This window comes from Montipora foliosa, chromosome 1, assembly GCF_036669935.1.
Source record: "Montipora foliosa isolate CH-2021 chromosome 1, ASM3666993v2, whole genome shotgun sequence".
Taxonomy (NCBI): domain Eukaryota; kingdom Metazoa; phylum Cnidaria; class Anthozoa; order Scleractinia; family Acroporidae; genus Montipora; species Montipora foliosa.
This window is the reverse complement of record NC_090869.1, coordinates 46,118,755-46,190,843: the sequence shown is the minus strand read 5'-3', so window position 1 is coordinate 46,190,843 and position 72,089 is coordinate 46,118,755. Positions and strand designations below refer to the sequence as shown.

The 72,089-nt window shown below is 40.5% G+C and overlaps 4 protein-coding genes, 1 long non-coding RNA gene, 1 other non-coding gene and 2 pseudogenes across 6 annotated transcripts; 6 read left to right on the top strand and 2 right to left on the bottom strand.

Moving 5' to 3' along the window:
* The first annotated feature begins 19 nt into the window (after positions 1 to 19).
* On the top strand, positions 20 to 1,908 carry LOC137969934 (uncharacterized; annotated as a pseudogene).
* A 29,325-nt stretch (positions 1,909 to 31,233) lies between these two features.
* On the top strand, positions 31,234 to 34,236 carry LOC137969924 (uncharacterized). The gene has a single exon (XM_068816337.1). The coding sequence runs from the start codon at positions 31,234 to 31,236 to the stop codon at positions 33,658 to 33,660; it is 2,427 nt and encodes an 808-aa protein (XP_068672438.1). The 3' UTR covers positions 33,661 to 34,236.
* Positions 34,237 to 41,994: 7,758 nt separating this feature from the next.
* LOC137999713 (uncharacterized) lies at positions 41,995 to 43,288 on the top strand. Its single transcript, XM_068845577.1, has 3 exons — positions 41,995 to 42,113; positions 42,359 to 42,579; positions 43,153 to 43,288. Exons 1-3 carry the CDS (start codon positions 42,059 to 42,061, stop codon positions 43,240 to 43,242), a joined length of 366 nt encoding a protein of 121 aa, XP_068701678.1. The 5' UTR covers positions 41,995 to 42,058; the 3' UTR covers positions 43,243 to 43,288.
* A 1,442-nt stretch (positions 43,289 to 44,730) lies between these two features.
* On the top strand, positions 44,731 to 46,342 carry LOC137999704 (uncharacterized). Its single transcript, XM_068845565.1, has 4 exons — positions 44,731 to 44,908; positions 45,149 to 45,297; positions 45,673 to 45,867; positions 46,155 to 46,342. Exons 1-4 carry the CDS (start codon positions 44,874 to 44,876, stop codon positions 46,340 to 46,342), a joined length of 567 nt encoding a protein of 188 aa, XP_068701666.1. The 5' UTR covers positions 44,731 to 44,873.
* Positions 45,843 to 50,087, bottom strand: LOC137999721 (uncharacterized). The gene is made up of 3 exons (XR_011122992.1): positions 49,445 to 50,087; positions 48,935 to 49,180; positions 45,843 to 48,142 (listed from the first exon to the last, which is right to left on the bottom strand). It is a non-coding gene; the product is annotated as an uncharacterized lncRNA (long non-coding RNA).
* Trnar-ucu (transfer RNA arginine (anticodon UCU)) lies at positions 48,571 to 48,643 on the top strand. Its single transcript has one exon. It is a non-coding gene; the product is annotated as a tRNA-Arg (tRNA).
* Positions 50,088 to 55,242: 5,155 nt separating the features above from the next.
* LOC137969907 (uncharacterized) lies at positions 55,243 to 56,040 on the bottom strand. Its single transcript, XM_068816317.1, has one exon. It carries the CDS (start codon positions 56,038 to 56,040, stop codon positions 55,243 to 55,245), a length of 798 nt encoding a protein of 265 aa, XP_068672418.1.
* Positions 56,041 to 58,873: 2,833 nt separating this feature from the next.
* On the top strand, positions 58,874 to 60,654 carry LOC137969896 (uncharacterized; annotated as a pseudogene).
* The last annotated feature ends 11,435 nt before the right edge of the window (positions 60,655 to 72,089 follow it).

Here is a 72,089-nt window from a genome sequence, read left to right as displayed (position 1 = left end):
AGATGAACACAAATAATACATGGGAAAACATACAGAACATGTAAAACGTTGTTACCAAAGTAGTATCGTTCATTTGCTCTGTTGATGATTGTTTGCTACAGTTGAATGAAATAATGGATTTCATGATCATTTACTTTGTTGTGTTATATATTGAATGTGTACATGATCATTCTAAATTCAGTTTACTTATTATATTATTTTCTTTTTCAGAGTGGATCCAAACAGCCCTGACTATGCCTACAATCAGCCCAAATTCATTGTATTTTATGAGATGCTGCTGAAGATTTTCCTGCTATTTTGTTTCAACTGTAAAGCTGAGAATCCACAAGTTTCCATGCGGCAGAATGGCACAATGGTGACAGTAAGGCAGCAGTGTACTGAGTGCAGTGGATATGTTTGGACCTCACAAACTTACATGCCACAGGGAAAGTACCGTATTGGCAATATGCTGCTGAGTTTTGCTTCTCTGATGGCTCAGGTGCCTCGATCAGTAAAATGTTGCTGGTGTTTCGGCACATGGGACTGGCGTGCTACACTCCACGGACCTTCTTTGCACATCAGCGGTCATTCATCTTCCCAATTGTGATCCATCATTGGGAGACTTATAGAACTGGGCTTGTCAGTAAACTCAAGAACATGAAAGATGTAGTATGGTCTGGGGATGGCCGATTTGATTCTATGGGGCATGCAGCCAAGTATGGAGTGTACACAATGTTGTGCACAACCATAATGAAAGTTGTCCACTTTGAACTTGTTCAGGTAACGTCATTTTGTTTCTAAAAGTTATGCATATACTTAACATGTATTTTGATGATCTCGTACATGTGGGGCAGGTCAAAAATTATACAAACAACTAAAAGTACCCAGTAATATTCTACACAGAGACGTGTGATAAGAAGTTTAGTACCAACTAAACCAGTTTGTTACTGTGGAGATACACAGTGTAAATAACTGTATTAGATATTTACCATTCTTATCCACAAGTAGTGTTATTTCCACTGCATGGATCTATTCCCTTGATTGCATGGCTTCAGTGACCGAAAATTGCCAGTCGCCATTTTCCCTATAGTTTTGCCTGCACAATTTGCCCCATATATCAAATCCCCTCACTCATGAAACACGAAAATGGAGACTGGGTACATAAACCAGGATTAAGCATGATAATTTTTATTATTATTCAACAAAATTGTTACAGTCTGCTGGTTTTTATAAATGCTCTTTTTTTAAAATTTCTATAGTTCTAGTTGGTTTCACATGCATTTATAATTAGTATACATAAATTTATATTTAGGATCCACTCCTAAGTGATAAATTATAAGAACTGAAGGGCATTTTCAGTTGAACATTCACAGTTGGCCAAACAGCTGCTTTATTTATTTATATAAATCAATAAAGTAGGTCCTCCAGGTCTGCCAAAAATATTCAAACAATCTAGAAAGTAACTTTCTTATATCTTTATAGGCAAACGAGACTGGGGGGAGTCAACAAACAGAACTTGAAGGAGCAAAACGGTGTTTTGCCTTTTTGGAGCAGCTTGGTTTGACCGTCAGAGTCTTTGTCTCTGACCGTCACAGAGGAATTGCGAAGTGGATCAGGAAAACTTGCACACAAACAACACAGTATTATGACATTTGGCATGTAGCACGTTCTATCACAAAGAAGCTCCTGTCAGCAAGCAAAGAGAAAGGCTGTGAGATCATCAAGGAGTGGGTGAAGGGGATTCGTCGACATCTATACTGGAGTGCCACATCAACCAAACCTGGTTTTGGCAGCCTTATACTTGCAAAATGGAACTGCTTCATGCGCCATGTCTCAAATAAGCACACTGACCACCCCGATCCTCTCTACAAGAATTGCAAGCACGAAGAACTTCAACCAAGAAAGTGGATCAAAATTGGTGAGCTTTAATGTGTGATTTGTTGACCTTACATGTTTATAACCAGGGCTATGGCGCGCCGTTTGTTTCAAAATTAATTATATCTACCGATTGGCCCACTCATCATTTAGTCACATACTCCCTTACCATAAGTGACCTTTATAGTTGGATAATTAGCATTTATTGGATCAGTTGCGAGTCACTTATTCCATATTTTATCAGTTTTACTGATTTATCGATTTGTTGTCTCTTACATTCAATCCGTTGTGTTCCTGATATTCCATCACTTGCACGGTTTTATTGATTAGTTGTGTGCTTAATATTCGATCAGTTGTACTGGTTTATCGATCAGTTGTGTCCCGAATATTCGATCAGTTGTACTGGTTTATCGATCAGTTGAGTCCCGAATATTCGATCAGTTGTACTAGTTTATCAATCAGTTGTGTACCTAATATTCGATCAGTTGTACTAGTTTATCAATCAGTTGTGTACCTAATATTCGATCAGTTGTACTGGTTTATTGATCCGTTGTGTACCTAATATTTGATCAGTTGTACTGATGTATCGATCAGTTATGTCCCGAATATTCGATCAGTTGTACTAGTTTATCAATCGGTTGTGTACCTAATATTCGATCAGTTGTACTGATTTATCGATCAGTTGTGTACCTAATATTCGATTAGTTGTACTGGTTTATCGATCAGTTATGTCCCGAATATTCGATCAGTTGAACTGGGTTATCGATCGATCGTGTCTCCGATATTCGATCAGTTGCACTGATTTATCGATCAGTTGTGTACCTAATATTCGATCAGTTGTACTGGTTTATCGCGGCGATCAGTCGTGTCCCTGATATTCCATCAGTTGCACTGATTTATCGATCAGTTGTGTCGCTAATATTCGATCAGTTGTACTGATTTATCGATCAGTTGTTTACCTAATATTCGATTAGTTGTACTGGTTTATCGATCAGTTGTACTGGGTTATCGATCCATCGTGTCTCCGATATTCGATCAGTTGCACTGATTTATCGATCAGTTGTGTACCTAATATTCGATCAGTTGTACTGGTTTATCGCGGCGATCAGTCGTGTCCCTGATATTCCATCAGTTGCACTGATTTATCGACTAGTTGTGTCGCTAATATTCGATCAGTTGTGTACCTAATATTCGATCAGTTGTACTGATTTATCGATCAGTTATGTTCCGAATATTCGATCAGTTTAACAATCAGTTGTGTCGCTAATATTTGATCGGTTGTACTGATTTATCGATCAGTTGTGTCCCTAATATTCGATCAGTTGTACTGATTTATCGATCAGTTGTGTACATAATATTGGATCAGTTGTACTGGTTTATCGATCAGTCGTGTCCCTGATATTCGATCAGTTGCACTGATTTATCGATCAGTTGTGTCGCTAATATTCGATCAGTTGTACTGATTTATCGATCAGTTGTGTACCTAATATTCGATCAGTTGCATGTATCTCTAATATTCGATCAGTTGTATTGATTTATCGATCGGTTGTGTACCCAAGATTCGATCAGTTAAGTCTCTAATATTCGATCGGTTGTACTGATTTATCGATCAGTTGAGTCTGTCATATTCGATCGGTTGTACTGATTTATCGATCAGTTGAGTCCCTCATATTCGATCAGTTGTATTGATTTATCGATCAGTTGTGTCCCTCATTTTCGAACAGTTGTACTGATTTATCGATCAGTTGTGTCGCTAATATTCGATCAGTTGTACTGATTTATCGATCAGTTGTGTACCTAATATTCGATCAGTTGCATGAGTCGCTAATATTCGATCAGTTGTATTGATTTTTCGATCGGTTGTGTACCTAATATTCGATCAGTTGAGTCCCTAATATTCGATCGGTTGTACTGATTTATCATCGATCAGTTGGCTCTCACATTCGATCAGTTGTAGTGATTTATCGACCAGGTGTGTCCCAAGTATTCGATTGTCCTGATTTATCAACCAGTTTGTACCTAAGATTCCATCTGTTGTACCGAATTATCGACCAGTTGTGTCCCTAATACTCGATTTAGTGATCAGTTAGATTGCGCACGTAATATTTATCGATCAGTTGAATTCGGTCAATTGCGCACAATGAGTGGATCAGGTTTTCTTGTTATTTATGGATATCCTATTAGTAGCACTTGGACCGTGTTAAACGCTCTTGACATTTCACCCGACATCCACTTGACATTTTTCGGATCAAATGTTGCGCGCGTTTGACATTGTCACCCGACAATGTCGGGACCGGATTTTCGTGTCGGGGCATTATCGGCTGCACTTGAATTCGGACCTTTCCAAACATTTGTCGGATCAAATGCTTGGCTAGGTACTGTAAGCTACAAAGAATTTTTCCTATTATTATGCATTTTATAATTAATTTTCGTTTGGTGCCTCAGTAATATTCGATATGTTGTACTGGTTTATCGATCAGTTGCGTCGCTAATATTTGATGAGTTGTACTGATTTATCGATCAGTTGTGTACCTAATATTTGATCAGTTGTACTGATTTATCGATCAGTTGTGTCCCAAGTATTCGATCAGTTGTAATGATTTATCGACCAGTTTGTACCTAAGATTCCATCTGTTGTACCGAATTATCGACCAGTTGTGTCCCTAATATTCGATTTAGTGATTGAGTTATATTGCGCACGTAATATTTATCGATCAGTTGAATTCGGTCAATTGCGCACAATGAGTGGATCAGGTTTTCTTGTTACTTATGGATATCCTATTAGTAGCACTTGGGCCGTGTTAAACGGTCCTGACATTTGACCCGACATCCACTCCACATTTTTCGGATCAAATGTTGCGCGCGTTTGACATGGTCACCCGACAATGTCGGGACCGGATTTTCGTGTCGGGTCATTATCGGCTGCACTTGAATTCGGACCTTTCCAAACATTTGTCGGGTCAAATGCTTGGCTAGGTTCTGTAGGCTACTAAGAATTTTTCCTATTATTATGCATTTTATAATTAATTTTCGTTGGGTGCCTCAGTAATATTCGATATGTTGTACTGGTTTATCGATCAGGTGTGTGCGTGTTCTTCCATCATTTGTAAGTTGTGTCTCTAACATTCGATCCGTTATTCTGATTCGATCAATTGCGTGCAATGAGTGGATCCGGTTTTCTTGTTATTAGATCAGTTGTAATATATGGATATATATCATATTAGTAGCACTTGCGCCATGTTAAACGGTCCCTACATTTCAACCGACATCCACTCGACATTTTTCGGATCAGATGTTACATGCGTTTGACATGGTCACCCGACAATGTCGGAACCGAATTTTTGTGTTGGGGCAATGTCGGCTGAAGTTGAATTGGGACCCTTCCACACATTCGTCGGATCAAACGTTTGGCTAGGTTCTGTAAGCTACAAAATAAAAACTCTTTAAAACTGTTTTACATGGTGTCGTAGTGAGACTCCGATATAATTTCGCTAAAAATGGTCAATAGCGCCGTCATATTTTAGACCGTGTGATATTCGATCTGTTGTGCTGGTTTATAGATCAGTTGTGTGCGTGTGTAAGTTGCCGGTATCCCTAACATTCGATCATTGGTTCCAAAGCCGATTGACTCTAATCCCAGATGAAAAACTAAGCAAGGAGTTTATTTCTCTACTCCCAAATGCGGTTCAACGCTGATATTCTGCAAAACTTTACATTCAGGAGGAAGCTAAAGTCAATCTTGAACAACAAAAATAAACAAGAGAAATTGTCACCAAAAAGTTGAAAAAATGAACAAAAAATGAAACAAAAGTTTACACTATTCATGGATTAAGGGCGGTGCCTACTAATTAACGATATTTTTGCCCCGGTGTGTGATTATGCAGGAGATGTAGATCTTAACAAGTGTTATTGAAATCCAAAAAGAAAATTGGGGGTAACCACGCATTTTTCAAAGATAATTCATGAATAATATTTGTAAAAAGCTTTAAAATACAAAGCAATGTATGGCGTTCTTTCTCAAATTGAAGCTTGATTATCTCTCAAAAATGCATGGTTACCCCCAATTTTCTTTTTGGATACCAAGAGTACTTACTAAGATCTACTTTCTCCGGATATTTTTAAACCGCGCAAAAATATCTCTGTATTTGTAAGCATCACTGATAGGATATCCGAGTATCTGGAGATGCGCAGAACGTATGCGCAATAACAATAGTAGGCACCGTCCTTAAGTTAATCGGCTTTAGAACAACCGGGCCCAGTACTAGTCATGTCCCTGATAGTCGATTTAGTGATCATTTAAATTAGGCGCGACATATTTATCGATCAGTTGAATTTTTCATTCGATAAATTGCGTGCAATGAGTGTGTCTAATTTTAACAGTTGGATCAGTTTTTCTTGTTATTCGATCAGTCGTTATTTATGGATATCCTATTAGTAGCACTTGGGCCGTGTTAAACGGTTCCCACATTTCACCCGAGATCCACTCGACATTTTTCGGATCCGATGATGCGTGCGTTTGACATGGTCACCCGACAATGTCGGGAACGGATTTTCGTGTTGGAGCAATGTCGGCTGAATTTGAATTCCAAACATTTGTCGGATCAATTGCTTGGCTACGTTCTATAAGCTGCCAAAATAAAAACTCTTTTAAACTGTTTTACATGGTGTTCTAGTGAGACTCCGTTATAATTTCGCTAAAATTGGTCAAAAGCGCCGACAAATTTTAAACCGTGGGTCAAAGTAGTCCACAACGTTGCCACCTCAGTGGTCTCCAAGGTGTAAGGGCGTGGTTTGTTAACGTGATAACTGATGAGACTCATATCCTTACCTTTTCTTGGAGGGGATGGGGATGGGTAGGGGGTCTGTAAAAGCCAATTTGCGAAGCACTTGCTCACAAAATGTCGATATGGGAACGGAAAATTACTTTTATTAAATTTCCATTTCACTCAGTCTACTTCCTGCAGAGAAACCCTAACCTTTACCCTACTAGACCTCAAGATTACACATGAGCATGAAAATCTGCCTATAACGTGATATCGTCACATTCATGGTGTTATAAATGGACATTATAGTATTACGTATTTTCCTGGGGCGTTTTTCCTATTCTTTGCACCTCGCGAATTCCTGCGAGTTCTCTCGTGGGGTGCATGGACTATAAAATGAATTGCGGAATGGTTTGAAGACATTCAAGCGCACAGGAGAGCTGACGAGCTATCAACTGATGTCGGGGATGAATTCAAATCAGGACGATATCAACTCTTTGTTGGGAAACTTCTCTAGGTCAGTTTCCCAACTTCTCAATCGTCTTCAGCCCACTTCTGAGGCAACTGGAGTCGATGCCGGTGCATTGGAAAATGCTCGTGGTGCTTTGAGGTCCCTTCAGACTGATTCCAGAATGGCCAGTGAAGTTTCTCAGCGGTTTAACCGATCACTGCTGGCCAGTAATTCTTCTTCTTCTTCTTCTTCCTCATCGACCCATCGTCCAACCTTACCATCTATAGCTAGCCGACGACCAGGATTCTCCAATCGCTTCTCTCCTTATGATGGAAGAGGAAGAAGAAAACCAAGTCGCGAACCTAGAAGATACGATATGAAACTTATAGTAGTCGACTACATACCCGAATTGTTTTCGTCACCTTCAAAATCGATTTCAACATACCGCGGTGAAGCAGTTATCGAAACAGCCTTCTTCCTCATGGAAGATGACACGGCCAATTTAGTCCATGACAAGCTCATGGATATTATAAAGGCCCAGTATCCTGAGTACGACGGCGATTTTTGCTTTGTCACAAGGCGGAATCGTAATCAGCTGACTATTGCAGCCAACCAGGATTTGGACGCAAGAGGACTTAGAACTCTAAAAGGCACTGGCAGCGTCTACATCGTTTTGGATATGTCGGTCACACCTGATGACGAGGTAAGCGTTTCCCCTGAGTTTCATTCATGCATTTATTAGAATGGGATCCGCCGTTTTAATTTGTTGGATGTCATCGTCAAATATACATCCCAAAAATTAATCATTGGCTTATTGATTACGATCTAACCTGTGGAAAGCAAGTCATCCCTTAAGACAGAAAATCGCATGTCCCTGAAGAAAAGTATTTCGTTTGTAGGCCTCATGAATGATGACTGCCGGCTTCCGGGATATTTTTGGGGGGTTATTATAACTGACAACTGTGTTCTTAGATTTTAACCGAGTCCAAAGTATTTTGCTGCTAATTTTTTTTAAATTATTGTGTATCCGCGGGTCCGTAGAACAATGGCGTGATTTTCATTTTACATGGTACTTTGGAAGAACTCATTGTAACAACTGCTTATCGTTATATTCATGCACAAAATTAGATGGCAGAAGTCAAATCCTTAAGTGAATGTTTCGTAGAATGCAAAGAGTTTCAAGCGAAAGAATGGAATAAACAAGAATTGCAAGGCTTATCAAACAGTGAAGGAATACATGTGGTATTTTACCAATATTTCGAAAGGCGCTGCCTTTGATCGTCTGGTTGTTACAAATAATGCCCTCTAGTTAAGGACGTTCGTGCGAAAATTTTCTAACATTGATTTTTTTCAGCAAATTTTACCATTGAAAGATGATGAGTTAGTGATGTCAAAAATGTAAAAAAAATGGGGGGTGACCGACTTCGTTTTGGAGAGAACTTACCCGGGAGTGCCTGTAAGCCCAAAAATATTGCAATTCCATCTTTGAAGTGAAATGATCTCTACCAAACTTTTTTTAAGTGGACCCATCAAGGGAATTTAGTTAAGTGTTGAGGTTCCTGGAAGAACAAGTTCGCATTTAGCGGCCATAGTTTCATGCACCTTGCAGCCGCAAGATGGCAGGATTCCATGTCCCGAGGACAGTAATCTTGAAAATTTTTTAACTTCCCACATTTAGTTTTTGGTCAGTTTTGGACAATGTGGAGATAACTGTAAATAAAATCTATTTCTGAAAAGAAAAGTAGGGGTCGCCGAACATCCAAGATTGTTAAATCCAAACAAAGCTAAAGCGATGCCCATCTGCCCTATCCTTGTTCATTTTAGTATTTAGCGCGCGCGCTCGATGCATGACGTGGTAAGTGAATTTGCGTGCGCTGTAAAGATGCGCAGTAGCAATGGGCGCGAACGTCCTTAATTAATATGTAATATTGTTAAAATTAATTTGAAAATTTGGTAAGGTCATTCAAAATGTGCTTTTCATGAAAATGTAAAATATTGTGCACATTTCTGTGCTATTGCGCTATTTTTGTGGTGCTACGATTCAGATGGAAAAAATAGGAAAATTGTCTCAAGGTTGACTCGTAAAAGAAAGAAGAGATGTCTACACGGAAAATGAACGTTAAAATTTTACCTTTTTACAGGAGACACTTGACGATGTCTGTGAGACTCCCGTTGTACGTTATCCATCGACATCCAGTCCAGTCCGTGAGCAGAGGGGTAGACATGTACGGTACTTTTGTTTATTAAAAACGACTTACGAATACTAAAAATGAATATGCTGCGCCAACTAAAGTTGACTGGAACTCCAAATAGCAAAGACCTCAAAGCACTCAAAAAAAAAAACGCGAACAAAATTCGTTATAATTTTTGCTTTCTTAGAGAGAATTTAAAATACGACTGTCGTTACATATTTGTTATGTTTGGTGGGGGATGGGGTTGGAGTTGGAGGGGTGGGGGGGGGGGGGTCATTTACATGGTAAAAATCAAACACTGCAAGTATACCGAGTACACACTATACCGTTTCCGTATGAACCGTTAGAGCTTAGCCAACGCTCATAAAATGTTAGGAATAGAAAACCAACAGCGGTGGTGTGCATGGTCAGGCGCATCCGAAAGTTTCAAAAAAATTGTAATCTCTATCTATCTGGCACAAACTTATCATTGTGAATACCCTTTCAAGGGTATTCACGACTTGATAAGCCCACCGTTATTCAACTTCAAGTTTCCTCAATAAATGCTTTAGTCAAAAATCTCGTTTGTTCTTATCTAACAAAAATTGAATACCTGGGTTGATGTTTGGGTGGTGTTATTCATTCTTGGTTCATCAAAACAAGTTAATTCTAAAAAAAACCTTATCATGATCTCACCGTTGTGATGTGTCATTTGTGAAACTATAGATATTTTTTCTACCAGTTCCGCCAGGTGATAATGCCCAATTTATTGGAACAAAATTCGGGTAAGAGGTCGAGCCTTACCAAGAGCAACGTACCTGTGACGGTAACCTCCGAGGTAAGTTAAATTCATTCTACACTCTCTGTCACTTAACGTACTCCCCATTCTGTACTTAAAACAAATTTTTAACAAATTCAAATTGTTGTCATGTACAGTATGTTTAATTAAACCCAGAGTAAAAAGGCAAGGTTTTTAATTCAGTGATTCGATTTGTATTGGCCTTTAGTTGTTAATTTAGGTCATACAAATATTCAACCGGCTTTTCTTTTTATAATGAAGTCCTTTCGCTGCGTCATTTGTCTAAAAGCTAACATTGAATCGTAGGTTACGACATATGTATGAACATTTCTCAACATGCCCTTTCCACGAACCAAAGGACCCCAGAAATATCGCGTACATCATGAGAAAGTCACTCTCTTTTTTTCAATATCCCTTTATAGGAAAGCAACGGAGTTCCATTTTTTGTACAAAATGTAATACTTAGATCTTCTATGCAAAATTAGAAAGTTTTAAGGTTCTAAAATCGAAATCACATCACATAGCATTGTTTCGTTTCCATTCCAATTAGTCATTGTTGTCTTATCTCAGATTTCAACAGAACAATTAAACTCGATCATGAAAAAAGAATACTAAATTAGAGTCCCTTTTCTCAATTGGTTATACTGCTTCATTTCCATTTCAGCTTTTTCGCGGACATGGGAACAAAGGAGCCATCGAACTGAAAGACTCGGAAGTGACTGGTATTTCAATCTCGTTCAGTTTTAACACGGATAGTTTTCCTAGGCCCTTAATTTACTTTTGCAACCTGAAACAGCAAGCTACCGTGACCGCGCACTGGTGGCTCAGATGGTTTATCACCGGGCTGTCACGCGGGAGGTCATGAGTTCAATTCCGACCGGACCAACACTCAGGGTCTTAAATAACTGAGCAGAAAGTGCTGCCTTAATGACATCTGACATGTTTAGCCTCTCTAGTCTTCTCGGATAAGGACGATAAACCGTAGGCCCCGTCTCACAACCATTCAATGTTCATAATCCTTTTGTACGTTAAAGGACCGACACTCTTGTCGCAAAGAGTATGGCATGCAGGTCCCTGTGTCATGGTTTGTTCTCTGTGGTGTATCATGGTTGGGAGGGTAAAGGCTCGGTGACACTAGCTACATCAATCTACTATACAGTCTGAGGGTAAATAAAGAGATATGATGTGATGAGTGCCCCTTTAAGCGCCTGGACTAAAGAGCTCCATTTCTAGCTTTGTTAACCCTGACACCAACTGTATGAGAAAAGCGAAAAAGTTTTACGTGTTTGTACCAATCATTGCCACGTAGAATTCTTGTTTAGGACAGGGCTCATGAACCCAAATGGACGTAAAGGAAGCTTTGTAGCCGTACTGATGGTTTTACAGTGGATACAGCCATTCATGCTGCTAGTGTCTAGGGGAGGAAACGCGCTACTAGAAGCATTGAGAAAGGTAAAAGCACTGAAGTACGTTGCTATGTTTTCAATAAAACAGGAGTTAAGGTTGTCCCTAAATTTTTTCCTGAACTAAAAAACGTATTTCTTTCTTTTTTCTGCAGTGTTATGCAGTGAGGGGCATACATGATTTTCGGGTTAATAAGATTCTAGATTCCACGCTTCAGGTATTAGCTCTATCTACAGAGAATGAAGAACCAAACGTGATATTAGAACAAATTCTACAGCTTACCTCAGAGACTGAAGAGGTATGTACATAACATTTTGCACCTAATAATTCATGGTCTTCTGTACACGAATTTGAAAAAGGCTTTTTCATAATCGGTTGTATTGATATACCAACAATTGGTGTGCACTTCACTCGATTACTTGAATTTTCCATTGTTTCTTTACCCAAGTTCTATCACAAAAAAGCATGTCGGTGCACTCAGGGTATCAAAATATGTCATTTCATCTGAAACCACCAGGATGAGTTTTAATATGGTCTCTTCTTATTTAGGGTGGGGCTGCAGTCACTTCTTTATTTGGCGGAAAAAGGTGTATCCGAACGAGGTTAAGTAGTTCCCTTACTGAGGAAGTGACCTTCGCTGACGATGAACTGGAGACTTCCAATCGTATCCTTTTGTGTTCTTCACGTGGGAATAAATGAGACGAAACCGAATTTTGGAAAGGCCAAATGTTAACTAACAAAACTTTCTAACAAAACGGTTCTAACTACAAAACCGTCACTATGGACCCCTTCAAATTGTCATTTATCGAATTCCTCTATTTTTTTGCTAAGTGTGTTCTATTTAACATTCCTTTGTCTGGTTCTATACACAACCATATTTGGTAAATCACCTGACCAAAACAGGAAATGCCTAAAAACTCATCGAGTTAACTATGTTTTTCACAAATTTATAACGCAACAGTCTGAGAACATTCTAACACAAAATCTGCAGCATGGATTTGAAAATAAATTATTTATCCAAATATATGTGACGTCATAGGGCCCTCCTTGATACAATTTTCAAAATATCAGTTCCATTTTTTTGTCCAAGTAGAAATTCCATGCTACAGTTTGCGAAAAATGATGGAACTGTTTTTATCTGGGAAAAACGCCGCCTATTCCTTTCGTTTCCTGAGAGCTTTTACCTGTTTTTCACTGAAATTTACGGCACAGAGGAGAGGAGTAAGGCGAGTTGCGCATGCGCCTTCTGATTGAAGTGATGTCAGATTTCCATTCAAACAGTTACTTCAAAGAACCATCCATGCAACCTTTTTGTAGGGCGAAAAGGCTCCCTTAGCAATCATTGTCTTTCCGTAGTTACGTGCCACCCCCTTAATGATGAAGAAAAATAAAAGAGGTAATGATCAATGCTATATTCCATGTCGTACGTCTTATTATGGTGGTATGTCACTCTAGGACACCATGCCAACCCCGTTATGGAAATTTTTATTTAGACCCGTTCTGCAGTTGCTGAATTAAATGTTACGACGGGCTCTCTCACGTGAAGACTTTTATGGGCCATTATTAATGATTTTTAATGATCAGTTTTCTTAACGAGTTTTGTTCAAGCCGCTCTAATGATAAAACTGACTATTCCCCGATCAGACAGCCATAGCTTGCGCGATGTCTTAAATGAAAACTTAAAACGTGGCGAATCGCTTCCATTTTCAAGGTGGAAAGAGGATTGGAAGGCTCAATATTCTACCCAAGGCATTGATGGTACGTTCTAACGCTGGTATTCTTCCGGTGCGTGCATGTGAATATTTGTAAAGAAACTAAGCAAAATGAATAATAGCATCATGGATGTTATAATTATAACTATAATAATGATAATGATAGTGATCATCAACGATTATCAATGATAATTATTATTATTATTATTATTATTATTATTATTAATCAGTATTATTAGAAGTCGTATAATGGTTGTAGAATGGTCTTGACGAAGCTATTGGGTTTTCTCGTCATACTCATTGAAACGTAGACTTGGGTAATTCATTTCATTTCCATATATTCCCAGCGGCCTCATTGCAAGAGTAAACAGGCAGTTAAGAAAGAGACTGATATGTTTTCATAGGTGTAATACATCGTTGGGTCAGCGTTAAGCGTACGTCGTCATATTCCGGTATCTACTCGTAGTTCGTTGCCCTTCTTTTTGTTTATGTCGTCAGTAGTTGATCAATGTTCCATTCCATGTTTACCTGTAGTCTCAAGTGCGGAATCTGATCTTTGCGCTACAAGTTATGAGAGATGGATAGACTGCCCTACGTGCTTGATTTTAGCGTTGAATCGAGCTGGCAAGAAGCGGAATTGGGTAAGAAATGAGTACGATCCGTAGACTTTATTCTGTGTGTTGCCCAGAGTTTTTTAAAAGGGGAATCTCGTCACTGACCGTCAATTTTCTTTTTCTCGACACTCTTATGTTGTCCTTGTATTACGGTTATCCACCTGGGCCCGGTTGCTCAAAAGCCGATTAACGCTAATCCCAGATTAAAAACTAACCAAGCATTCTATTTTTCTATTGCCAAATGCTGTTCAACGCAGATTTTTGCCAGAACTTAACATGAGAAGACGTCAATTTTGAAAAACAAAAATAAGCAAAAGAAACTTTCAACAAAAAGTCGAAAACGTGAAACAAAAGTTTACGCTAATCCTGGATTAAGTTAATCGGCTTTCGAGGAACCGGGCTCTGGGTAATACATGATTCTTATATAAGGACTTTTATCTCAATGGAGCTGCATTTGCTACTTTACGTAACAGATATAAGAACTGAAGGGAGCGCAGAATAATAACAGCGGGACAGATTTGGGAAGGGCCACAGAAATGTTACGAGGTGTTAAGGGCGATAATCGGGAGTCAATGTCACTAGAAGCGCGAGAAGAAAATACGGGAAGAGAAGGGGCCATTCTTTTTCTTTTTCCACTTATAAAATAAGTCAAGAAAAGTCATACTTCTCTTTCTTGCATTTCACAGGATAGCACGTCTGTGTCGCTGGATGTCAGTGTGCCACTAGCAGACATTTTAAGGCCTGAAGATGACACACTTCATAGTTCAACTGACCCATCCATACCTAGTGGAACGTACCAGTTATTCGCACTGATAGTGAAATCGGAGGAAGAGAGGTTTTATACATGCATAAAATCAGGAGGACAAGCAAGCGATAAATGGTATGCACTTGTTGTCAATACACGTAGTTACACTTGATGTGGTGCTATTGTTTCATCATATATCTTGAGACACTGATGGACGGAAAATTAAGAGGAAATGCATGCCGCTATAATACATTGATTATCAGGTCACATAATACATAACATGCTTGTACATATACATTTTCTGTAGGCGAAATGAAAAAAAAAATCTTCATATTGCAGGACTGTATACGATGGACTGCAAGTTAAAGACTTCTCTATGACAGACGAATTACTGGAAACCTTATCGGGAGGAGTGAATTGTGATTTTTATGATATCCTTTCGTTCATTATACATTTGCGACAGTCTCAGGGTTAGTGCTGGTTCGTTTAATTTTGACTGAGATAGTTTGTTGCTGCCTTGGAGGATTCTCAGTGTAAATTGCAACGAATATCAGTCATTACTACAGCTCAAAACTGTACGACAGTAATGTAATGTGAGTCAATTTGATGGCTCTAACCGTCTTTCAAAGTCGTTGTTGTTAACACACTAAATGTTTACAAGGCATTTGAGCAATTGACTTTTTTCTTTTGATTGTCAAAATGGAGGTATGACGTCAAAAATAACTAGAATTGAAAGCAACCTCTGTCAATTCGCGTCTATTGCCAGCAGATCTAGAATCGCAAAGTATCGTCTACCCTGAAACTGATCAGAGAAAAACCTTTAATCTTTTCCTTGATTGTTGCTAATTACTGCCTTCTATGTGAACTCTCAAAGTTGGCACACAGTGAAGAAACCAAGTGTTCCAGAAAGACCGAAGGAGACACTACTTAGGTTTGTGTGGAACACAGGTTACGCTCTACTTTTGCTGCGTTTATTCAGCAAAGATATGGACATGTATAATTGAACTGCATTCGTTAGTCAATGGAATTTTTTCATGTTCAAATGACATCGCAGATAGGACCAACGTATGAAAATCTTGTTCTTGCTGTGACAAATGTGTATAGTTAATTTTTTTATTTATGCCATTTTACTATTATAATTTACGTGCAGTTATTACGCAAGCGGAACCTTAAAAATTGTAATGTTTAAAGTACATTACTTAGCACATCTGATACGGATCTCAGAGATGGAGAGAAGTCCAACTCAATGTAGCTTCGCGAACTTTCACGAACAATTGCCCCCCTTTCCAAGTTATGAACCCTAGCATTTAAGGGTAAGGGAGACACTGAATAGATAACGTTGGATTTCTTAGATCGTTACTTCAGTTGTAAACAAAGAAAGTTTATTTATTTTAATCTTTATTTATTTTATTAAGTGTTGGAGAGGAAGATGACTGTATCATAATCCGAGACAAAGGTAAGCCTTTTACTAGATTTCAAATTAACTTGTGGTTGCTTTAGAGTAATGTTGATTCGGTGTTCATTTCAGCACACGCTTGTATATTATTATTAGTGGCATGCTACCAGTATACTAATGCAAATGCTGTAATCTGATTGGCTGAGCCATTGAACACTAATAGCCATTAGTATGCAGTGGCTGGAGGTCGTCTTGGAAATAATGACGTTTTTTTGCGTTTTTCGAACGGTTTGGAGGAAAAATTGGATGCAAATGGGTAATTCAATTTCTGCGAAGTCGAAACGAAGGACATTTACGGTTTCTTGACTTTCAAAAAAGTTGAAATTATTGAGAAAGCTGATGCGCTCGCGAGCACAACTTAGATTTTAAATGGCAATTCAATCCGAGCGGTCTTTTTCAGGCGCAAAGTTTAATAATACGTCAAGAAATAATTGGAAACCGTTAAAGTAAATTTTAGTAAGAATCCCACTAAAACAATTAGATTATTCGCTCTCTATTTCTATGAGGAGATAGTTGATTATTATATGGCTATTATTATATAACACGCGCTCTGATTGGCTGAGAACAGCTAAGTACTAGGGCGTTATTCTCCCGTAATGCCCACGGGCCGATTATGGATAATGCAAATTTCTAAATTCTCAACCTCGGATAATGCATTTCGCATGCCCTGATTGGTTCACTCAATCTCAAGTATCAGCTCATATACCTTACTTTGGCCATATCTGGTAAATGATTGCGCTGAGCGTTGCTGAAGTAAATATTTTTTGCACCGGTAAGTGAAATTTCTCTTTGAATAAAGCCAAAAAAGAAAAAAAAAATTGTGGAAAGTTTGGATCAATCCCGACGTTTAAAAGTACCGTATTTACTCGGATAAGCGCCGCCCTCGATTAAGCGTCCCCTCCCAAAAGTGCCGCATCTGGGCCAAAAAAGTTAGTAAGCGCTGTCCTCCAATAAGCACCGCACCGCCCATGCGGCGCTTATTCAAGGAATTTCGTATAACCAGGAAAAACACTATAAATTGTTCCACAATGACAAAGGAGTTCGCTCTCAACGCTGATATTTTCACTCTTGTTATCATGAAACTCTCGGGTTTTTTTCACCGCGTGAATTTCTCTAGTAATTTTAGATTTACTATCGGTTTAGTATAAGCTCATAGGAAAAGTAACAGATAGAAAGTGTACCGTTGAATAAAAACATACAAAAAGTAAATTTGTCTTGTACAATGTTTAAATAAGCGCCGCCCTCGAATAAGCGCCGCACCTAAAAAGCGACGCGAAAAGGCAAGAAATGTTTTGTGATGAGCCTACGTCTGTCTGACCACAAGGTATTACACAACATCGCATCAATCGATTTTGCTCGGATGTTCTCGCTTTTTTTCGCTTGTATTTCGTACTTCCAAATTTTTGGACTTTAAGGAATTTAATAAAACAATTATTCCATGCGCGCTTATTGGATATGAGATTGGCTATGGCCAACTTCGCGCTACGCGCCTCCTTGGCTATTTACCGTCTAATGATCATATCCAACGCGCGCTCATGGATTAATTGTTAATTATTTCTTTCTTCCTTAGAACAGTTCTGTTAGCCATATAATAAACAACTTAATAACCTCGGCCGTTGGGTCGTTAAAGCAAAATCTCAAACCTCGGCATTGCCGTATTGACCTCGCGACTCTCGGTTATTAAGTAGTTAGTATGTGCTAATTCAGTGGATATAGCGTTGAACGCGCGCGTTGATTGGCTACTCAAACTCTGGATGTCCTTTGCTATTCACTTCCGAGCAATTCGCGCGGAACTAGCACCCGAAAATCCGAAAATGTTGTAATCTTTGCATGAATAAAAGAGTTGAAATCATCTTATTACTGAGGGTAAATGGTTGTTTTAGTATATACTGAGAAACATCTTAGCATACTTTTGTGCCAAATGGAGGGTATTGTTTATATATGAATCAAGATGTAAGTGACCTGAAGGATACCTATAATTCATACTGTCAACGCAGATTTATTTTATAACTGTTGACAACTAAATCTTATTACTGGGATTTGTAAGTTGTGGGTATTTTCGGAAGACGGGAATATTGAATCATGCACATCTTAGTTTGCAAAGATTTAACACTGTTCATGAATTGATTTCTCTGCCTAGTTCAACACGAAGCAGTACTCCACAAGATGGAGAAATCGATGAATAATTTCGTAGGCCTTAAAAACCTTAAGGAGCAGTTCCTTAGGTTTACTCGAACGCAGTTGCAAAACGACAGGAGGAAGCACCTTGGTCAAGCAATTGCCGAAGACACACCGTTACATTTGGTCTTTGCCGGAAACCCAGGAACCGGAAAGACCACTTTTGCCAGACGTGTGGCAGGTAAAACGACTTTAGTGTTGCAAAATATGGAACTGGAACAAACAAATGAAAGAAAGATCGCGGAGTGGAGGAATCATACTGAGTTATATGGGAAAAACAATATGTCTTGCGTATGGGTAACCTTTGTTACTTAATACATTATACCACCTTATTGCAAATAAGAAATTTTGCCGGGGGACACTTATCGTGATGGTAGCCGAGAAGGTCACACTGATGCCGGTAAGATCAGTTTTCAGGTTGAATCCGCTTTTACCTAAGTTTAATCGATGATCCTCATTTTACCTAGGTTGGATATGCACTCAGAAGAATTGAAGAAACTTTTCTTCCAGCCTAAATTTAGCCTAGAGAAATTCGGGGAAGTAAGGATTAGCTTTGGTTATTATACATGAATATCGACTTATTATAGAAAAGTATACCATGAACAGAACTGTATTTGGTTTAGCGTGTTCCTCGTTGTAGTGTAGTGGTGTCGACACAGAACTTTAGATCTGGAGGGTCCTAATTCAGTACCGGTAAGGGAATAGTAGAGTTCTTTGTTTCCTTGCTATGTTGTAATGTTGAGACTGAATGGATGAGTATACGACTTCCGATAAAATGATACGAAACATTACGAAGATCTTTTCAGATGCATGGGTAAGACAGAGCTTGAGGGATGATATAAGTGTTTTCAGTCCTTTTTTTAGGGGTTGATAGCTGCTTTGGAGCGAACATTCAAGCTAGGTAAAATGCAGATCATTAATTTTACTTAGGGAAAAACGCATTCAAACTAAAGACCGGACTTAACCGACAACACCCATTAACACTAAATTATTTCTTACTTTTCTGCATTGTAGTCCGCAATAATAGGCTCGAGGAAAGAACTGGCGGCTCTTTTGAGTAATTATAATACAAGTTTTGTTGCCCGTAACCAATCATGTGATCCTAACCCTAAATTTTTTTCTATCCAATTAGACCTGCTCTTCAGTATAAAAAAAATTGAAAAGAATAAAATCGTGGAGGTTCAAAGATCAGATCTTATAGGTCAGTATCTTGGATCCTCCACCGAGAAAACTAAAGCAAAAATTCTGGAAGCTCGTGGGGGCGTGCTATTCATCGATGAGGCGTATCGGCTCATACCAGCTGCAGGCGGAAAGGATTTTGGCCGTGAGGCTATAGAAGAATTGATGTCGGTGATGGAGGATGGGGACCCAGTGATGATTTTCGCAGGATACAAGGACAAGATGGAAAAGTTCCTCGACGTGAACCCTGGATTAAGGTCCAGGATATATAGAAATTTTGTATTTGCCGATTATTCCACCGAGGAACTAGAGGAAATCTTCCACTTGAAAGCGGCTAAAAAAGGATTCAGAGTGGATGCCAATGTGGGAGAACTTTTAACTCGTCAAACTTCAGAAAGACAAAGAAGTAAGATGAATGCCCGCCTCGTTCGAATTTTGCTGCACGAGTCAATCGAAGAGGCAAGTAACAGGTTGCCTCTCGATGCCCCTCTATCTCAACTTATGGAATTGAAGGCAAGCGACATACAGGCAGCTTGCACTCGTCTTCCTCCGCTTCCACAAAGTGATCCCAATGCGACGTAAAAAATATAGTTTATTCAAATATTAAAAGTAGATGTAGCATCCCGTTCATATTGTTAGTGTGGATTCCTGACATTGCACTGTAATTGCAGACACCGTCGGGCAGCATAGATAAGCGTCAAGAAAATTCAGTTCAGGTTATTTATTTTGCTGCATTTTCAATCTCTTGTCAAAATTTATATTATATCATCACTGGTTGTGGTTTTTGATTGAAAAGTACTCAATTTTTGGCTTGGGGGAATATTTCCATTTACAAGCATTCAGGATTAATCTATTATGCAACAACCATCCATTTACAATAACATTTTATTGGTTATTTCTACTCCAAGTTCCCTGAGAATTATTATATGACAGTTTATTGTTCTCGTATAAGTGAAAATGAAATGCGATTCAGTAATGAAATGTCGTTTGTTTGTAGTCGTTTTGATTAACTCTCTTTCTTTAACAAGCATTGTATTGAACGTATGTGTACTTTTGTGTTATAATGAAAAAATAATTGCAATTGTTTATTAAGTATTAAATCGTGTTTCAAACCGAAATTGCGGCACCCATCTGTGATGCATCTCCATTAATTTCCAGGCAGTACCGTAGTACGTAACAACACTAAATGTAGCTACTTATCCCCAAGACATTCAGCTACAAACCGTACACTTCTTACAAATAAATCCTTTGCATAATTGGAACTTGTCGCTAGAGGATTGACGTTTCCTCGCAAAGTTCCCATCTCCTCAGATGTCAATGGAATGTTTATCTCAGGGACTGTTACTTCAATATTATCATCATCAAGGGAGCATTCGTGACCACATACCTCAACACCGTATAATTCAGTGACTTCGGAATCGAGAATGTCTCGAACTCCCGTATAGGTAGAGAAACGATCCTCAATAACACCACTGATCCACAGTTGATAGGGGGACAGATTCGATTCCGTTCTTAGAGAATGGAAATTCCACCCCAATCTAAACTCCTCTAATGCACGGTTTATTCGTGGCAGGAAAACATAGTGAAGGCAGAACAGGTCAGTCTCATTGGATGCATCAAGGCACTCTTCCTCTTCCAATTCGTGAAAAATGGAAATAAAGCTTGACAGGCAGCATCTAGTGGTGTCCCTATGAAGCCTTTCAATTCTTTGGTTGTGAACAGAAGATCCAACAAGATGTGATCTTCTGTTAGAACCTCTGGTGGCGTTCATGTGCTTAGCAACTTCTACATTTTCTGCACCTCTATCTGAACGCACACGGGAAGGGAGACCATACTTTCTTGTTGCCTCAATAAAATAACCTAAAACAGTCAATGCTTTGTTATTGGTTGCACACTTCAGGTAAGGAATCATCCGTGAATACCCGTCAATACACCCGTGAACAACAAATCCCCACCGTACTAGCTTGTGAAGACCGTCGATGTGCCACAAAGCGTTTGGACCAGGAACACTGTATTTCCTACGTAGAGTAGTTGATGTCCAGCGGAGAAGTAGAGAAACAGGATCTTGCTCGCGAAGTATCTCTCGCACGCGATGTCGAGTGACAAAAATTCCCTTGCTTCTGAGACAACCAATTACCATTCGCTCGCCACACGTAGGAAAATTCTCCTTGATTAAAAAAATTTCTTGTTTCAAACTGTTGTCATCAATTTGTGTAAAGCGGTTATCTGCGCTAAAATCGTACCCCGCGTTTTTAAGGCGTCTCCATAGCGTAGACCTTGAAATACAAAGGGTGAAAGCAATTCTTGTCCATGAAAAGCGCCAGGAGCGAAGAAATTCCACTTGTACAAGATTCACTACCAATCGCGGTCTTCCAACTACACCAGTTCTAAGAACGAGAGATTCGGGAAGCCAAGAGGACACATAGGAAGACATATCGATTTCGTACAACTTCTTCTCGAAGCAATCAATCACTCCCTGTAAGGTGTCCGAAAGAAATTTGATCTTTGAAATTGTTTCCAATTCCCTTGGATTCTCAGCAGTAACATCGAGCGTGCAGGCTACACGTTTACATCCATTGCGTGTACTATGAAGACGTGTGAGTAGAGACTCACAAGCGCTGTAATCTTGACTTGACATGTGACATTCACATTCATTCAGTAGATCGTCAACCAGACCAAGAAACAACGTCCACTCCCTTGGTAAATTCATAATAATAGATGATACAACGAACACTTATTTGTAATATAAAGTAGCACGTCGCTCGCCAATTAGCATGAAATCCGAAAGCATTCGCAAGTTCACTAGTAAATCGGGACAATTGCAAACACTAAAGACACATTTGCGCATGGGTAATGGCGACCAGACCAGTTGATCATTAACCAATGTTCTTTTTAAACCAATCGATTGATCATTTGGATCAAACAGTTCTAAGTATGGACATCAAATCAGTAATTAGACAGGTCAAGTAAAGGACACTCAACACTTAGGGCCTTTAATAACAAGGAGAACGTGTTGCCTTTGTAATGACATCTGCAAATGTTTTCGAAAAGGGGTTACACTCTCTAGTCTTCTCGAATAAGGGCGATAAATCAGTTCAACTGATCGAATATTAACCATACAACTGATCAAATATAAAGCAGACAACTGATCTATAAATCAGTACAACTGATCGAATATCTGATTTATTGATCGATATACAATTGGCAGTACAACTGATCGACAAACAAGTACAACTAATCGATAAATCGGTGTAACTGATCAAATATTTGACACACAACTGATCGAAATTGAGAGAGACAAGTTATCGATAAGTCATTACAAATGATCAAATATTAGACACAACTGATCGATAAATCATTACAACTGATCGAAAATAAGCGACACAACTGATCTATAAATCAGTACAACTGATCGAAAATGAGGGACACAACTGATGAATTACGGTGGTTTCGCCCCGTAGCGAGTTCGCCCCATTGAAGTTCGCCCCCTATACAACCGAGTTCGCCCCACAGTTTACCAAAGTAGATCGAGTTCGCCCCATTTTGGTGCAATCTTTTAGTTATGAAAAGGTCTTGACAGATCGTCGCGTTCGCTGAGTCACCGTGACCCGCCGTGGATATCTCAATGCGAGCAAAACTGGGGAGAGTATACTCTACCCAGGTTTCACTCACTTTGAAAAACCAAGATGGCGGCCTATTCTAAGATTGGAAAGGAATGGGAATATCAGGTGGTCGATAATATAATTATTGGTCATAGCTTTTATTTGATATGGTGGCTCCCAAAGGAGCCGTTTTGTTTTAGCACCTGTAGAGTGCAATATCGAGCGCTAGGCTCAACCTACAGGATTTTGGTCCCCTTTACTCGACTGGGCGACTACTCGCCTTCACAAAGGCGTTGATGGTCACAAGTTGGCTGAACGGCTGACGTACTAACTTAAACGTGCCATCGATGTACCAGCCCTTTGCTCTGCTGAGCACATCAAGTTGGTGGTCTGTGGTAAAGACAAGGTGACGGGAATTCGGGTTACGGTGATGACGGACCTAAAAAGAATAAACAATTAACATTACCGGTAGTTAAAAAACTAAAAAAGGCTTGTTTTTTTTTTTTTTGCTGTTTTCTTTTTTATCTGGAAATTGCAATCAAATTACTCGTAGCCTGATATAAACACAAAAGGGTTTTGGGGGACATTTACGCCTAATAGCTATATACTCACTGTGATGTCTTTTCGGAGAAAGTTGACTGGAACATGGTCAGGATCTAACTGGAATTCGAGATCTTTGGGGTCTGAGGGCCGAAGGCGTTGGCTCAAGTAGTTTGCAGCTCGCGCCAGGTGTTCTGGTTTGGGAAGACTGGGGCAAGGTGCATCGGTTAACTCCTCCAGAAGGACTTCGTTTACTATCGCAGTCGCTGGTTTGAATAAGTTGTTCACTGCCATTGTTGGCAGTCGTCACATTGCAAGCCTTCCTGGCGAGCACGAACAGGAAACGTGCAGAAAATACAGAGATCCATCGTGTACGTAATTGAGTCGTCGAGATTCGTGATGATAGTGGCTATGAAAGCGGATAAGCTAAAATGGCACGCTTTCCCACGTTTTATACACACTGATGGATCAGAAAGTTCATGTCACCTTTTCATTGGTTCTTTCAAAACAATACAACATCGAGATGAGAGAGTTTACTTCTCATTGATATTCTAATTATGTTTCGTTATCACAATACTCTCCTAATGAGTTCTTTTTTTAGATCACCTCAGTTTCTTTGTAATAAAAGTTAATGGATTCGCATGTCGATTGATGTTTGATGTTAAAGAATTGACTCGAACAATTATAAAGAAAGACATGCGCCCTTTAAAAAAAAAGGACTTCACTTGAACGGCATGTCTTTCAAACAAATCAGAGCACAAACCAGCACAATAGACAGCTTACATAATAGACTTCACAAGTGAGACTTTTTTCCACTTACAATAGACTTTACGAGTGACATTTTTTTCGCAACTCAATTCTGAATGCTAATAAAATAAAAGACTCTAGACTTTACTAAAGGTACGTTCTCATTTCCTGGATTCTAACTAAACTTTAATAAACTCGACACTGACTCAATAGGTTTTGATTTGATCGCGGATAAATCCCTGCAAGTAGCAGCGCCTTGGTACGAGTTTGTCAACGGTGAACATCGTAAACAACATATCAACGGTTTGTTCGCCAGGTAAGCCTAGATTCTAAAAGGGAGCGAAAACAGTTAGTATTACTTTATCATAACGGGGTCCAACTACATGGGGCGAACTCGATATATTTGGAGAGGCGAACTAGATAAGTTACGGGCTAACTCGAGGGGGCTAACTCGAGGGGGCTAACTCGCAACGGGGCGAAACCACTGGCTTCCGGCACGATAAATCAGTGCAACTGATCGAATATCAGGGACACAACTGATCGATAAAGCAGTACAACTGATCGAATATTAGGTAAACAACTGATCGATAAATCAGTACAACTGATCGAATATTAGGGACACAACTGATCGATAAATCAGTGCAACTGATCGAATATAAGGGACACAACTGATCGATAAAGCAGTACAACTGATCGAATATTAGGTACACAACTGATCGATAAATCAGTACAACTGATCGAATATCAGGGACACAACTGATCGATAAAGCAGTACAACTGATCGAATATTAGGTACACAACTGATCGATAAATCAGTACAACTGATCGAATATCAGGGACACAACTGATCGATAAATCAGTACAACTGATCGAATATCAGGGACACAACTGATCGATAAATCAGTACAACTGATCGATATTAGGTACACAACTGATCGATGATAAATCAGTACAACTGATCGAATATTAGGTACACAACTGATCGAATATTAGCGACACAACTGATTGATAAATCAGTGCAACTGATCGAATATTAGGTACACAACTGATCGATGATAAACCAGTACAACTGGTCGAATATTAGGTACACAACTATGATCGATAAACCAGTACAACTGATCGAATATCAGGGACACAACTGATCGATAAACCAGTACAACTGATCGATATTAGGTACACAACTGATCGATGATAAATCAGTACAACTGATCGAATATTAGGTACACAACTGATCGATAAATCAGTACAACTGATCGAATATCAGGAACACAACTGATCGATAAATCAGTACAACTGATCGAATATCAGGGACACAACTGATCGATAAATCAGTACAACTGATCGATATTAGGTACACAACTGATCGATGATAAATCAGTACAACTGATCGAATATTAGGTACACAACTGATCGATAAATCAGTACAACTGATCGAATATTAGCGACACAACTGATTGATAAATCAGTGCAACTGATCGATATTAGGTACACAACTGATTGATGATGAATCAGTACAACTGGGGCGACCCTAAAAGCCGGAATGACGGAACGGCGGAACGGCCGAATGGCGGAACGGCGGAAAATGACCCCAAATCCTAAAAGACGGAATGATGGAAAATCACCCGAAATCCTAAAAGACGGAACGGCGGAAAATGACCCCAAATCCTAAAAGACGGAAAGACGGAAAGACGGAAAATGACCCCAAATCCTAAAAGACGGAATGACGGAAAATCACCCGAAATCCTAAAAGACGGAACGGCGGAAAATGACCCGAAATCCTAAAAGGGAAAAAAGGTGCGGGTTTGCGAGACCCCCTTCCCGTGTAAAATAATTCTTTTGTTGTTGTTAAAAATTGGTTATCCTTCAGATTTTTACTATCAATTCTCGTATTACTTGTGTCACACCGTCACTCCGTCACGCTGGGTAGACAAGAGGACAGACCACGGCTCTTGTAGATATCTAATCGTTGGAGCCGTTCATCAATAGTTATCACTTGAATAGGATGTCTAAAATGCGTGCAATTCCACTGTTGGTTTCGGCTTGATCAATAAGAAAAGCGAGTTCATTCCTAAAAGCCACAGATTGTCGAAAAATTACCATAAAACCACAGAGACAGAAAGTAGTGTTCGCAGGTATTTTCCTTCAAATATATCTCAATTCAGTGGGAATCCAATAAAATTATTTTTAACATAACATCTGGGATATGTCAAGCGCGAGACAGATTTGACAGCTAGCGACAACACGTCGCCACGTGGAGATGAAATTTGCGACGAAAGCGACAAGACGCAAATCGTCGACTCTGTGTGGGCTAGTATGCACTGAGTATGACCTTTAAATTGCCCTCCCTGAAAGGGAAGTCTAATGCAGACAAATCTCCGGTGTGCCATGGTTTGCCACTATTTCAATGGGGGAATTTGCGGGAAAAAGAGGAGCCTATCGCCCGCGGTTCATTTGGTTTGGTTTTTGTCGCAAGGAACCAGCATGGTGAGAAGGTAGTTATAAAAAAGCTACTGAGCGAGGACGATCATGAGAAGCGCCTTTTTATTAAAGAAGCGAAAATTCTCCATGGCATTAACAATGAACATATCGTCAAATTCAAAGCTGCATGCATGGAACCATGTGCAATGATGCTTGAATATTTGTTTTTCGACTTCGCTCCTTTTGGCGGCTCAGCAATTGTTAGCAGTTTGGACAGGCTCCTACAACATCTTCACATGAATGAGGCAATCGACCAATTTCCTTTTCAAGAAAAGATCGCCCTAGAAACGGCAGCCGGGCTTGCACATTTGCATGACCTTGGCATCGTTCATCGAGATATTAAGCCTGCCAATGTACTTGTCTCCAACCAGCATTACTCTACCTTAGATGACAGACAGGAACTTGAGCATGCGTTTCAAACTAGGCCGATAATTTGCAAGCTGGCGGATTTTGGAGAAAGCCGATCCGCAATAAACCAAACAAGTAATGTTTGCCGCATGGTTACGAGTAATATTGTCCGTGGCACGCCCGCCTATAGAGCCCCGGAACTCTTAAGCCAGAAGGAATCGACGCTGTCCTTACAAGATCTAAAGGCTGTGGATGTTTGGGCACTAGGAATGCTATTGTTTGTCATAATAAATCCAGATTTGAAATACCCTTATCAGATGGAGTTGGAAAAGGTTCAAACCGGAAGTAGTCTGTCTGTGTTAGAGAGGCTTATTTCTAGAAATGAGAAGCCGGCTCACTCGGATCACTATTGCATGCAACATGCAGTAAATTGCCTGCGGCTGCGTAAATTACACGATCAGTGTACGCGTGTCTGTCCGAAAGACAGGCCTGATGCGAAATACATAGCAGATTTCTTAAGCAATGAAGAACTACCAAATACCGCAAACACTGCAAACTGCAGAAACTTACCACTTACAGTCAGCCAAGGAAGCTCTGTCGAGAACGCAACTTGCTCAGACGTTCCTGGTGACGGGACAAACGGTTGCGCATTTATGTCCGTAATATTTGGAGACCTGTTGCTGCGCCAGAATGAGAGGTCAACCGTCAGCAAGTTTCGTGACATTGCCTGCCTTGCTGAAGAAGTCATCATTAAGTCCCCTCTTCAATTCAACCCTATTCGTGAAAAAAGTCGACACTATGACGTATCAGAGGCTTACGCACTCCTGCAACAATATAAAGTCGTAGAAGAGGAGTATGAATTCAGTGAAGAGATCATTTCCAGCCATGGAGCTTACTCAGCTTGTGCCAGAGAGGAGCTAATAGCAGCTGTGTGCCAACTAACAACAGAAAGAGCGATGAGGGTTGCCTTCTATTCTTGTGGTGGCTACATCTTTACAATAGGATGGGCATTTCAACACCTATTTATTATGGACACACATGCCATAAGCCAGGAGCTCGGCGGTAATGGTAACGGTTTGGTGAAAGTTTTCATTCACGAAAACAAGCACTTAGCTGCTGAAAATCTGTGTGCGTGGGTATGGAAGCGGCTCAGTCAAAGTGGAGTTAAGAGCTGTGCTCAGCAGTCTCTCGCTGAAATGAGAAAGTCCAGGTAATAGCACTGAAAAAACAACTACTTAAATATCGAAACTCCCACAAGTTTTGAATGTCTATATGAGTTAAACACATGCACAAGTAATAAGATTTCTTCTCTTTGTCTCTTTCATGCAGCCGCAAGACCAAAACAAGTGAGGATACTGAGACATCTTCAAGTGAGTGACAAAAAGGAAGCTTGTATTTAGCACAATCAGTGTTCCTGTGCCAGTATATTAACTTCCGTGATAGGAAATTGTTATATATTTAAAAATCACCTTCTTCAATTCTTCTTTGACACACAGTGGTTGATCTCCTCACCGGGCTTGGTGACTTCATAGAGGAAACACATCTTTCACAGGTATGTATACTTATTATGTTGTTTTGAGAAGCTTTGATAAAATCTTTCTGGTTAAATTTTAGACTAACTTTACTAGAAGTCGAAAATGGCATATTATTAGTCCATGAACTACCAGAATTTTAATTCCTTTCATTGCGTGTGTATAGCTTCTTCCAGGCGCGCAGTTAGTTGAAAACGGCGAGCGATAAAAAATATGGGAGAAACACCGCAACTCTCCCGACACGGCGTATTCCGCGCGCGGGCGCCCCAATTGCCGCATTTACTTGATTAAACGCCGAGGCGTTTATTAACTTTTCCAGAATTCGAGTGCAACGTTTACACGGGGGCAACGTTTATTCATAATGCACTATATTTCTTGCAAACAATAGTATGGCCGGGCAGGAGCACTGAACTATACTACGAACTGAAAAACATTGTTATCTATGAAAGTAAATTGCCAAAGCTTGTTGAAGCTGAACTATATAGTACATTGTTCTCGTCCTTTGAGTTTGAAATGTAATGAAACATTGTTTCAATCAATGAAGTTATTTATTTTTTCAGGCCTGCTCAAACTTGACTTTTACCGCATTTGCGTTTCACTTTATTATTCGAACAACGCCATTCCGCATTTATTCAAAAGCGGTGTTTTTTAATATTTCTGCTCTAACATGGGGCGTTTACTCAAGGGCGCCATTTGATCGAGTCATGATAGGGTAACTTAACGCCTGGACGCTGGTAATGTGTTCCCTGTTACTCTATTTTCAATGACAAATATATTAATAGACGTAATAACAATTTTTTTCTTGTTTAACTCTAAAGGTGAACGATTCATCCCTATCGCCCTCTCGATCTCCTCTGAAGAAAAAGGTCAAGAGGTATTGTTCATTCTATGTTTTTTTAATTTCCTGTGTAGTCTTAAAAGTTTCTTCGTATTCCTCTTAGGACGCTCCTTTTTGTGGTTATTTTTTGCGGATGCGTTAACCCACCTACGGTAAACGAAACAAATAAAAATATATTAATAAATGCCTTATTTATAACGTAAGAAATGTATCTGCTAAATTTCAATATGAAGACAGCGAGTATAAACCTATATGCAGTAGATAAAATATTTCAAATTAGTGTTGGTGATTAAAAAAAGATAGTATCTTTTAACAACTGAAAGGAAAGATTTGGTTACAACTATTACAACTACGTACTGGAATGTCTTTTTTCATTCTTTTGACCATCCAGGTGTCAGCCTGCTGTCCGAATTAAACAGGATTTGTTTAAAAGAAGGTTAAATCTTGGCATTTCCAGGTAAAGTGCTGCGTTTCGAAAATAAGTCACATTTGTCACTGTAACAGCATAACTAGTCAACTGAGAACATTACACATTAATTCTTGTCGATCGTTGTTTTGTGGTACAGCCTAACTAGCAAAGTCACAGATGCTACCCTCTTTGACATTGCTGATGATGAGTACTCGCCTCACGCAAACAGGTAATTACTAGGTACCAACTCTTGTCTCTTCTACCGTAAATGAGCGCTAGTTTCTAGCGTGATAATAACTTGGCGCATGTACCGATTGTGAAGCTCAGATAAGAGATGTCTAGAAATAAACAAGTGTGTCTGTTTGAGGCTCAGGGCGGAAAAGAACGGGGCGCTATTAACCCTAAATTAAATAGTCCTAACAGTGAAAATCCACAAATAACGTTATTTTCACCTTGAAATAGGATCGTTTACTTTCCTCAAGGAAGCGCTGATAGCATGACCCCCCAAAAAACTGTGAAATTAAATACCGCTGTTGCTGACTATTTTTAATAGTAGTTTCTTCGAAACCCATTTAAGGGTAAAATGTGCATGAGACTTTTCCACCTCTCAGAATAAGTGAACAAAATTTGAAAATGTGATAAACAGAAGCTCACTATTATGTCATTTTGTAGTTCTTGTCATATCTATCTCCCATATACCGCTTTATTGTAAAAGAATTTAACACTCCATAGACTTGCAAATGTTCTAAGAGAGGTTGAAACGTCATTTGTTAGCGCCATTTTTCCCTAAAATACTTGTACAGTAATTGTAATAGATTTATTTCCATAAAATTTATTGTGTTAAAATATAGCGCCAGCTCCCAAGCCGCAGAAGCAGTCACCCCTGTCTACTCCACTAAAGTTGACGCTGACGCAGTTAACCGAAGTTGTGAGATCATTTCAAGCGGTGGTTATGTAAACAGGTAATTTTCATATATGCTAACTTTCAACTTGACATACTTCAGAGATTTCTCTGAAATTGACTTCATGTCATTTAGATTTGTACAACTTGCTGCATATCTACATATCTTTCGCAACAGTTCCAATAACTTTTTTAACTGAACTTGAAAATGATCTTGGAGAGAGAGAGAGAGTAACGTCGTGTTTATGGTATAATTTTATACTGAAACATTTCAAATTTTCATTGGAATGCAGTGCCAGCTCCCACGTCGTAGAAGCAGTCACCCTTGACAACTCTAAAGATGATTGTGACACAGTTGACCAAAGTTATGAGAGCATTTCAAGCGATTGTGATGGAGTCAGGTAATTTTCACACATGGCTAACGTGCAACTTGATAATAATAATAATAATAATAATAATAATAATAATAATAATAATAATAATACAACATATAGATTTTTTACACTGTTTGAATGATTTCGGTTTCGAAATGCATTAATTTTCACGTGATATATTGTAGGGTTGAGTCTGAAGAAAACGATGCTAAAACGTCGTTGAGCGGTTCCGGCTCCCAGGATCAGATTGAAGCTGCTTTCTGTTATCTCGGAGATGAAGATATCCCAGTGTATGCCACAGAAATAAAGGAATTGTCCAACATCGACATAGCACGGCTATTGCTGGATCCCCCTGAGGATAAGGTGGCAATTAAACCACCCGTCAAGTGTCAAGAAAATAAAGTTTTCGTCATCGATAAGAAGGCGCCTTCTTTTCGTAACCCAGATGACTGGAAAGCAGATGGTCTCGGAGTTTTTAAAAATGATGGAAGTCATGTCATTGCTTATTACGAGGACAAAGATCCGGAAATCCGCTTCATTTCCAAAACAAAACCCGAAGACTGTAAACGCTCAACAGTTCTTCTCAAGAGGACGTACTGGACGCACGCTCAACATCCCGATTTCCGCAGAAGAGCTTATGAAATGTTCCGATATAATGGGCACGTCTTCACGCCTGAACAATTCGTACTTTTACAGTACAGTTTCTGTGGAAAACCCCATGCAATCACTACCAAACCGCACGGCAATTCTAAGTCGGAGAAGGCGTTTACTCGCACGAAACCTGGAGTTTTGGAGAGCATTAAAGGAAAGATGAAGGGTTCTGCTCCTCCGTCACAAGTGTATGACGAAGTGTTCGAAGAGGCCGGGGGCCTGCTCAACGTTTGCAGCCTCTCAGATGTTCCCAGAAACAGAAAGCAAGTGGAGAACGCAAAATATAAAGGAAAAGAAGCCAGAAGTCAAGACGAGTTATATGACCTCACCCTTAAGTCAAAAGAGGAAGAGGAAGCGGGAAAAGTTTACATTCGACGCCTACAAGTTGCTCCTAGTCCGGCATGCGTTTTAGCGTCTAATAGGCAAGTTCAAGATGTCAAGCGGTTTTGTGCCAATACTACCAACACATTTTCAGTGCTCTCCATCGACACAACTTTCAACGTTGGTGAATTCTACGTGACACCTACCACCTACAAGCATTTGTTGCTGGAGGACAGGAGAACTGGGAAGCCCCCTCTTTTACTCGGGCCAACACTGATACACACTAGGAAGAACAGCGACACATTCAGCTACTTTGGAGCCACACTCACAGGACTTGACAACGGCACGAAAAACATACGATTTGTAGGGTCCGACCGTGAAGAAGCAGTTGAGAAGGGAATGAGTCCTTATCTTCCCATAGCAACATGGCTTGCATGTAAAAGGCACGTAGAAGAAGACTGTAAAAGGAAGCTTCGCTCATTAGGAATTTCAGCAGAGCACTGCACAGCGTTTCTTCAAGACATATTTGGGTCTGATGTCAAGCAGGAAAAAGGGCTTATTGACTCAGACGGGTGCAAAGACTTTGATGCTAAGCTCGAAAGTTTGGAAAGCGTTTGGAATTCAAGAGAAAGGAAATCAAGGGGCACAGTGCTCTCCCATTCAAGCGAAGCAGAATTTCACAAGTACTTTATGGCAAACGTTGCAGAAGACATGAAGAAGAAGATGATTTCACCCGTCAGGAAACGTGCTGGCTTTGGGGAGTCGTTTTTCTACAACAATGGGGCAGAGTCCAAGCATCAGCGGATAAAGGCAAGGAAGAGACAGATGTATGGAGATCGAAAACTTGCTTGGACAGAAGTAGTTGACTTGCTGAAATCTATTTCCGAAGAAGAGGAAAGGAATTGCGAAAGAGCTATAGTGGATGAAGGTCCTTACAAGATAGGCCAGCCCTACAGTTCAAAGCTTCAAGTCACATTCTCGGTCTACATCAGCAAGTCTCACGCCCAAAAGGAGAAGATCAATAAGAGGGTGCACGAACTTACGCTGGAAGCAGCGTTACTACAGGAAGGCGTGCCAGTTCATCAAGCAAAGAAGAATTTGACTGAATGTGCGTACAAGAACGTGCCAAAGTCAGTCGGTGGGAAACCAGGAGACGCGGAACGAAAGAGAAAACGTCTTCCACAAACCCAACGTTCAACTAGTGAGTACAGAGAGAGAATTGCAACACCACCGAAACCAACTCTCGACACAACCACGTTTAAAGTCAAATGGCTCAAGAACTCAAGGGTCTACAGATGTTACGGGTGTCGACAAAACATCCGTCCCAAACCCCAGAAAGGCGAAGCGGAAGTAGTTCCTCCACCACCTTGGGACTTTGTTCTTGCTCGACTAGAACTCAGGCCAATCCCTAACCGTGATGGGGAGTTGAGGATGTCAATCAAACCAGAGCCAGTGCATTATCACCCAAAGTTGTCATGCATTCGCAACGCCCACGGCAAAAAGTACTATCCGTCGGTAGAGGTAACGGAAGCTGACAAGGAGGCGATGGATGATGTCCATCTTGAGCATTTACGTAACGAGTTCGGTATATGAAGATCTTTACGGTAGCCTGTTCATTACGTACATCGTGGCCACGGGGCCATAATTACTTTTAATGCCCAAAGTCAGCTGTGTTTGATTTGAAGTGCTTAAAAGAAAAATTATTAGTAATGCATTTTACGGTAAGCAGCTTTTTCATAGCTTTGCTGTGAAAGTCATCTATTGTTACGGTTTGGCGACGAAAGGTCAACCATTGTGAACGTGGTTCATATTGAAAGTTCCCGAACGCGAAGTGCTCGTGTAAATGGTTCATGGCTCATTCGTGAGTAATGCCTCGCTCTTGTGTTAGTTTTCATAGCAGTCGGGGAATTGCACGGGCACTCGAGCGAGCTCGGGAAAAACTTGCGCGTACGCAGTGTGAGTTCACGTCTTACATAAGTCGCAAACAAGCCGCGATACCATTTTCACGAGTGTCTTCGCGTCCTCCATAGGAGCCGAGCTCAAAACCCTCGTCTTACACAAGCCGCGACTTACGTTATCCGCGGCTCGTGTAAGACGTGAAATTGTTAAAATATACCATTTATACGGCAAGTTCGCATCTTAAATACCCCGCGGCTTGTGTAAGCCGTGGATTAATTATACAAATAGCCCTATAAGTTCCATTTTTTATAAAGTAAGCAGCTGTAACAACAGCTTGGACAGTTTGCTATCGGCCAGTGCAATAAGGCAATCATATTCAAAGTTGTAGTTACGTGCATGCGTGCGTGTTTCTGGCGCTTAATTGCCTGTAGGAGGCGCGGTGGCCTTAGATGTTTACATCTCCTTGTCGGTATTTTAATAGTAATTTTTCCTTTCCTTCATAACTTGGCTATTCCTCTTTTCTCAGAAATTGTAATTTTATGATAAATTGGAAATAAGACTACGTGTCGTCCAATTCGGTCTGTAATAATACTCGTGAAGAACAAATCAGACTCGCGCTGTGCGGTAGTCTAAATTGGACTCCACTCAGTCCTATTACCAATAATTATTAATGACCGTGGTAGAAAAACAATCTTCCAAAAGACAAGACATTTTCGCATAGTTTTCACTGCAAGTCATTTCTTGTTAAGGTTTGACGTCGAAACGTCAACAGTTGTGAACATGGTTTATATTGACAGTTCCGGATAATGTTAGTTATTGTTGAGATTATTTCCAGTTAATTTTAGGGCCAGGCGACGAATTGTTGATATTAATAGTTCCCGTTAATGTTAGTTACTTGTGATATAAATTCTAGTTGATTTAGATTTTCGAATAATTGCTGCAGTTTCGCGCAAATTATGCAGTCAGAATTCAGGTGAAAAGTATACAGATGTACACAAGTTTTTAAAATAGCCAATTAAGCATGCTATTGTGGTTAGGGCAATAAGCGAGAAATAACTTCAGTCGTTTCGAGTTACATTAACTCTAACGTGGTGTTACTGGTATTCATGCGAAAAAAATTGGGTGATTTTCGATTTTGGATAATTCCGTCTTTTAGGATTTGGGGTGATTTTCCGTCATTCCGTCTTTTAGGATTTGGGGTGATTTTCCGTCATTCCGTCTTTTAGGATTTGGGGTCATTTTCCGCCGTTCCGTCTTTTAGGATTTCGGGTGATTTTCCGTCATTCCGTCTTTTAGGATTTGGGGTCATTTTCCGCCGTTCCGCCATTCCGCCATTCCGCCGTTCCGCCGTTCCGTCATTCCGGCTTTTAGGGTCGCCCGTACAACTGATCGAATATTAGGTACACAACTGATCGATAAATCAGTACAACTGATCGAATATTAGCGACACAACTGATTGATAAATCAGTGCAACTGATCGAATATTAGGTACACAACTGATCGATGATAAACCAGTACAACTGGTCGAATATTAGGTACACAACTATGATCGATAAACCAGTACAACTGATCGAATATTAGGGACATAAACTGATCGAATATGAGGTACACAACCCATCGATACATCAATACAACTGATCGAGTATTAGCGACACAACTGATCGATAAATCAGTGCAACTGATCGAGTATTCAGGGCGTACCCAATCGATGAAATCGATGATCGATGACAATCGATGACAATCGATGACAATCGATGCCAATTAATCGATTGATATTGATACTCGATGAACAATCGATCGTCCAGGTTTGTGTGATTATCGATTGTCATCGATTATCAATATCAATCGATCAATTGGCATTGATTGTTATTGATTATCAATATCAATCGATTAATTGGCATCGATTGTCATCGACTGTCAATATCAATCGATTAATTGGCATCGATTCTTTAACAATTTTCATCTATTGGTTATTATTGTTATTTTCAGTGATGATTTCCAAAGGCAGAGTCTCTTGATGCATTTTAATGACGAAAACAATGACATCATTGGCAGAAGATCGAGGTTTTTGTACAACTTGACAGATAATCAGCTTAATTCTGCTTAACTCTGTTAACTGAATAAAGTTGTATAGCTGTATAGCATACACATGCGTCTTGTCTTTTCGCATTTCCCGTCCTTTCCTCTGGTTTGTGCTCCATGAAAGTTACAACAATCTGATTTTATTAAAAAAAAAAAACAATAAACTTGAACTTTGAAACCCAAACATCTAGAACATAACGTGAAAACACTTACAGTTTACTTACAGAGGCGATTTTTGATGTAATTGTCGCGATTTCGGTTGCGACTTTTGGTCATTGTTGTCTCGCTCGCGCTGCAACTCAAATTCTACCTGTTATCACAAGGCGTTGTGACCTTACGACGACAACGACATCATCCTTTTTTGTAAGACGTGTTTACGTATTTACCACGTTTCGTAGACATTCTAGCTAGTGATCAAAATCGCAACTCGTTGCAGCACTATCACGAGAAAATACGCAGTGGAAATGGCGGAAATTGCACCAAAATCGCCTGTGTAAACGGGCCGTATTAATTTTGAACGGGGTGGCCAAAAGTGTCAACTGTTTGCAACTTTGAAGTCCAGTTTACAGGAATTCACTTTCAAACTATAACGATGTTAATAGTTTTATACCGCTTTCAAAAAAGTACCTCGCACCAATCAGTGGCACATTAGTAGCCCGGCCTCGGCATAAACAGTAGAACCCATGTCTATTAGACTGTAACTGTCGCCACAAAAGCGGTTTACATTTACTTGCGCAAACATAAAACAGGTCAACAACAACAGCAGCAGTGCAAGGAGTACGGAAAACAGACAAGTTAGTTCCTCGAAAATAAGTGTTGCTTGAATTGACATCAGTGTGTTAATGACGTGAAGGTAAATCGCGTTTGCCATGTACGCATTGATCAGATCAATCATAAACAGTAAAAGCAGTAACAGGTGGATCACTCTTTCTTTTTTTTCATCAAAATAATAGATAAACTTTGAAGGCTGTACAATTTTACGTGCATGACAAAACCGCGAAGAAGTGGAAGAAGAAGAGCAGGTACTCGCTTTTGCAGTGAGAGACTCGGCAGAAGTGTCCAAACTGTGGCTTGTAGTGCTTTCGTGACCAGTAGCAACTGTGCTTGTAGCGGAGGCTGTACATGTCATATTGTTTGCTTTTTCCCTTGCAGCTATAACTTTCTCGATCAGGACCGTTTTTTTCCAACTTTTTTTGTACGGCTCGCCCATTTCGTCCAAAATTTCGCGCAATAACGTAATGGTCATATCATTCGGGTTGCCTTGTTTTATTTTTTCTCTTTCATCCTTTCGTTGCAAATCCTCTTTTTTCTTCCTCTCTTCGTCCATTTTCTGCAGTCGTGGCAATTCCTTTAAAATATCCGTCAAATAAACGTATATCGGCCATTTAGGCTGTGAACCACTAACCTTTCCCACTACTTTGAGGATGGTATGAACTTCAGACCAACGATAGGTGGTAACGATAGTTTAACACCCTAAAGCAAATGGTAACTTTTTCTCTTTTTTTGGAATCTGATCGCCATTCAAAAACTGGAAAGTTTGATTTTAGAGACGGTGATCTTACAATCCTGACAATATGGGCAACTTGTAATCCTTCCGATGGAATACACAATGCAACGATGTCGTTGATGTAAGTACCAGTTTCGACGCGTTGAGGGTTCATGAGATTTTCGATTTTTTCATAAAAATCGTTTCTCGCCGACTCCATCCATCGTGCAAGTCGTGATGTGGCAGGACGGTATACTTTACCTTCCTGCAATGACAGAAATTCTGCCATATGGTAATGTTGCCCTTCATGCTCTACATAATTTGGACGAATAGAGTAATCGGTTTGACGTTCTGCGCTTTTGGTTTTTTGGTCAACCCGAAGGCGTTTTGGCAGGGGCTCGAGAATAACGTTTTCGTCCACCAGTGAATGCTTGTCTGACTCTAAAGCTACCAATTTGTCACGAAAATGTTCCCTGATGTTGGTATGTTTGGGGCAGATAAGTGTATACTCGTCTCTTTCCTTGTCTGTTGCGAATTGCAGAGAGAGACACTGTTCGTGATACCAATCTTTGCAAGTAGGATAACTGCATCCCACCCAGTGAGTGTTTTTGGGAGGGATAAACGATTTATCTAGGTACTTGCACTTCCTTTCATTATAGAATGAACAATGTGTAGGACTGTCTTCATCGTCATCTTTGTCTTCCTCATCCTGATCAGTGTCTAAAGAGGCTGTCGCGGCCAAATCTACCAACGCACTAAAATGATTGCTTCCATGATCTTCAATGGCAGTTAAAAGCACCTCATTGTCTAAATCAAATAGATCCTCACTAGATATTACCTCATTCTCATCAGGTGCGTCCCATACGGCAAACGTTCCAAACTCGGGAGTATTTATATTGATAATGTCATCGCCCTCTAATTTAAGGATGTTTCCTTTGACTAAAGCTGGCAACATACCTATAAGCTCTAACGTCTTCAGAACTTCTTTCTCTGCCATTATCATGCCCGCCTTAAGTTCATCGTCGATGTTTTGTGGCCATTGCGGCAGTTGCATGTCTTGAGCCTCTTTTTCTACTCCCAATTTCAGTTCTTCTAATTTTTGCACTCTTCCTGAGAAATCTATCATGTCTAGCAAGGATAAATTAGGCCTCCCTCGACAGAAACATCGCAACTTTCCAAATAATTCCTCGCACTTTTGCGAACCGAATGTCCAAGGATGAAACACATGATTCGGAAAATACACCGAAAACATCTTCATTGATAGAATGAGGCTATGTCCCGCCAGAATTGTATCATCAAACGTTTGCTGTGAAATAAAGTTTTGATGAGCATCGTATCCTTCAATTTTTAACCAGGCTCGCCAATATCGAAGGAATGTCACAGGTGCCCAGGCAAGCTTTGCGCGTTGTTGCACAGTCAATTCCCTCTCCGTATACGCCTCTAGCAAATACTGCCCCATTTGCAAGTATGCTCTTGTCGCAAGAGTTTCCTTATCACTCCACTCTTTCATACAAACCCTGACTTCTTTCCGTAAAATTCTCATGGCCGCATTGACGTTCTGCTTGTCTTTCACGAAAACGTCACTTTTCCATAGACCCGATCTTATTCTGTCCTTTTCAAGTACCTTTATTATATGTTCTATTTGAGCGGTACCTTCGCCAATAATGAGAATGCGTTTAACGTTCAGTAGTTGGTTGCGCCATTTTTTTATTAGATGTCGCCAATCTGGGAACACGAGGGTTGGTACGAAAGTATCAATATCCATGTTCTGATAGTCTTCAACTACAACGTTGAACTCAAAGGAGTTATAATGAAGACTGACGATATCGTTTCTGTCCTCTTCCCGTTTTTTGAAGCGATCGACATAATATTTACGGACTTTGGAATCACCATCCGCTCCTAATCCAACTACTTTCATACCGTTACGGTATCCCCACAAAGCAACTTGATTGAACCAGTGGTTCACAAGGGCGTGGTCTTGACCCTTCTAAACAGGGCTGATAGCCAAAACAAACGACGGTACGTGATCTTGCAGTGGTGCCAGCAAAAATGCATTAGCTTGTTTAGCCCTTTCGTTACTTTCAGCCTTCACTACATCTATAATGTCTTGAGCGGTAGTGAGGACACACTCACTTTCTGTTGCCAAACCTATCAGCTTATTACCTTTAACGCGCAGGGTGGGAATGACCGCAGTTGCGTCGATCGCCAGCTGGAAAACGCCATTATAGCCAATTTTCTTGTAAAATGATGCGGCTAGTTTCATGGCGTTTTCCTCTAACTTAATAGGAATGGCATAGTTACACCTTGCTGTGCGGTACATCGTGTTTAAACTGGGACCACCAATTTTATCCTTAACGATTTTGGCCAACGCTAGACCTCCATAGTCAAGAATGGTTGCAAAGAGGGATTTCGTCTCATCGCTCCATCGCTTAACTGGCGTGCCTCGATTGTGAATCAAGTTCTTAAGTAAGGAAGCCAATACTAAACAGTCTTTATCAGGATTTTCCATCATAGCAGCAATTTTAATAGCTATGTCAGGAACAGCACGATTAATATTGTTTTGTTCCATTAGTGCCTTAAGTTCTTCAAGCGCAATTTCTTTATCTCTTAACTGTGTCTGCATATCTCGTACTTTTGCGCGATACATATCAAGAAGTGCGGAATACTCAACCATGTCTTGCAACAGACATTGTACAGCTTTTGATCCCGTTGCCTCCCTTAATGATATTTGTGACATTTCGAGAACGATCTTGACTTGTCGTAAAGCTTTTTCTTCGAACTTTTCTACCTCTGTACTTAAAGTAGTTAGAATTTCGGGACCAATAGTTGCCGCGGTTCTGACGGATGCTAGAGTAGACGACAAAATTACTTTTTGTACACTTCTTGCCATGGCCAATTGTTCCCGTTGGAATTTGTCAACATTATCCCTCACTATTTCCTCTACAGAAATGTCCGAAGTAGTTTTATCAGGTTTGGGTTGCGTTGTTGTAGATGTACTGGACTTTGCAATGGACCTTCCGAGTCTTGTTCCAAGTTCTTTTTCAATTTGAACTTTTGTCCTTGACTCGATCTAAAAGTTAAAATTATCAGATCAAAATAAGGTGGGCGAAATTACGAGCTGTGCTGTTGGGTACTGAGAAGACTGGAGAAGAGTAGTACTGTATAACATTACTACTGACCCAATGGAGGTCATTATTAAAACTAAGAAATACTGAGTTAAACTGTTCTTAATGAACGAATAATTCACTGTATAATAACAATAATAAACAGGTATTGAACTAACCTTGTCAATATTGTCGCTTGCCAACAGTGATGATACTAAGGTCCTCTCTTGGTCTGGTCTTGTTGTTGGTAATACATGTACTCCTGATGAGGAAGACTTTGAAGAGGTTCCTTTGCTCGTTTTGGAAAAAAAGTCTGTCATATCTCTGCATCCTGTTGAGAACAATAATTTGATCAACTGGATCAAGTATTTTTCTGCTCAACTTCCCCGCAGGCAAATCAAAGCAGCTGATGAAAGTCACGACGTGTTCAGAATCAGCAAGGTTGTTATCCCTGTGACTCACTTACTCACTCACTCGACTGGCCATTTGAACCCGGGAGGGGGGGGGAGGAGCGGGCATTTGAAACCCTTAACACCAAACACTTTAAAAACGATTGTAAACCCTTGAAAGCCCTTGTAAACACTTTCAAAACCCTTTTCGTTTAGTCTGTCTGTCTGTATGCCTGTCATGCAGTGTCATGTCATGCTTCACCGCGGATGCGTTTTAATTCATTGTTTTCGCAGGAAACGCTCAGGAAACACGTGGTGTTGGATGCCGTCAGCTGTTCTTTCAGGTTCTTTCCAGTTCGTCAGATGTCATCAGTCGAGCGGTCAAAACAAATTCGGTATTCTGCGAACGTATTTCTGTTTTACTGCTGTTTTGTGTCAAGGTCATTATGGCTAATAATACAGTCACTGTGAATAATAACGAAATCGTTCAAGTTGAAGCAAGCGAAGAATCTGCTAAGCTGAAGGTCAGTCTGGTACTCGCAATCAATCATTGAACTGAACTGATTCATCAGATTCATTCATGGCGAAACCGGCAAAAACTTATTAATAACCGTCACGTTTTTTGCAGATCACTGTGGAAATACCGGCCTCGGAAAAGGAGAAAGTGCTCCAATTTGTAGAAGGATGTGGCGGCAAGGTTTTCGATGGTAAGTTCACTCAGGTTATAAAGTCCAACAGCACTTTCAAAGCAAGCTAAAATGTGTAGCCGTTTTTCAGTTTATTAAAATCCGATCAATCACTTCATTCTTTAAATCTGTTTAAATCTAGCAGGCGAGGGAGAGGTGGCTGAAACAGAAACTCCATCTACGATCGCAAAGGCCGTAAGAGGTTTCATTCAAAAACACCCGACCATCTCAGTTGCATTTTTTGCAAAAGAAATCGTCCGACGCTCGCAGGGCACGTTATCCACGCTGTTGAATAACCCGCCCTCTACTTTCCCATCCGGCGCTGGAAGAGAACCGTGGGAAGCCATGAAAAAGTTTTTGGCGAGTGAGGAGGAACAAAAAAACCTGCTAGAAAGGAAAGGTGAGTATAGTTATTTTACTGAATTACTAAGGCGATGTTGTGACCACATCACTGCTATGTCCTGGGGTTTTTTAATAAAAACCAGAAAAAGTAAATAACCGCAAAGTAAAACGTGTGAAATAGGAAATGCCACACCCCCCAAAAAAACCCTGAAATATCCTGAATATTACACATATTAACTTCGTTACTTCTGGGTTTTTTTGCATGTGTTTTCTCTGATTTTCTCTGGTTTTCTCCACCGTCAGCGAGAAGTAAAGGTAAGGGCGAGCTGAGCCTGCAGGCTGTGCAGAGCACAGACACAGCCCAAACCGCTCAAACAGATCCAAACAGTGGACCAAAAAAGAGGAAGACGTTTGACAAAATGGAGCTGGCAGCAATGGACACGGTATATAAAGCGTCAAAAGGGCTGCCGACAAGCTCGATGATCGAGCGTCTGACGTCGTCACTGGGCCTCGAAAAAGACCAGGTATTATGATGTTTTATAAACGTAAAATGAGTGCTAAAATTAGTAAAATTTACCTCTCGGCTTGGATCGTTTCACATTGTTTTCATTGTCAAGTATCCAACCAGCTTTCACTTGATGAACCGCCTCCCTTGAATGCCGTTTTAGCATCCAAACAGCTTTATGGGTTTTCTGCAGATAACTTAGAGTCACTTGACAAGCATCGCATCTTAAACTGCTTTCAAAGTTGTCTGGCGAAGAAATCGAACATCCCAAACAATTAAGCTGCTTCAGGATAGTATTAAGGCTCGTGTGAGGTGCACCAAAGGTATTCAAAATCGGCAGAAAAAGGATAACCAGAAGGGAAATTCTTATTGAAGTCATGACTGAAAAATCAGCTACACCTTCCCTACACATGGGTGAGTTGGTGTTACCCAAGTGTCTGTGCGTGCTTGCACCACGCCAGTGACTATTGTAGTTGCGGCCAGGGTCACTGTTGCGCAGAGTGTAAAAAAAAAACTGAAAAAAGTAGGATTTATGCTAATAATGGGAATAATTTCATAATAACTAAAGCATATTGTTTTTTTTCTTCTACAGGTATCCACCTGGTTTCAAAATCACCGCCGCTTGGAGAGAACCAAGGCGTATACACCAGGGCAGTACGCGCTGGAAGTGGATACTAGTTAAACCAGATTTGTAATGCAGCTGACGCTGAACTGAGAATGAACTGGAATGAATAAAGAGCTAAAATACAAAACATGCGTAATCATTTGTGAATTTATTTTATTCATGTTTTATTGTGTTTAATTACAGTTATGTTTATGATTTAAAACTTCCAAAGCAACACATTGTTGAGCTGATTGTTGTATTTTGACTGTGTTGTACGCTAGCTGTTCTACGTCACACGCAATCTCAGCTCGGTGTAATTCTCAGAATTCTGGATAGAACTGACTGGTATTACTGACAATTCCATGTTCTCAGCGTGTGGGCAGAGACCTGTTGGAATACTAAGAAAAATAAATTAAAAGTTTTGCATCGGATCTAGGTACGACGCAACCATTGCGTAGTTAAAATTGACAGATGGACAAAATGGCGTACGAAATAACTTCGATTTTTGATGTGATACATTGAAGTAATCTTTTTGATTAGAGAAAATATGAAACCCCAATCGATGACAATCGATGATTCATGAACACTTTTGTGTGATTATCGATTGGTCATCGATTGGCCGATACCAATCGATGCCAATTAACTAACATACATCGATTGGCATCGATTGATCGATTGCTTTTCCGATCATCGATTTTCATCGATTGGGTACGCCCTGAGTATTAGGTACACAACTGATCGATGATAAATCAGTAGAACTGATCAAATATTAGGTACACAACTGATCGATAAACCAGTACAACTGATCGAATATTAGGGACACAACTGAAAGAACATTAGGTACACAACTGATCGATAAATCAGTGCAACTGATCACATATTAGGGACACAACTGATCGATAAATCAGTATAACTGATCGAATATTAGGTACAGAAGTGATCGATAAATCAGTACGTTACTGAGGAAATATTAGGGACACAACTTATCGATAAATCAGTACAACTGGTCGAATATCAGGAACACAACGGATCGAATGTAAGAGATAACTAATCGATAAATCAGTAAAACTGCTAAAATACGGAATAAGTGACTCGCAACTGAGCCAAGAAATGCTAATTATCCAACTATAAAGGTCACTTATGTAAGGGAGTATGTGACCAAATCATGAGTGGGCCAATCGGTAGATAAAATTAATTTTGAAACAAACGGCGCGCCATACAGGGCTTCGATTAATTTGAAGTAATTAAATTTTACATGTGTAGACACTGTTTAGTTTCTTTCAACTTGACACTTGACAGCTAGTCAAGAAAAAGAATATGGTTTGGAGTTTTTTTTGCAGCCATACTTTCTTCCTGCTAAGCTGGCTGGTAGCCTCAACTCAACTCGCAAGAATTTTTATATCTGATCACAAGGCAGCTGAGAGCTAGGAGTGATCCCTGATTTATACCAAAATTCATGTGGTTGATCAGACGTTTCTCCTCATGTACCATTCATATGCAAATTAATACATGTTGAGGTCTAACAGGTTCTATGTAATACAGAAATTAAAGTTGATAAAATTTGTCTTGTAGGTACTGTTGCCTATGACAGACTGAAAAGTTTGCTCACTAGCACACTGCTTTTGGGGGATATTAAAAAGCTCTCTTCAGATGCTCAGACAAGTTGTCTGGAGGGCTTTCATGCAACCCTCAACCACTGGCACCCAAAGATGATTGGGTTTTCTTGGTTTGGAACCTTTTGCAGGTATTTCAAGTTTTCTTTAGACCATGATGCAATTTTAGAAAATGTATATAAAGCGGTACTACAAGCCAATAATATTGATGCTACATTGCCTTTGCTGCATTGCCTTTGTTATCTGAGTGAGTGCAACATGAAGGTCACTCCCCCAGATGGCGAGTGCTCCAAATTTTAAATTTCCAGCCCTGCTGTAAACAGTAGTAATTAATTATATTTATTTTTGTTCTATGTCCATTATATTTCCAGGCACATCCTTGCAGTCCTTCATTTTAATGAGAATGTCCACAGAGACACGCAGTTGACTAAGGATGGTGAAAAGTACTACCGAGTAACATACCCCAAATTTAAACTTGGCGAGGAGGTGGTAAGAGAGGTGGTTAGACCACCTACTTATGGTAAGTCAAAATTTGCATGGGTAACAACTTTAAAATGCCATCAACCCTACCATTGTTTCTACACTAAATGAAATGTATTATTTGCCTTGATGTTGCCTTTTGTTACAAGTGCAGCATTTTCCTTGAATTTCATGATTTTTGGCCCTCTTTTACTCTACCTGTGGTCTTTTGGCAATTAGGAGATTCAATTTAGGGAAAAATACAATGTAGTTGGCAGGTTAATGTAACTTATCAATGATGATGAAAGAGGCCACCTAGGAAAATCTTGCTTGAAATAAAAGTTGTAAACCATGTGTGACTGATAATATTGCATACAATGTATATACAGGTGGTAATGAAATGCTTATACTTGTAAATTAATTTCATTGTACTTAGGCTATGTTGAAGATATGAAGAAACTGCTGTTTACTTTGACCAAACCAGAGATGACAGAAGTGTACAACAGATATGCAGCCAAGGTGCCAGAGCCTCTCAGTGCACAGTTTAAGGACCGCTTGGATAAACCATCAGCAGTGAAGGCATACATGGAGAAACATGAACAAAGAACCAGTGCGACGCTTTTCCCAACAAGTTTGTTTTTTTGTTTTATTTTTGAAATGTTACATATTTGTTATTGCAACACATGTAAGTTTACAAGCAATAGTGTTGTACTTGTACATGCTTCTTGTGAATGTTTGCATGTGCAGACTAGGCTAAGTACACATACTGGGTTATGCTAACATCTAATTGGCTACACCAGGGCATTTTAAGTTTCAACAGAGGTGCCCCTGAGAGCAAGCAAACAGAAAATATTTGATGAAATCAATTTTTATATTGAAACTACCTACTAAACCAAATTTTATCTTTCTTTTATGCAGGTGCAGAGCAAGACACTTTGCAACAAAACTCTTCTATTGTTGAAACAAAAGCTGACACAGCTGGCTCAAGAACAGTTAGAAAGTGTTCCAAATGTAAAAGGCCAGGTCACACCAGAAGAAATTGCAGAACGTGTGCAAATGTGCTTACATTTCATTCAATAGTGTGCATGCTTATGTTTAGGAAATGAAACTGCAGTTTGTTTAGTAATCTAGCAAAGGATTCAATTCTTGCAGTGTCTGGGCAGTGTAAATATTAATAATTTGATAATCTTTGACAAAAAAGCAAAGTGTTTCAACTTGTTTGCATGAAGATCTTGTGTAATAATTGCCCCTGTAAAATTATTCAAAATTTCCCACAAAAATGACCTCCCTTGAACAATGGTCCTCCTTAGAGCAGATGGAAGGAACAATGGCATTTGAGGCAATACAGTAATTTGAACAATGAGACGTTTACATTCCAAACATATTCAACTAGGTTTTATTACACAGAATACAATAGGAGAAACTTTTTAGGCATTCCTATAGCCTGTTGTTTGTCGGTGTAGGGTCTGATAACGTGTCCTGATGTTGTGAGATATGCAGGCTGGAAGTGGTCTTGTGTTATCCCATCCCATGTACAGTACCGCTCAGAAATACGTTAACCAAAATATGCGCACAATACGCGTATGTCTGCACGCGTATGTGCGTATACCTATACGCGTATGTGCGTATACCGATATACGCGTCTGCCTCATTAGCTTGCTTATTGTTTTGCTTATTGTTATAAGCTTGACAGCACTAAAATAGTACACGACTACGAACTACATGACAAAGACGCACTTCCACAAACAGCTGTCGCGTTCGGAATACAACGAACCGACGCACGGATGTTTATTTCATGGATTAACATACAGTTCAGGTTCAGAGTTATTTTGTTCCACACCATCAAAAGAGAGAATTAATAATATACAAAAGGCACACCATCAATAAACATGCAATTCTCGGAAAATCTTCGAGTTTACCTCGCCGAATTCGACGGAAGTTCTACTCCTATTTGAAAGGTGTTGCATTACCTGTCACGATTTCCTCAGCTCTTGATGTGAGTCGTATGCAAATTTTGATAGATCGTTGTTCGGGCATTCCCTTCTACTTTAATTTGCTATCAGTTTAAAACCAGCAGTATCAAAATGATACGATACTAAAGAAATTGTTTCCCATTTATGAGTTGGTCGCTTCTCTTCATAAAAAGTTTTTAATTGAACGGAAAGGTAAAATGGAAATGAATTGTTGATTTATCTTTCGATTGCATCAATTTCACACCCGTGAATATTATTTTTCACTCCCAATTTCACCGCGTGAATTTTAACCCTTAATTTCACGACGTGAAAGTTTTTCCCGATCATTCACGGCATGAATAGTTTCATGCCAAGAGTGAAAGTTTCTTATCGTAGTGATTACGGCGTATTCACGCCGTGAAAATTGAAATTCACGCACTGGGGCAATGAAAAAAATTTGCCGGTTTTCAATGAATCCATAAGGCCCTTTTTGCGTAAAGGGTCGCAAACGATACACGCATTTGAATGCCAAACTTAAGACAAATTTTTGTTTCCCTTCTGATTCATAAACATTGAATTACTTTTGCTTGTTATCCAAAAAATTCGCGACGGGAAGCGACCTGCGCGTTTGTAACATGATAGCTTTTGCAGTATGTAAATTTTCTGTTATCGGCTCGTGGCTTTGTTCAGATCCAAAAGTTCTTTGTTTTACTCAACAATGCAACACAAAGGAAATTTATGGTACTGAATAACAAAGGAAAATCAGACGCGCATGAATATACGTGTCTGTGCGTATAAGTATACACGTCTGTGCGTATAGGTATACGCGTATGTGCGTATAAGCATACGCGTATATGCGTATACACTGCGTATGCGCAGTTAACGTATATCTGAGCGGTACTGTAACCTTAAAGCCAGCGGATTGTCCACCGATAGGCAACTGCCCGGATGAATCTGTAATTAGAAGAAGACTATCAGCCTAAAAAGCCAATATTACTTGTAAAATTAACTGAACCAGACATATTAGACAATAATTCTACATCATATTTCTTTATAATTATTATAACCTTTCACATATTCAGGCTGTATTGGAAAGAGCTGATTATGACCAACAAAGGCCGCAAAGAAAAAATAAGATATTCCCAAGTTAAACTCCGTGATTTATCTGTGGGGTCCTGCGTAAAAGTGGGAAAATGCGCATGCAGTCAAAATGTCAGGCGCTTTACCCCTTCCTCCATCACATGCACACAGTAGCGATGGCCTCACTTGAGTTCTTTCCATATATACATACATACGCTACTTAGGACAACAAGCACTTGCACTTAGTACTTGGCTTGGGCCGAGCCGATTTGTCCTCAAACTCCCACGGCCTGCTCCCGTCTGGCCTTGTAGCTCAGTCGGTAGAGCAACGGTGATCTAATCCGGAGGTCGTGGGTTCGATTCCCACCCGGGTCAGAGATTTTTCTCTGTCCTTGGGTGTTGCATAAGAAGTTCCTGATGCTGTGGATCAGCGAAGGTTCTTCATCCATCACATGCACACAGTAGCGATGGCCTCACTTGAGTTCTTTCCATATATACATACATATGCTACTTAGGACAACACGCACTTGCACTGAGTCTCGTACGTTTTCACGTAGTTGGTAAGAAACCAGACTGCTCATTGAGAGGAAAAAACAAATAGCTTCGAATGCTTACTATGCCTTAAACAACTATAAGGTAGAAAAATCACAGCAGAATATAACTCACTTGTTTTCTGGGACTCCAGGTCGACGGCGGTAGGGTCTGCCATCTTTGTCTTTCAGTAGCGGAGCAACTTGTAGTAAAACAGTTCGGTTTGTGAGTGGTCCATAGTCTTCATGTTGTGTGATGCAACTTATTCTTTCCATGGAACCGTCGAAAGACATTTTCTCCGATGCGTGAATGACTTCTCGGCAGCAACGAAACTCCCTTACACCGACTAAATTTTCGTCCTCGCAATGTTGACAATGGCACCTAAAAATACAACGAATTGGTTACAAACGTCAGCTTTCGACAAAACTTCAGAAATCAAAAAGCAAAATCCAGTGATATCCTGCTTCAGTCATTCAGAATTTTCGAAAGAAAGTTACTTTCAAAAATCGATTGCGATGAGTGCGTCAACTATAACCAGTGATACTTGAATACTGAAAATACATTTCAGGAAAACTGACATCCTCTGTGGGAAAATTTCTTCGATTAATATCTCTACGATAAAACTACTATAGCATGCATACGAACCATGACTTTACAGGAACTTGTTTTCGTATCTCGCCTCCAATACTATTAGTGAGAGGCCATCGATGTCTACTTCTTCTCGTTCTTCGATGCGATCGTCGTCTTCTTCAGCGAGAGGTTCGCCTTCATACGGAGTAATATGAGTATAAATTACTCCATCGTCTTCCTCTTCTGTTGTAACATCAGCTGCCTCTTCGGTCGTTTCACCTCCTAAGTCCTCGTTGATTGATGATTCGGACAAGCTATCCACTTCAGAGTCACTGGCACTTGCACTGGTGGACATATTCCTTGCTTAGCGATAGGAATGATTGAGCGCAGACAAGCACAAACAAACTTCTGGCAACAACGTGACGTCACAACGCGGGAGTTTAAAATAAACTCGGCCCAGTCTCTGCGACATTTTTGAAGGGAAAATTTCCAACTTTGAGCGCTTGTAAAATCGTCAATTTTTACAGTGGACATCTCAAACTTGGGATTCGTGTGTTTTGAAAGGTAAATTTTATAATTAAGTAAAAAAAAATTTTGCTTCATAGGCACTTTAATTTGTTTTATGTCCATTAACGTTAACGTACACCACGAATGAGCTATTCAGTTTTGAACTATACTCACGTTTTTATTTCCCCACTTCCTCTCGATGAAGAGGTCAACTTGCTTGTCCAGCATTTTGTCAATTCCTCTCCGTGGTAGATCATAACTTTCTGGATTTTGTGATTTATAGCGGTACATTACTTCTCTGAGAACGTTTACCAATGGCCAGAATTCTGGTGTTTGGTCAGGACCAGTCGATGGTAAAATGGGAACATAATAGAGCTGCTTTGCCATCTTTTGAAAAAGAAAGTCTTATCCGAGAACCCTATCTCGATCAAAAGTTTGCCAGTGCACAAGTTGTGCAAAACCTGCTGGCACTTTTGGTAAAAGTGCTAGGGCGCCTTGGAGTCGGCAAGATGAACGAGAACGGACAAGACTTCTGGAGCTGTGCTCTTTCCACAAGCTGGCCATCACCAACACTTTCTTCGAGAATAAGGCTCGGCACAAAGTCTCGTGGTGCCACCCAAGATCTAAGCATTGGCACTAGCTGGACCTTATCCTTGCTAGAAGGCAAGACCTCAACAGCGTCCGCAACACCAGGAGCTACCACAGTGCAGAGTGCAACACGGACCACATCCTCGTCCGTGCTAAAATCGTGCTAAATCCCCCGCAAGCTGCACCACGCCAAGACCAAGGGACGTCCGCGCATCAATGCTTGCCGAGCCGCGGACCCGATCAAAGCTCAGGAGCTGCTTGGCACCCTAGGAATGTCACTTGGCAAGGCGAGTAGAGATGCCACTGACCTCTATTCCAGATGGAGCCAGGTGTGCTCCGCCCTCTATCAGTCAGGGCCTGAGGTACTGGGGAGGAAGGAGCGGAGAAATGAGGATTGGTTTGAGGCCAACTGGCAAGAGATGGAGCCTGTTGTAGAAGCCAAGCGAAAAGTACGCCTAGCACAAGCCGACAACCCTTGCCCCGCCTCAAGAGACGCATTCAGAGCCGCCCGCAGCAAGTGCCAGCAGACTGCCCGGTGATGCGCCAACGATTACTAGCTCCAGCTCAGCAGGAGGATCCAGTCTGCAGCAGACATGGGCAACACAGGCAGCATGTATGCCGGCATAAAGGAGGCCACCGGTCCTAGTGCCACCTAGAGCGTCCCCCTCAAGACGAAGACAGGAGAGCCCATTACTGACCAACGGCAACAGATGGCGCGCTGGGTGGAGCATTATCTGGAGCTCTACGCCAAGAGAATGTTGTGAAAGACACTGCGCTCAACGCCATCGAGGAACTGCCAGTGTTGGATGAGCTAGATTCTGAGCCGACCGAGGAAGAGCTGAGCAAGGCCATCGACTGTCTGTCCTCAGGAAAGGCCCCAGGAGGGGATGGCATTCCCGCCGAGGTCATCAAGAGAGGAAAGGACGCACTGTTTGGCGACATGCTTGAGCTGCTCCGCCTTTGCTGGAGAGAGGGCTCAGTGCCAAAGGACATGCGTGACGCCAAGATACTGACACTGTATAAAAAACAAGGGCGACTGCAGTGACTGCAACAGCTACAGGGGTATATCCCTCCTCAGCATTGTGGGCAAAGTGTTTGCCACAAGCGAGCGTCTACCCGGAATCACAGTGCGGGTTCAGAGCTGGCAGGTCCACCATCGACATGATTTTCTCTGTTTGACAACTACAAGAGAAATGCCGTGAACAGAACAAGCCCCTCTACCTCGCCTTCATTGATCTCACAAAGGCCTTTGACCTCGTCAGCAGGAGCAGACTGTTTCACATCCTGAAGAAGGTCGGCTGCCCTCCAAGACTGCTTACCATCGTAGAGTCCTTTCACACAGACATGCAGAGCACAGTGTGTTACAACGGAGCAATGTCCGAGCCGTACCCAATCAGCAGTGGTGTCAAGCAGCGATGTGTGCTCACTCCAACACTGTTCGGGATCTTCTCCTCCACGCTCCTGTCCTATGCCTTCCAGAACAACGACGACAGTGTGTACCTTCACACAAGGTCCAATGGGCGCCTCTTTAATCTGGCCAGACTCCGCGCGAAAACAAAGGTCCGCAGCGTCACCATCAGGGAGTCCCTCTTTGCCGATGATTCTGCACTGGCGACCCACACCGAAGCAGCTCTGCAAAGACTGGTGGACCGCCTAGCACATGCGTGCAGAGAATTTGGCCTCACCATCAGCCTCGAGAAGACAGAGGTGATGTCCCAGGGAACTGAGTCTCCTCCCTTCATCCACATCGAAGACTACGACCTGAACCCAGTCAGCCAGTTCCAGTACCTTGGCTTGACTATCTCCTTCAACCTATCGCTGGAGCCGGAGATCAGCGCCAGGATTGCCAAGGCCGTTGGGATGATGTCGAAGCTCCAGAAGAGGGTGTGGGACAACAACAACCTGAACAACAGCACCAAGATGCAGGTGTACAGAGCTTGCGTCCTCAGCACCCTGCTCTACTCAAGTGAGGCCTGGACAACCTATGCTACACAAGAGAAGAGGCTCAACAGCTTTCCCCTCTACTGCCTTTGGCACATCCTGGGCATCCGCTGGCAAGACTTGGTTCCCAACACCGAGGTGCTCGAGCGGGCAGGACTGCTGTCCATCTTCGCCCTCCTAGCCCAGCATCGACTGAGGTGGCACGGACATGTACGCCGCATGGACGACAGCCACATCCCGAAAGACCTACTGTGTGGTGAGCTCGCGGATGGACCCAGGTCCCGTGGGCGCCCCTCCCTGAGGTACAAGGACTCGTGCAAACGTGACTTGAAAGGCGCGGGTATCGACTTGGAAACATGGGAGAGTCTTGCTGAGAACCCTGGGGCATGGAGATCGGCTGTTCGCAGCGGGGTGGAGAAAGCCAAGGAAGAACGCACCACCACACTGCAGCAGAAGAGGGCTGAGCGCAAGGCGAGATCCACGCAGGACACAACAGCATCACCCTTCACCTGCCCCACCTGCTCCAGAGACTGCCTTTCCAGAATAGGGCTGTACAGACATCAGAGAAAGTGCAGCACCCGGACGTGACCCAACAGCGTGCAGCCATCATCTTTTGAGATGGATGGAGGACGACGACGACGACTGTTGGTAGTGCTAAAAATGGAACTAAAGAGACGTCATATCCTGATAAAAATATATTATTGGAAAAAAATCAGTTTCTAAATTGGCTTAGTAAAAGACAGCTCACTAAAGATCAACATTTACCAAATTCAAGAAAATCCCTCACTGTTGGCTGCTCTCGGAGGAACATGACGGCAAGAATTACCATGCGATCCCTGTATTAATAACACAGAACGACAACAGACAGATTTCTCTTGAAGAAAAATACCCAATAGAAATCACCTACAGTTAGCGCTTACCAACGAGTAAGAAAGTGCATCCGAGGGGTTTATCTGGAAAGATGAGGAAAATAAAAAAGCCTTACATGTAGTCTATATAAAGGAAAATCGTTGCAAGTTTAATCTGTAGGGGTATTCTTAGTTAGTTTGCATACTTAGCTGAGGATGATAAACTGTTTCGTAAGCATGCAAGCTTGCCATTGATATTGTTCATACAACTGAATAATACTTCCAGCATCTACTTCGGCTAAATGCTCCTCTAGATATGACCCCATTTCTTCTAAGAAGTCTTTAACCTTGTCGTCTGTGAATGTGAGCTGCTGAGAATCATGGATTACAATTATTTAGCCGAGCACAAGTGCTCTACTAATTAGGGAGACTACAAATCAACTGAAATCAGAACAAATCAAATCAAATGTTGGTTTTTGTGGAAAGGGCAAAAGCCGAGTACCCGGAGAAAAACCTCTCAGACCTGACGTAGGAAAACCAACGAACTCAACCCACAAAAAGCGCTGAATTCGGGAATCGATCCCAAGCCACATTGGTGGAAGGGGAGTGCTCTCACCACTGCGCCAGCTGCTGCTCCCCAGCGAGTCTCAGAGAAAATCATTAGGAGAGAATGTATGGAATACAATGCATCAGTTTATCAATCTAACCGTTCGTGATCCTTCCCCTTCAAGTGTAGGCGACATGTCTACTAATCCTCTATATCTCACTCGGTCACAACCGGTCTGACCTTGTCCCAGAGCTCTCGGACAGGTTCTCAGTACTATTAACTGTCACGATTTATTTTTATGACGTCAAAAACTAAATGGCGTTCAGATTATTGTGGAAAGGTGAATTTGCAGATGTTTGGGCACTTTTTACTTTATGGATATGATGTATTCCATGTTTCATTCCACGATTCAATGGGCCTCTTCACCATATAAAAATCAACTTATTTGATGTAATAGCCAGCACAGCTACTGACAAAGTCGTATCATTGACATCAAGTAATCAGTGTTTTCTTTGTCATTGACATTCTTCGATCACCCACTCAATGTCGAGTTAAAAAATAACAGTAAAGACTGGCCACTCGCTACACAGGCTTACAAAATAGCTAGAAGAATTTCACCTCTTAATCTCGTATTTTACCTTCGATCCCCTGTCTCAATTTGTGATTTTCTTTGATTAGTTCTTCCTCTTTCTTTCTTATATCATCAACGACTTCTTGAGCAATTTCCCCGGGGCAATTTCCTCTGGATGAAGGGCAACGCTACACCAATAAACAGGTCGCATTGCTGTCTTTCTTGGGGTCTGCACTAATTTGACGTAACTGCCAAAGTGCCTCTCCACTGATTTAAAGATAAAGCATTGGATTTCATTCCTTGACCGTGCAAACATAGCAAGGATTGCAGGATTAATTAATCGGGGAATGTACGAGCTCTGAAAAGATATCCACATCAGTGCTCTTCATTTCTCTGAAGGAAGACACTGCAAAACGAAGATAAGCATGTGACGAAAATGATCGAAAGCGCTTTTGAATTTTCCGATTCAGTACATGCTTATTAGAATGAAAATACTTTGATGTGAACAAAGCATATAAAAGAGTTTATTTTTTGTCCAAAAATCCTAGAGATCAAGTTTATTAGAGGTAAAACACCTTTCGTTCGGTCAGGAGTGTGCGTTATTTAAAAGTAACGTAACATTCACATCAATCATGGAAAAGCACCACGCAGCATCACGATCGTGGAAATAATAATAATTAATAATAATAATAATTTTATTGCTTCTATAGCGCATGATACATGAGAAGATGCTCTCGTGCGCTTTACAATGACAAAAACTAGAATTCTACTATTTACAATCAAATCAGTTACATGAAAAATGGAAAAATCTAAAGCTACTTAATATTCCAACTATAAAATTGCATAATATCAACTATAAATTCATACTTGATCAGATATTCTGTAAATTATAAGCTTTCCGAAATAAATGAGTCTTAAGGACTTTCTTGAATGTTTGTACGCTTTGAGAATGGCGGACTGCACGTGGTAATTTGTTCCATAAAGCTGGTGGAGCCGCTACAAAGCTACAATCACCTAATGTCTTTAGAGTTTTTACTCCAGGAGGCTGAAGAAGAAGCTCATTAGTAGATCTAAGATTATATGTACACTGAGTCCTAAGGGTGATCAATTCAATTAAATACGCTGGTGCAAGACCATGGATTGCCTTAAAAGTAATGAGCAGTATCTTAAACTGTATGCGAAATTTAATGGGTAACCAATGTAACATTTTAAGGGAGGGGGAAATGTGATCGAAACGCCCTACGTTACAAATAAGTCTTGCTGCTGAATTTTGTACCCGTTGGAGTTTGTAAAGTTCGGTGGCTGGTACACCATATAGTATACTGTTACAATAGTCCAAGCGACTCATGACAAGGGCATTGACCAGGATCTGCGTGGTTTCACGACTGAGGAATTTCCTAATTTTTCTTATGTTATACAAGTGAAAGAAGGCAGATTTGCATAGGCGATTGATGTGGCTGTTTAGTTTGAGCTGATTATCGAGCCAGCATCCGAGGTTCTTGACTTCAGAAGACGAGGAGACTTCCACCGTTCCCACATTGATCGAATCAATGTTGACTTTCGCCAGTTGCTGCCTAGTCCCAATAACTAAAAATTCCGTTTTGTCATCATTTATCTTCAAACGATCAGCCAGCATCCACTTCCTTATGTCGTTGATACACGCTTCCATGGCTACCACTGCGTTGGCGGCATGTTCGGGATCGGGTTTAAACGCAACATAGAGCTGAGTATCATCGGCGTACGCATGGACTTAGGGGAGGTGTCGCTCAATGATGGTAAAGAGCTTGCTGGCGTAAAGAACAAAGAGAAGAGGAGGACCTAGGCAGGAACCTTGAGGGACACCACATTTCACTTCGAACTTTTTAGATGTATGACCATTGATCGACACTGACTGGGAGCGCTGGTATAGATACGATTTGAACCACGAGAGCACGTTACCAGAGATACCAAAATCTGACTTAAGACGGTTTAACAATATCGCATGGTCTACAGTGTCAAAGGCAGCACTTAAATCTAGTAAAACTAGAAGGGTTAGGTGCTGCCTATTCATATTCATAAGAATGTCGTTCTTGATGCGGAGAAGTGCAGTCTCGGTACTATGGCACTCACGATACGACGACTGGGCTTTCGGGTAGAGGTCATGAATGGTCAAATGATTGTGAGTTTGACTAAATACAGCACACTCAGTCAGTTTCGAGACAAATGTGAGATTATTTATGGGACGAAGATTAGGAAAGATGACTTCAGCTTTTGGTTTCTTCAGCTTTGAATGGAAAGCTTGCGTGTATCATAGCTATTCTCCGCTATAAAGTCGGTGTAGAACTCTTGTCTGGCTTTCTTCATCTCAAAGGTTGCACGATTTTTTTTTGCTTTGTAGTCGAGGAAGTCCAGACGAAGTATCGTTTTCCTCCATTTCCGTTCAGCTCGGCGGCGCATCCTTTTAGCTGTCTTGATCTCATTATTAAACCAGGGGACGATCGGTCTTTTTGTCACAGTCTTATTAATGAGAGGTGCATGACGATCCAGAGCTGATGATAGAGCTTCGTCATAGTGGGTGACGAGATCATTTAGCTCAAGAGAGTCGATGGCGTTGCTGCATAAGTCTGACTTTGACAGGTCATCTCGCAGAGAACTGATATCAATCGACTTCAGTTTCCTGAAGGATATCCGCTTCGACTTCAGCAAAGGCTTTTCAACTTGGATATTACAGTGGACGGGTAGATGGTCAGAGAATAAGTAATCAGTCCACGGAGAAGAAACAAGCAACTGGTCGGTGTTTCTTGTTATAATGAGATCTAAGGTGTGACCACTTATATGTGTGGGAACCGAAACATGCTGGTCTAACCCAACACTGTCCAAGAGTTCAAGAAACCGAGATGCGTCAAGGTCGTCAGACACATCAACATGGATGTTAAAATCACCACAAATCAGGAGTTGATCGGTGCAGAGTACAGCATGCTCTAGATAATCCGAGAATTCAGTCAGGAACACACCTGTAGTGATTGGATGGGCATCAGAGTATGGTGGTCTGTAGATGATAATCAAACGAAAACGGTGGCTTCTTGATGTTATGTTCCACTCAGAGTATTCAAATGATTGGAATTCCCCAGCTGCGTTTTGTGAAACGCTAATATCCTCCCTGAACATTATCCCAGTGCCACCACCCAGTCGTCCTGTTCTTGAGTAATCAAGAAGATTGTATCCGGGTATATAATAAAGATTATAGATTGAGAAAGATTATCTCAACTTTCTTGGTTACGCTATATTTCAGTGGTCATTCAACGCTTCGAGTGAACCATTGTTTTAGGATGCCGGGCTATGCATTAATTACAGCCCTTGAGGGAAGTTTAAAACCCACCCACTAAACTCATGGAAAAGACCCGGATATGTCGCACCATTCTGCGCGATGAATACCCGGTACAAGTCCAACCCTTCCGTCCCGGGGTTTGGCGGTGGGGGCCAGTGGGGGGGGGGGGGGGGGGAAAGTCCATCTCAGATGAATAATTTGTCAATATCTTGCAGAGGTGAACGAAAAAATACTACAAACATTAAAAAAGACACCGTGCACAGGAAAACATACCTTAACGCTTATCCGTTAAACGGGCAAAAGCGTTAAGCATCCGTTAGTCATCCATTAGAAAATTCTCTTAAAAACGTTAGAGGCGTTGGGTCAACTGTGAGACGTTAGGATGAGGCCGTTAGAACGGAAAGTGCAACTGTTAGCCGAAGACATGTATCCCTTAGCCGTTAGCATCAGGTCGTTACACAGGACAAACATAACCGTTAGCAAAAACTCTGTATCCGTTAGCACAGCTAGAGAAGCCGTTTGGATCCGTTAGAATACTAGCAACCGTTCAGCGGTTAACGATTCCGTTAGAATGGCACGACACGCGTTGAAGTATAATGTGGCCGCCTAACACAGGGTGAAACGAAAGCAGCTCTTGTCTTCCAATATGAGAAATAGCTATCTTTCAACGAGAAGTTTGGTGACTATTATTTTGATGCCCTAATGATTGATAAATACAACTACAATGAAACTCAATAAAGCGTTCATAATATGATTACACACGATCCAAACTAAAATACGTTTGCCGTTTTCAAACAAAGAAATGACATGTAAAATCATAACAAAGATCGCCATTATATGAACTGTTTTATTATTTCTTCGGCCAAGTTCAGTTGTTACGAGAGCTTGCAATTTGTCATTGCAATTTCGTGAACATACGAAAGTTAAAAATACCTTACAAATGCCATAAACAGACGAAACAAACAAGGAGAAAACTCGACCAAAATGGTCATCGGATGTATAAAAAAATAATGCTCTACGAAGTAAGCACTGATCACATGTCAAGGACTTGTGCTCGTGTGTCATCACGCAACACTGGTCGTTGAAATGCTAATCTTCCACAGGTATTTCTCGATTGCTATGACAATGGCAAACTGTTGTGACGCCGGACATAACTTTGCTTTTCAGTCATTACTAAAACAATTAAGTCAGCGCTATGGCCGAGACAGATCTAGCTGAAATGGAAAACCAAAAAGCCTTTGAAAAAGTTAAGAAATTTCTGAAGGATGGTTGTGGTTGTGCTCTTGGAGCAAAAGGCGGGCCATGTTCTGGACAGTTTACGGAAACTGTTGTACTTTTCAACCTAAATAATTGCTTGGAACTGTCAAATGACGAGCTTGATTTGGTGGTCCTCGCAAGCACACAAGCTTTCACTCACCGCGAGTCCACTGTTATTAAAAGAAGCAGGAGTCCTCGATGCACCTTTTATTTTCAGTCTGTGCCTATCTGCAAGGAGATGTTTCTTCACTTATACGGACTGTGATCCACGATTTCGATGGCTGAAGGAACACTATCAGACTTATGGTTATTGTCCCAGAATTCATGATAACACTAAACGATTACCCGAAAACACACTATCTCAGTGTACGGTAGAAGGAGTCCGCACATTCCTGACCAACTACGTTGAGTTAAACGCAATCTCCCTCCCAGGAAGAATACCCGGCTTCAAAAATGATGACATCAAAGTCCTGTCATCATCCGAATCAAAGATCAGCATTTGGCGAGTCTATGAAGCAGCATGCGCAGCTTCGGATGTACCAGCAGTGAGCTACAGGAAATTCTTACAGCTGTGGGACCAGTTTCATCCTAACGTGGTCATTTCAAAACCAGCAACCGATCTCTGCTTTACCTGTCAGCAAAATACAAAGAAACTTCAAAGAGCTGCAAACCTCTCCCACAGAGAAAAGTCAGAATTTGTAAAAGCCCATCAGGATCATCTAAACTGTGCACAGTCTGAAAGAGAATACTCGTATTCATTTCATATTCATTTCATATACCATTTCATCATTGAAACTCATGTATCAACTCCGAGAATGCTCTTGAGCTGATTGACACTGAAACAGTACTTGACCGTGAAAGCCGGGAAGCCTGTTCTTTAAATGTCACAGTACACTATTCCTTTGATTACGCCCAGCAGGTCCACATCCCCAGCAATCCCATGCAACCTGGGCCAATCTACTTCAAAACTTCTCGGAAGTGTGGAATATTTTCGGAGTTATGTGGGAGGGCCTACCAAGACAAGTCAATTTCCTCATAGATGAGGCCACTTCTGCTGGGAAAGGGACAAACGCAACAATCAGTTATGTCCACTACTATTTTGAACACCATGGATTGGGAGAAACAGACGCACAACTTAATGCCGATAACTGCGCGGGTCAAAATAAAAACAATTACTTTTTATGGTACTTGGCATGGAGAATTCTAATGAAACTGCATCATTCCATCACATACTCTTTCCTTATTGCCGGTCACACCAAGTTTGCTCCGGGCTGTTCTTTTGGATTGATGAAAAAGGCCTTCAAAGTTACGTATGTTTCGTCACTCTACGAATTTGCGCAACTGGTAGAGACCTCCAGCACTACTGGACTAAACAAAGCACAACTTGTTGGCACACACGACGGGCGAGTGGTTGTTCCTGTGTATGATTGGAGTACGTTTCTCAGGCAATACTTCAAAAAGTTGCCGAACATTGAGAAGTTTCATCATTTTCGATTTTCAAACGAAAACCCTGGCATGGTCTTCTACAAAGAATTTGTTTCTAGCCAAGAACAGCCATTTATGTTGTTGAAGAATAACGTTATTCCTCTGCCACCTTCGACACTTCCTGACGTAGTCAATCCAGATGGCCTGACCAAGGAACGCAGGGTCTATCTTTTCTGCGAAATCAGACAGTTTTGTAAACCAGGAATAGAAGATATCGTAGCTCCGGCTCCTTGAAATTAAGTCACAACAGTTCATGCAGAAAAGCAATGGACCAGTTGTCATGTTTATTGACTAACAGAACACAGCACATACAAATATGGCTGCTCCCAACTACAACGATCCGCTTCCTGTTGACATTATGCACATGCATGTCTCGCAGTAGAATAGGTTTAAGTTAGGAAATGTATTATTCAACGTAATGGCCGAACCCTTTTTCTCAAGACAGCGAAGATATCAGGCGTAATAACGTAATGGGCCAACTCTTTTTTGCAAGACAGCGATGGTATTATTTATTTATTTATTTATTGACTGCTGGCCATTTAGTATTTCGAAAACCTTGACCGGTTACCGGCTATAAAGCCACAGCGTTAAATCGGATGCTTTTTAGTGCGATACAAACAGGATTATTGTTGATTACGTGTGTACCGTAAAAGTCCATGTATAAGCCGCATCCGTAGATAAGCCGCACCCCGAATTTAGAAGCGCAGATTTTGGAAAAAAATGTAATACAATGAAGTTTGAAGTTCCAGTAACGTTCTATTGCTATAAACCAACAAGGACAAACAATCAAGGTTTCACCATAAAGTTGAAATTCCTTCGATATTGAAACAAAACGAACGAGTGCTTAGTAGCCAAGCTTTAAGTGTGGGGAGGAGTCTGGGCCAGGGCCTACGTTGCATGAATTTTTTGAACACGGATGTGATGCCTGGGTATCATGACCACGTCTATAACGATGTACCCACAATAGGCGAAAAATTAATGCAGAACAGGAGCTTCATAATGAAGTCGACAAATTTGCAGAGAAGGTGGTCAAGGACAACGATACAGTCGGCCATTTACCTTGCGAGTACTCGCGAATTTTGTGGTATTTTATCGCATGTTGCGGAAAGATATGCGTGGAAGTGACTGGCCGAAGACGTCACTGCAAACAGCTGTGCGGAGGAATGGAGATTCCTTGTAGGTTGGTGTTTACTTGTTCGAGTAAAGCGAAAATTAATCGCTTGAAAGAACTCTTGGAGAGAAAGATTCGATAAACACTGGAAGGTACAAACGGCTCCTTTAGGAGCCACCACTCATTAAAAAGTCAATGAACAACAGCAACATGCTCTCAGTTTCTTTTATGTTTCTTTACTGAGACCTTAAGAAGTTGCATGAATATTAATAAGGTTTTTTAAAACTCCAAACACAGATGTATCCATGGATAAGCTGCACCCTTGATTTATGGCTTCAATTTTGTGAAAAAATGTGCGGCTTATACATGGACGTTTACGGTATTATTACCTGTGCAATATGTCGCAGTTAGTAGTTGTATTTTGATTGTTATTACATTGTTACGACAATTTTCTCTGCTCGTGGACATCTTTCACTAAGCAACCCTTCTCCCCTCACGTAGATTTTTCCTTATTACGTTATTACGGGTCATTCTCCACTCACGGACAGTTTTCATTATTACCTTACTACGGGCCACTTTTCCACACGCGTAGATTTTTCGTTATTACGTTATTACGGGTCTTTCTCAATGCACCAACAGTTTTCGTTATTACATGATTACCGGCAACTTTTCCACCTGCGTAGATTTTTTGTTATTACGGGTCCTTCTCCACTTGCAGACAGTTTTCGTTATTATATTATTACGAGCAACTAAAAATTTTCGTTATTACGTTATTACAGGCAACTGAAATTTTTCATTATTACATTGTTACGGGCAACTTTTCCACCCACGTAGATTTTTCGTCATTACGGGTCCTTCTCTACTTGCCAACAGTTTTCGCTATTACGGGCAACTTTTCCACCTGCATAGATTTTTTGTCATGATGTTATTACGGGTCCTTCTCTACTTGCCGACAGCAACAAGGAAAAAAAAAAAGGAAACGTACAACCTAGAACGCGCATCATATGATCCATCGAATGCTCTATTTGAATGAATTTACGAATTAGTGTTGTATTGATATTTCTTTACATACAAACGAAAACATGTAAATGGCCGTATTTATTCTAGTCTTAGACGTCCAGATGCATTAAATGTCTGGCCGTAAGTGTGACTTATATAAATACGGGATGCACTTAACTTCGATGGCTAGAAATCAAATTCATATTTTCTTGAAAAGATACTGAGATTTAATCACCAAAGAGACTGTGTGCACTTCATCGCTAAGTGCGTCCCAGTTTAGTGCGTCTCGTCTTTATACTAGATGGCTTAGATGTCTGACACGACTAAGACGTATGTTAAGTGCGTTGTTTAGACGCACATAACTTGAGACATTTCATTCGTCTGACGTTTAATGCATTCACCTTATTTCCCGTATTTATACTAGTCGTCTAAGACATGTAAGATGTCGTAGACGTTGTAGACGTCCTCTAGTTTAAATACGGCCAATGAGTCTTCAGTCATGTTTAAAATAAAAAGTGGAGTTGCATTCTCGATCTGTTGTCAACGTTTCTTGCATACTGCGTTTCGAAGCTTGACATTTTTCACACCGTATCAATTGTTGATTAGAGACTTATAATTTCTTGATTCATAGTAACAACAACATGTGTACTGTCTTTAATGTATGATGGCAACGATTTGACGATAGGCGTCATAATCCTCTCTAAGTACCTAGAAATTAGTTTGGTGGGGCAACTACAGGCAGAAACGATAGGACGACCTGGGTTGTTAGGCTTCTGAATTTTCAAGAAGCAAACGCACGAAGTTCTAGGGGTGTTGACGATGAGATTAGGTGTAGTGTCTGGTAATTCTTTATTAACTATAAGATTCTGAATGGTGTCTTTGACAAGTTTTTGATTTGTGGAGGTATGATTTCTTTCTGGACTTTGGCATACAACGACGTGTCAGAAAGTTGCCGCAAAGCTTCTTCTTGGTAAAAGTTGGACCGCCAAACAACTACCATGCCGCCTTTGTCGGCCGATTTGACAACTATGTCATTGCGTTTACTAACATTTTTAAGCACCGCCCACTTTTCCGAGGAAAGGTTGGAAAATTTAGTGTTACGATTGAATTTAAGTTTGTGAATGTCGTGATGGCATTTTTTGTTGAAAAAATCTGAAGAGGCAAATTGTCCCTCTGGGGGAGTCCATTTAGATTTGCGAACTTGAAGTGTTGCAAAAATATCTTTGTTAGAAGCGTCCGAATCGTCCTGTTTGTCATGAAAAAAAGCTTTTAACTGAAGACGGCCAAGGAATTTTTCAACATCTTGCTTAATAGAAAATTCCTTGGTGGGGTTGGTAATAGGGACAAACTTTAGGCATGAAATCGAGAAGGGAAGCCACGAGGCGAGAAAGTGTTCTTGGCACCTCTTCACCAGATTCCTTCCTGCCGGATCGCTTTTCCATTTGCCACTTGTGCGTATGATTCAAAGGTGAGCCTGCTCGCAGGCAAACTGGAAGTTGTGGCCATGACAGAATTCCACGCCAAAAATTTATAAAACAATAAAAATAGGTTTACCTAATAGAAGCGCATGGATTTCGAACTTCTCATTATAAAGGCATTGTAGGGATTTAACCATTTAGATGTAAATATCTGCTAACAATAAAATTACATCCCTCCAATAAACGAGCGGGATTTTCGATCCAACTGCTTTTCGCATTTGGGTATAAAACGACTTTAAATTTGTTTCTTGGCACTTGAACCTAGACCCTCTAAGTGTTCAGCGTACGTGATTCTTCTTATAGTGAAATGGCGTTGAGAAAGTTTTGCAAAGACGGGAAGAAGCGTCCTCTTAAGGCTTTGTTCTTTTTTCCTGACGAAAATTTAACTGGGATAGCGCCATCAAGGTTCATTGTCGAGAAGGACAGCGATCTAACAGAAGGAATTAAGGTGACAGTGAATTGGCAGGGAAAAAGAGTCCACGCTGAAATATTGGCCTTGAATGGTAAGCTTATATGTCATAACTTTTTGAAACGATTTTAACATAAGTTTACACTCATTTCGTCACTTGGTTTACTTCGTGTCAATTTAACCAGGTTTAGGTCCTTGAGGATAGGTGTTTTTGTAAATCGACACGGTTCGGATGAAAATTGTTTGTTGTTGTTCTTGTTGTTTTTGCTTGAAGCCATAATCAGTGCTAATAATTATTATGATTTACACTTACGATTTGCCGTTGCAGATGACGAGAGCATGTTGAATTCAAAGGACATCGATTGGAGCAACGAAAACCTGCTAGAGATGTCCAGCTTGGAAGAGGACATTGAGCCGCCAAGGTAGGTACCATTATGATATCACTTTATTACTATTAATTCGCACCTGTGTACCCGCCACAGTTACACAGCAATCGTACATGTAATTAGAGCCAGTTATTAATTTGAACATGCTCGATTTTTGCGGGTTTACATGCTGCAATTTGTCGACCCGATTTCGCTCAAGCCAATTTAGATGTTGCGATTTGGACAGGCCGATTTTGAAATACGAGAATGAAAATCGGCCCGATTTCCCAGAGGCACCCAATGTAAAATTTCTGAAAATATCAGTTCGGAAGAAAATTTGAGATCTAGAATTTTCGGAACATTTGTTGTAAAGTTTCTTGCTTGCCTGCCTCTCCTACCTAGGATTTTCGAATATCTGAAAAATGGTATAATTGCCCATTTGTAACGGATTTCCGCAACAGATTTTCAAGAATCTGGCCAATTTTGTATTTTGAATGACTTTAATTACGCGTTTTAGGGTAAGACAGGATTTTTTTCGGGTCATGCTATGTTGAACACAAAATAGTAAAACCAACGTTTCGGGGTAGTCATGACTCCATTATCAAGAAAAACTACGTCAAATCAGATCTTTCGGTAGTGTAGAGGTTAAGTGCATTCGCAGTTAAGTAATTGAGCCTAGTGCGACATCATTCGGTCAACTTTTTCTAACTTTTAAAAAAATGTTTTCTAAGCTTTCTTCTCTGTTTTTCTTTTTAATTCTAAGTGCCATAAGCTGCTAATCTACAACTGTAGCCATAGATTAAGTTTTTTTGTCCTCATTTGCAAACGAAAACTGAAAATTGGTCTTGTCCAAATGGCATCGCTTGTTTACGAAAGGGTTAAATTTGTTCAGATTTGAATTTCCTGGAATTGATTTGTATTTGGTGCGGTGAATTAAAACAAGAAATGTTAGCCGTAGCTTTTCAATTAAGTTGCCTCCATACACGTATAAACAACTTGTGCAAATACAGAAGAATCTTTAGTTTTCAATTACACGGTTCTCCAATTACACTCTTAATGCAAGTTTGGGATGGGCAATCGTAATTCTGCACGATGCGTTTTCATTTCACGACATTTTAGAGTAAATTCGTTACAGATTTGCACTTCGTAAACAAGTTTTCATCGAAAAAATCAAGTTGTAGTAAATCGATATCCCCGATAGAAGACACAAGTCTGCAGAAATAACGCCTTAGCTAGCCCTCATAATTCAACAAAGTGTTTTGATAGTTTTAGTCTTCGATGAGAAATGTATGTTACGAAAAGTAATGATGCAAAGAACTCCGCAACTCGCAGATTTTTCTTTGTTATCGAAAAAACCCAGTTAAATGCAAAGCATGCGTAGTAAGTTTAAAAATTGCGATTGAATGCGGAAGAAAGGTAAAAATGCACGATATGTGTTGCTTTCTCCTATATAATGCGGAATAGCTTTCTCTGAAATACGCCTATTTCTCGAGAATCACTCATTGGAATTTAACAAAATTTGGCATGAAAATAATTTAGGAAGTAAGTAACTGGGTTATTGAAAAAAATTTGAACTTTAACAGAGAAAATTCTAGATATTCCAGTGAACCTTCTACAAGGGATAATTAAAGATCTCTCTGTCAAATTATCATTAAAATAGTGTTAACTTGTGAGCCTTGAATAAACAAAATCGATTTTAAAGGCCTATTTATATATATATTTATGTTGCCATGGCAACAGCATATACGTCAGCTTAACTATCAAAAAACCGAAGTTCGTGTTGTAAAATTGTTTGCTACCATTCAATCTCGATCCCAGAGCTCTAGGGAACCCTGAAACAAAGTGGCTTCTCATTGGTTTTCATGAAGAACAATCAAAAGCGTCTCTAATTGGTGCATCCATGTTAGCACGAGGAGTGAGCAGGCGCCGTAAGGCTCAAATAGCCAATCTTTGGCTGTAAGAACCCTACGGCGCATGTTCTCCCACACAGAGTTTCCCAGAGCCTTTTGGTCGACCCGAGGCTCTGGTGACGAGAATGGCTACCATTTTGGCGACCAAAGGATCAAGGCATTTAGAATAAAAGGTAAATGAAACATAGGTACCAAAAACCGTTCAGCCACCTTAAACAATTCAATTTTGAAGCTTTTACATATGAATCGTAGGCGAACTCACATATTGCACGTAGGCAAACCGACATTAGACGTAGTAGGCGAAACGCCCGGTTACCGTTAAAAAACTTAAAAAGCGACTGCGATCTTGACGTAGTTCAAGTGCGATTGAGTCTAAAAATCTTTGTTTGATTAGTACGTGCATTGTTTAGCATTGACTTGTTGCACTTACTTGGCAATTTTTAGTTAGGTTTTTTGGTTTTCACACTTAAAAACTGTGGTTTTTTGTGTCTTATGCGGTTTGTGGGTTTTCTCCAATTTAGTCTTTGGTTTTCAGTTTTTGTCAACAATATGGTGATTTTTCGGATTTTCCAGGCTTTAAAACAGCAACTTCAAGCAAAAGACCAACAGTGCGCTCCGCTGAGGGACCAGCTCCGGGGTCAGGAAAGACTCTGTAAGGTACCGGTAAATACATGCAATAGTAATCTTTAAGCAAGTGACGTTCTAACTCGGTTAAATTCTTTTTGAATCATTTTTCCGTCTAAGAGACAATTCGGAGCTACTACCTTCCTTATTTGCAGATGATGGAACAATTCGAAGATTTGCTTGCCGCAATGGAGGGAAACATGGCACAAAGATTGTCAAGGATCGGGAAGCGACTAGAATCGTTAGATACCATGGTAAGTGTTATTTGTCTTTATTACGCATGTGTTTGCGTGACTCTGTTCACTTTCACGTGTTAGAATACTTTGAGCACTGAAGTCAACCCTAGCTTTTCGGTGCATTCGCTAGCTCCTCCTGCTCCTGCTGCTCCTACTGCCCCTACTGCTCCTACACTGGACACATATGCTGCCGCTACACTGGAAACTTCTGCAGATGCTCCTTCACTGGAATCTACTGCTGCTCCTAATCCAGGAACTCTCGCCAGGACTGTCAGTTTCAACGGTGCCGTTGAAATGCCAGTTGCAGAGGACGTTAATCGGACATGTGTAACCCCGAGGAAAAAACATCGGGTTTTGGAAGCACTCCAAAAAGAAGTTAACAGGCACAGATGCGCAGTTAACCTTCTTCCCTTCTTTTTCACGAAGGAAGAAATCATGAACAGTAATACTGATGGTTCTCACAGCAAACAATGCCTGGACAGCAATAAGTTAAATTCATTAAAAGTTTTAGTTTTTTAGAAAGTTTCCGGTAGAATCTGCAACAGAAAAGGATAAACTGTGGGCATTTATAAAAACCAAAATAAATGCTAGGTGTCGCGCTGTTAAGTGCGCAAATAGCACGCGGGTACAGTGAAGAAACGAACAAGTGAAAGCACCTGTTGTAAGCATTTTTGTTTTCTTAGAATACTTCCAGTAGTTTTGATATCTCTCAGTTTAGGGGCAATGTTTATAAGGCAATAAGTATGTATTTTATAAGATTAGTAGATCATTTTTGAAAATTGAAAGACTTCATTCATAGTTTTAATTTCTTAATAAAGTGCTACAAACTGCAAGATGGGATCCCAAATGATCAATACTCTTCTTCTGTTGCCTTTAATCACAAAAAAATCATTAAAATAATTAAGAGGTCTTCAAACTGTTTACCTCGTCCAAGATGTGAGCAACGGCTATATTCCGGCGGGAAGTTTGATGAATAATTATTTTAATAGACTGTTGTCTGACTCTGAATCAGAAGAAACCATTTTTAAACTACATGTATGTTGCAAAAACAACTCTATCTGATGAAGCCAGCGCCAACAAAACGCCCGTTACTTCGAGATTACTTGCATAACTTTAAAAGGTAAAGCTTTTTGCATGCTCTGTCAAGAAAGAGTAATCTTTCGTGAATCAACAGCTAGATAAAAGTTACTTAAAAAAAAAAAACTCTAGAAAAAGTCATTATGTAAATTAAGTACAAGCGACAAATCCACTTGAGTAAAACACAACAACAAAGAATGTTCATCCTGACTGGTGAGTAACACCTGCTTTCTTTCAACATTCCATCCGTCGACATGCTATGTAACCTGGCCTACGTCAAAAATGTAAACACAACGGAGATCTTTACTGTCGAACTTGACTTCTAGTCGTTAAAGATGGATTTATTTAACACCAAACTAAGGCTAGGAGTATCAAGAAAACAATCTCTAAGAGATACATCGACTGTTTTGAATGTTTACATCTTTCAAATATTTACTGAGCGATATATCCCGTAAATTAGGAAACATGCAAAGGTGACAATCTTCGTCATTTATTCGAGGTCAGTAATTATTATTTAGTTGTTATTTGTTACGCTAATAACCAAACAAAATGCCAATTTCACAGTTAAACGTTCTTTAGTGGACAACCATTAAACAGCTCCGGTCATCCGTTACAACAAATTGCCCAACCATTACAACATTTTCTGCATCCGTTAGGCATACATAGTTAGCCATTAGAATGTTAGGAGGGAGCGTTAGAACGCTTTTATCATCTGTTAGGCACAACTAGATAACCGTTAGAACGTTAGGAGAAAACGTTACAATGCCATGAAGGCCATTAACTATGCGTTAGCTATCCGTTCATTAGCGACCGATTAACGGATAAGCGTTAAGGTATGTTTTCCCATTCACGGTCACAATTATTGACAGGATGGATCAAAGTAAGACCCATTTGCCTCACTGGATCCAATGCTCAAAGGTACAATTTCAAATATCTGATTTTTAAGGACGTTTTAGTCAAATAGAAGTTCTTTTTTCGTTTCTGTTTCAGTTGGAAGGGGACAACGTTTACTTCCTCAAGACGCACATCACTGGCAGTCTGTTCCACGGAAATGGCTTGGCTTTGTGCTTTCTAGATTTGATGTGTTGGCTTCAAGATGCCAACCCCATGACCAACGCACTATTATCAACATTCCGGCATATTATTAAAGAGGTGAGACCTTTTATTCTCGCATTTATAGCATTGTGTGAGTTTGAAGTTCTTTGATCAACTTTTACACTACACGCAAATATGTCCTTGTAATGCTTCTATATTATCTATTTTTTTCCTCTGAAGAGAGGAAGCGTACCTCCAATGTTATACTTGCAGTTGGACAACTGCTGCAGGGATTCCAAAAACATCCATATCCTTGGATTCTGTGTCCTTTTGGTCCAGGCTGGAGTGTTTAAAAAGGTGTTGTTTCCGCACTTTACAATAATATTTATGATGACTACCTTACTACCCTTAGACGTGAAGACGCCGACGGTACCATACTTGTTCTTATAAACAAAAAAGCCTGCAAAAATTAACAAACCAATGATGATTATTTTAAAGTGATTCCAACTTGAATATGCATTTAAAAGTCTTTACCCAAATTTTTTCTGGAGATGAAACTATTAAGAAAACAGTATGTTGTTACTAGAAAAATGGTCCTCTTGGGAAACTCTATTTTATTCTCCTTGAAACGCATAATTGTTTTTAAATCGCTTCAGCCATTTTTTATAAATTCGATTTCCTTAAGAGGTTAGTCTGTCATATCTTATGGTAGGACACACGCACAAAGACATAGACCAGGTAAAGTTATTTCCATCATAGTAACTATTGGTTAGGGACTGAACAACTTGAAACAAACTGTCAATAATTTGCCTATACTACTTCTTTACCGACCTTTTCCATGGTTTTAATTTGTGGACACTTGGTGAAGCTCTGACACGGTTCAAAAATATTCCCGAAAACGCACAGTAAGACACCATAACCATCACCATCAGCAACAGCAACAGAAAATGTATGTTATCTTTTGTAGAGATGTTTAGCAGAATCGCTGAGGCCTTGAGGAAGACGAACGCTGTTACACTGGAAAAACTCCGGAAGGTTATTCACAACTCTTACACACCATCTCCTTCTACCGTGTATAGAGAAAACATTTTCGATATAAAATTATGGCTTCGACCTTATACAGCTACTTTAAAGCACCACACTAACCTGCACGCAATCCGATTTAAATTGAACAATCAGGGTCAAGCGGACATTATTCCCGAAAACGCACAGTAAGACACCATAACCATGACCATCAGCAACAGCAACAGAAAATGTACGTTATCTTTTAAACAGATGCTTAGCAGAATCGCTGAAGCCTTGAGGCGGACGAACGCAGTTAAACTGGACCAACTCTGGAAGATTACTCACAACTCTTATACACCATCTCCTTCTACCGTGTATAGAGGAAACATTTTCGATATAAAATCATGGTTTCGCCCTTATACAGCTACTTTAAGGCACCACAGTAACCCGCACGCGTTCCGATTTAAATTCAACGATGAGGGTCAAGTGGAGATGACATATAGGAATTGGGCTATGGAGAACACGAAACAGTGCCTGCCAAGGGACACCCCATTCATAATACTGGAACAACTTCCAGAAAGCACACCGTCCCTGCAGCGACCTGATAACTCACGTTGCCCAACAATTGAGATGATGGAGAGATCCTTGAAGCATGTTTATGTCAGAATAATGAATCCAGAAGAAATAGCTTGGTGGGAAGACTTTATAAGAGGTGAAAGGAAAAGACGAAGGGAATGGGAAGAAATGACTGATGACGAGTACCAAGCAGCTGGTGTCCATTTTGATCTGCAAGAAATGCAACATTTTAACCCTGTGTTGGGGAATAATGAACAAAATGAGTAAAACACGGCAATAAAAGAATGTTCATCCCGACTGGTGAGTAACACCCGCTTTCTTTCGACATTCCATCGGTCGACCTGCTATGTAACCTGGCCTACGTCAAAAATGTAAACACAACGGAGATCTTTACTGTCGAACTTGACTTCTAGTCGTGAAAGATGGATTTATTTGACACCAAACTAAGGCTAGGAGTATCAAGAAAACAATCTCTAAGAGATACATCAACTGTTTTAAATGTTTACATCTTTCAAATATTTACTGAGCGATATATCCCGTAAATTGGGAAACATGCAAAGGTGACAATCTTCGTCATTTATTCGAGGTCAGTAATTATTATTTAGTTGTTATTTGTTACACTAATAACCAAACAAAATGCCAGTTTCACAGTTAAACGTTCTTTAGTGGACAACCATTAAACGGCTCCGGTCATCCGATACAACAAATTGCCCAACCATTACAACATTTTCTGCATCCGTTAGGCATACATAGTTAGCCGTTAGAACGTTAGGAGGATGCGTTAGAACGCTTTTATCATCTGTTAGGCACAACTAGATAACCCTGAGAACGTTAGGAGAAAACG

Excerpts from the sequence above, each read along its gene's own strand:
- LOC137999713 (XM_068845577.1), top strand. The coding sequence starts at position 42,059 with ATGAAAAAGTTTTTGGCGAGTGAGGAGGAACAAAAAAACCTGCTAGAA. Across the intron at positions 42,114-42,358 it reads AAACCTGCTAGAAAGGAAAG|CGAGAAGTAAAGGTAAGGGC; the intron begins GTGAGTATAGTT and ends CTCCACCGTCAG. Across the intron at positions 42,580-43,152 it reads TGGGCCTCGAAAAAGACCAG|GTATCCACCTGGTTTCAAAA; the intron begins GTATTATGATGT and ends TTTCTTCTACAG.
- LOC137999704 (XM_068845565.1), top strand. The coding sequence starts at position 44,874 with ATGATTGGGTTTTCTTGGTTTGGAACCTTTTGCAG. Across the intron at positions 44,909-45,148 it reads TGGTTTGGAACCTTTTGCAG|GCACATCCTTGCAGTCCTTC; the intron begins GTATTTCAAGTT and ends TTATATTTCCAG. Across the intron at positions 45,298-45,672 it reads GGTTAGACCACCTACTTATG|GCTATGTTGAAGATATGAAG; the intron begins GTAAGTCAAAAT and ends CATTGTACTTAG.
- LOC137969924 (XM_068816337.1), top strand. The coding sequence starts at position 31,234 with ATGATTTCGGTTTCGAAATGCATTAATTTTCACGTGATATATTGTAGG.
- LOC137969907 (XM_068816317.1), bottom strand. The coding sequence starts at position 56,040 with ATGGAAGCGTGTATCAACGACATAAGGAAGTGGATGCTGGCTGATCGT.